Source organism: Panthera pardus, unplaced genomic scaffold (genome assembly GCF_024362965.1).
Source record: "Panthera pardus isolate Hobbes unplaced genomic scaffold, ASM2436296v1 HiC_scaffold_21, whole genome shotgun sequence".
Lineage (NCBI taxonomy): Eukaryota > Metazoa > Chordata > Mammalia > Carnivora > Felidae > Panthera > Panthera pardus.
The window spans coordinates 27,556,157-27,611,506 of record NW_026526777.1 but is presented as its reverse complement, the minus strand read 5'-3'; the positions used below and the strand labels follow the sequence as shown (position 1 = coordinate 27,611,506).

Sequence of the window (55,350 nt, the reverse complement as noted above, 5' to 3'; positions counted from 1 at the left end):
GTGGGTGGGATTTTTGGTTTTATTTTGTCTTTCCTAACAAGATAACCTTGCTACTTGTCCTCCCTCCCCAGACCCCCAAATTAGCCGGTGTGAGCTGGATGGTGCCATGAGATTCAGATAATAGTCTCAAGCCATGTAAATCTTATGGGGGTAATTATTACCACAAACCAAACTGTTAAATTAGCGTGTGGTTTTTTTCCTTAACTATCCTCCCTAACCCCTACTATTTAAAGAATATTCTTAGGAAGCATCTGTTTAAGACTGCTGCTAATAGCTAAACCTTACCCCACACTGAGGGTGGTACTAAAAGCTGTTCACATGGAAAGTGAGCCTGGGTCAGTGAAAATCAGAATTTGAGTATGTGAATGATAAAAATAAACAACCCCCGCCCCCCTCCAAGGACAATAACACCTTGCAAAGGTCTACAATCAAAAGTTGCTTTTTTGAGGCAGAAGGGAAGAAGCACAGAGCTCTGGTTCCCTGGACTAACGATGCCATGAAGCAGCAGGGAATTATTCTGATGGATCGTGTATACGCCATTTAGGAGGTACCTTTAAAAGGGGAGTGAAACTAATTTGGCTTAATAATTGTCTTCTGACTCAACTTCTAAGTTTTGGTATTAAACTTTGTGGTGATGATTGATACAATATTAGATACCTCCTCAGCTGTTTTCTTAGCATGATATTGACAAACACTTGGTTACGGTTTCAGCCTTCCTTCTGCATTGGCCAAGTTGCCTTTTCTAGGATGATTCATCTTTTAGTGAAAGGATGTGTGAAGTGTCCCAGGGATTTCCTTTTGAAGAACCCCAAGCCACCTGGAGAAGAGTTGGAACTTTCTGGACTACTTTTGTAAAAACTGTTTTGTAATTTTCACTTCTTAAAAGTATATCTCTTGATTTTGCTCTCAGGGTCAGACAAACAAAATTACACAAATTTAGCTGTGTTTCTCACCCCCATAATCAGAATTACTCAGATTTTCCTGTCTTCCACCGAAGATCTAAGGAAACTAAGCCAATTGGTGAATATACTGGGAGAAAGAAAAAAAAAAAAAAAAAAGAACGGTATTATGTGTCGTTCTGATTTCAACTACATACAGCATTAGTTGCAGAAGATCCGGAACATGTTGTGTGTAAATCTATAAATATGTACACATTGCATGTATATAAAAATTCTTCACACTTGTAGCAGTGCGCACTGGGTATCCTAAAGAATTGAGTAGGCACTGTGATGAGACTTCACAAACCAGATGGGAAAGATGCAATTAATAGCCACACGGGACACGGTATGGAGCAATTCAGGAAAATGGAGAGATTTAAGTAAAACTTGTCAGTCAGGAATCTGGCATGGAGACTGTCTTCATACTATGTATATGTAACAGACATTTCATATTCTAGTAACAGTGTTAGCACGGACGGGTGCCTGAATTCAGGCTAGCCATACAGTTCATTGAAGTATCGGAAGTGTATTCGGAAATGTATTCGGATTTCAAGGTTCCCCGCTTAGGAAATAGATGCAACCAAAAGAAAAGTAATAAAGTGGTATGAGAGCAGGTGTGAAAGGTGACAAACCATTGGCAACCATTCAAAGGCCAGGACAGGCCAATTTAGGGAGCTGGTGGTTAGATTAGGAGTAAGGGCAGAGTACAAATGGAGGGGCAGGACGTGTGCTCCTGGGAAGGAGGCAGGGGACTGCTGGACCCCGACACTTCAGTGCTGTTGGGTAAAACCCTGATTCTCCACCTCCTCAGAAGGGCTCTCCGGGCCAAGCCAAGATGGCGCGCAGTAGCATAGCGGCTCTCGTCACGTGCTGGGGCAGGGGCGTGGCCTCGGGGGAGCCGGTTAGGCCCCGCCTTTCGGGGCGGGGCCAGGGGCCTTTAGGGGAGGGAGGGGCGGGGCCTAGAGGCGAGGCGCTTAGGCGCTGGCGGAGGCTGCAGCTACCTCCGCGCTCGCTCCGCTCCCTAGGACGTGTCTGGCTCCCCCGAGTCGGGGGCGGCTCCCTTCCGCCTCGGAGCTGAGCTGCCTGGCTCTCGACGACTGCAGGCAGGTGAGCGCCCAGAACCCGGGCTGGGAAAAGGATGCCTCCCACCTCCAGCTCCCCTCCAGTTTGGGGAGGGGTCTCTGTCTAGCGCGCCTTGGAAAACAGCCCCGTTTTACTCCGGATGTGTCGTCCCCGGCTGGCATAGATATTGCTCTCTCCACCGCCCCTCGCCGGCTTTTGCAGTGCCCTGTGCCCTTGGGGGTGAGAATGGGGGGCGATGCCCGGTTTGCGGGAGGGCGTGGAGTTCTCCCTCATCTCCACCATCCTCGGAGGAGGGGGGCTGAGTTGGCAAGTCTCCCGGTGGGAGCTAGATGGACTGCGCCCCCATTTCCCATCCAGGAGAGTCAGAGAAAAAGCACCTCTTAGCTCTTGGGCCGGCTCCGCTGCTTTGGGCACAGGAGGTACTGAGGTCTTCGAGCTTGCCGGGGGGTCTTAATCCTTCCCGCGTTGCTACTAACACCCCTTCTTAATATCGCTGGCTCTCCGTTCCTTGAACTGCCGGTCTCAGGCTGTGCCAGAAATGCCCCCATCTCCGCAGTGCCGGGGCTGGGATGGAAGGAGCGGCCAACCCGAGGTCTGGTGGGGGTGGGGGTGAGAGTGGGCGCAACCGGAAAAGAGGGCTGGAATAGATTCCTGAACTGGGAGGATGGGAGTGGGGAGTTGACTTTGAACCACGCAGTAGGAGTGTTTTCCAGTATAGATCCTGCAGGTTTTGATGGTGGGTGAGAAGAGAGAGGTCAGGTTGGAGGACTTGGAAATGTGGTGTGGGTGGTTTTCTTTGAGAAGGAGGAGGGATCCAGGACCAGGTGCCACTAGGAGCTGATGTCACCTTTGAGGAGAGGGGTCTGCTGGCAGTATCCATTTAGAGGGATATGTTTGTTGGGGCTGCTCTTCTGCTGTTCTATGTGGTGAGCGAGTGGTTAAGGAAGAGGCTTTGCTTAGTTAGCATGGAGATCCCCTCCTGGTGGGAGCTGAACAGGCCCCTCCAGTAGCCAGGTTTCAGGGACTTCCCTGTCTTTCCAGAGCTGTTGGAACTGATACCTAGTACTCTTGTTCAACACCCAGCAAACATTTATTTGGTACCTACTGTGTGCCAAGCACGATGCTATGTGCTGGGTGTTTTGAAGGCAATTTACTGCTATGGAGCAGCTGAAAGGTACACACTCTGTTAACAACTCCCCCGCTCCCATTTTGTTGCACTGCTGTTGGATTAGGAAAAAGCAGAGCCCTGTCTACATGTTTTCAAACAGCTGTCTGAACTGGATTCCAACCCATCCACCCACTACCACTATTAACTGGACAGGTAGTCCCAAGAGAACCTGCCTTAGCAAAAGGGACAGTTTGAACGATTTTTCTTAGCTATTTTCTAGGACTTTGTCCTGAGGCCCGAGGAGGCTGCCTGAGATAAATAGCATCTCCAAATAATGAGATGATGAATCGCACAATGATTATCAGAGGCCAAGAATGCACGAGACACTCGGCACAGTGGGAGATGCCCTCTTGTGGAAGATAGAAGAGTGTGGGGAAGGGGGTGTGAGAAATCTCATTTAGTGGTACCTGGGCGTGTGCCGATGAGCATGTCATGATGTCAGAACCGTGGAGTATATGAGGTCTGGCAGTTGGGTGATAAGGAGGGATTGGAGGGGCAGGGCAGGGCAGGGCAGGGAACCAGGCTCCTAGGGCTCTTCTCTGAGTTGACTGCTGGAATCCTAGAGTTGCCCAGAGTTGTCAGGGATTTCAGTGGATCTTTCAGAGCCTATGAGGCTAGCAGGGTGCGAGCTGGGGAGGGGAGGAGGAGTCAAATTTGAAGGCTCGGTAGGGCCAGGGAGCCGGAGACCAAGGGGGCTTTAGGATATGGAGACACTAGCTGAGGCCTTTTTATGCCGGGGGGACTCTCCCCTGGGGCCTTAGGCCCTTGGATGGGTTGCTGTAGGAGCAAAGGTGTGGCTTCTGATTGGCATGGGGTTGTGCGTGGCGTGTGTGTCCTGGAGAGGAGGTGGTAAGGAGCAGAGAGGACCACAAGAGTAAAAGCTGCCTCAGAGTCTAGGTCCCAGGTATGGAATCAGGAGGAATGGAGGGGAGGTCACAGGGAGGGGTGGTGTGTATTGCAGCCACATGAAGTCACCATCTGTCCCCCCTCTGGCCTGCTAGCTCACTGACCTATAATTAGCTCTGGAGGGCATACGGTGCTGGCTCACAGGAGCGTGGCACTGTGGATGGCTAGTGGGGTAAAAAGTACTCTGATGGACCGTGGTGCTTGGCCAAATCTGAGAGGGGCAGCTTCTAGGGGACCCTCAGTCTTTGCTGTGCAGGGAGGGGCCTGTGGGAACTGAGAATGCCATGGGGCAGGGCCGGTGGGGGGAAGTAGCCGTGGGGAGAAGGAGCTCTGAGCTTGGATGGTGTGAAACTCCAGGGCTGGGCAGGGCTTGAGGACTGCCCTCTTCTCCTTGGCAATGGCCCTCCAATCCCACAGGAAACATTGCTGCCCAGTGCATTGCTCTGGTCTCAGAGAGCCTTGGGTCCTACAGACCCCTCTCCCGTCAGGTGTCTTCTTTTCCGCCAGGCGAGGCCAGCTCCAGCACGGAACAGCTTCTTGCCTGTCGGGCTGAGAGGGCTTGGCTAGGGCTGCTTCATTCTGAGAGAGCTGGGAGGAGAAACTGCCACTGGTTAATTCAACTGGACATACTCCAGGTGGTGCTCGGGGCTGACCCCAAGGCTGTGTCAGAGACGGGTTGTTTGGTCACGTGCTACTCTCTGTTGCTTTCGAGCCATTTCTTGTATACGGTAGTCCCCCTTGTTGCAGGGGGACCCACGGCATTCCAGCACCCTCCGTGGATGCCTGAAACCGTGGATAGTACCAAATCCTATGTATGGTGTATTTTTTTTCTTATGCTACACACCTATGATAGTTTAATCTATAAGTTAGGCACAGTGAGAGATCGGCAACAATAACTGGTAATAAAATAGAACAATTGTAACAACAGACTGTAATGAAAGTTACGTGTGAATGTGGTCTCTCTCCCTAAACATCTTACTGAACTCACCTTTGTTCTTGTGACGACGTGAAATGACAAAGGGCCACAAGATGAGATGAAGCGAGATGAATGACGTAGGCACTGTGATGTCGCCTTAGGCTGCTGTTGACCTTCTGATGATACATCAGAAGGAGGATCCTCTGTGGTTGACCACAGGTAGCTGAGATCCCAGAAAATGAGACTGTGGATCGACGAAGGGGCAGGGGGGAACCACTCTATCTCTGTCCTCTCAAGTAGACTGTGAACTTCTTGAGGGTTGACGGCATATCTCACACGCCTTTTGAATCTATAACAACTCTTAGAATCCGGTATTGGATTCATGGAAATCAGCTCAATATGTAGTTGTTGGATTGAATCAAAGAGGTCTGTCTCCTGATTGCCTGGGTTCAAAGAAGCAGGGCTGCCTTGCAACTAGAAATATTTAACCTAGAGCAGAGAAGCCCCTGGGGACCCCGTACAGTGTGGTCTTACATCTCAGTGGGAGAATTAGATTCTATAGGCAGTAGGTAAAGTGAAAATCCCCAGATCTCCCATGAAGCATGGTGTATGGGTTTAGGTCTCTAATGCTGAACAGTAGCGTTACTGTAGATCAACATATACATTATGTTAATAGTATTCATGGTATATTAATTGTATAATATGTGCAGTGACTTTTAAGAGAGTATGTACAGTATAATTTTGTGGTTGTCAGATGAAGTAGCTGCTTTGCATTAGAGGCTTTTATTGCATATTTTGCTTGGCCAATGGAGTTGAAGTCTCGTAAGTAAAATATGTGGCTGATGGGACTTCATGGCCACTGTCTTCAGATGGATGACTGTCATTTCAGAGGGGAGACAGGCTTGCATTCGGTGCAAGAAAAAGTTTCCTTAGGACAACGAGGCCTACCTCATTTAGCGGTGAGCTCCCATTCCCGAAGGATAATCAAATGAAGACTGAGCTGTCAGGGATGTGTAGAAGGAACTCCCGCCTTGTGTGGGAGGTTGGCCTACGTGACCTCGGGGAACCCTTCCAAGTAGGAATGTGCAGTTCTAGGTAAGGGACAGGGTAGGGTGGGCAGTGGATGGCAGGGGTCCTTGGCACATGCCACAGAAGAGGACTCTCCTTTAGCTTGGAGGAGGATGCTGAGAGTGGAAGGCTTGGGGGGTGGGGGCCAGGCTAGGACCTCGGCCTGGGCTGTTTTATGAGGAACGACGTTCTGGGAGATCCAGGGGGTGTCCACTGCCATCTCTGATGCACCTGGAGCCCTGGGCCTGGGAGACCTGCAGGGCAGCTCTGATGGGTGGCAGTATAGAAGGGTGGGCCGGACCCAGTTCCTTGAACTCCGCTCACACTAGACTAACTGTGGAGCACCCCCAAAATGTTTGGCTTTTGTTTGGGGCAGAGTGCCTGGAACAAATGGAGTTTTCATTCTTTCACTGTCATCCCCATCCCTCCCTCTTCTTCCTCTCACACGGGTTCAAGGCCATGCATGCCCTTCATGCACTTACAGTCTGTCATGACCAGCGACGTATGCTTTCATGATCAGACACACACAGCCATGCACAGGCTCTCGTGGCGCCCGCATGCTCTTAGGGGCACACGTGATTTCTTGACTCCCAGATGCCCGGGCTTATATAACCCCACACACCTTCACTCTCATGACTATACACACGCTCACAACACATTGTGATGATCAGACTCATAGTCTTGTGTGTCATGAGCCCTTGGCGTATGACCACACACAATCTGTCTCACCATTACACATACCTATGCACTGTCTCACGCACGTGCTCTCAGGACCCTGTCCTCACGACCGTGCTCTTACACGTGGGCACTCTCTCATGGCCATACATACACAGCACACGTTCTCATGACTGTTACACAGCATTGCACAGATACACGGGTCCCCACACACGTCCTCTGTCTCATAACCTCTCACACCCTTTTGTGCCCACGCACACACGCGCACTTTACGATGCAGTTCTGAGCGCTCTGGGCCTTTCGTGCCCTGGTGCCTGACAGCACTTCCATCTTGTGTCCCTGATCCCCCCCCGCCTGGGAAGTTCTGTTTTCTGTGGTGTGACAGCTCCCTAATCTGATGGGCTGATCTACCAATACAGAGTCTTCTGAGCATTTTTGTTTTTTTTTCAACACCAGCAGAACCCCATTTGTCCTACAGGGACCCTAGTTCTGAAAGATTTCTTATTCCCCAGATATGCCACACTTACTACTTGGTTTCTTCTTCTGCAAACCTTATTTAAGGACATCTGTGAGTGTTAGACCCTGGCTCTGCTTAGCAGAACTTGGCCCGGGTTACCCAACCTGATGATGGAGGTTCAGCCAAAGCCACGTATGTGCTGTGTGCAGTGGCCCAGCCTTACGTTTTGGTTAATGCAAGCGTATGATCTGTGAGACATTCAGAATGTGGGAAAGAGTTGGTGGGCCCCCAGTGCCACCCGGGTAGCCTTCTCAGCTTTACTGCTGTGTGCCATTGACGTGCTGACTCTCTGAGGGAACATGTGTTTATTTTGGCAGGGGTCTCCTGTAGACAGTGCTTAGCCCGGGGTTTTTCTAACCTCTTTTTAGACTTGGAACCCTCTTATGCACACGAAACCTTAATCAGGTGGTCGGCCACAGTGACAGATTTGGAGCGGACGAGATTAAATGAAGAAAAGGGAGCTCGGGGCCGCCTGAGTGGCTCCATCAGACCTCACTCTTGATTTCAGCTCAGGTCATGATCTCAGGGTTCACGAGATCGAGCCCTAGGTGGGGCTTTGCGCCAACAGCGAGGAGCCTGCTTGGGATTCTTTTTCTCCCTCTCTCTGCCCCTTCCCTGCTCACGCTTTTAGAAACATTTTTTTTTTTTTTACATTTACATTTTTTTACATTTATTTTATTTTTGAGAGACAGAGAGACAGAGCACAAGTGGGGAGGGGCAGAGAGAGAAGGAGACAGAATCCGAAGCAGGCTCCAGGCTCTGAGCTGTCAGCACAGAGCCCAATGTGGGGCTTGAACTCACAAACCGCCAGATCATGACCTGAACTGAGGTCAGACGCTTAAATGACTGAGCCACCCGGGTGCCCCACCTCTGTGCCCTTTTTCCTCCTGGGCTGCCCCTAAAGGTACTCTCTCATAGTCTCTAAATCCTGCCTTCGTTTAAAGAGGTAGTTGTGATGGCTATACTTTTGGGTATTTTAGAAGAGGAAGTATTTAGAAGAGGAGACTCACAGTCTTTCTTTCCCCACTAGCCTTTGACGTTAGTCTTCCTGGGGTGGTGACAGTGAGGGTGACCATGCAGCCAGGTATGTCCAGGGTAGCCTGGTTCACACCCATGTCCTGGTGTGATTGTTAGCAGCGCCTCCATCCATTCTCAAGAAGGTCCTGGTTTGGGGCGCCTGGGTGGCTCAGTCGGTTAAGCATCCGACTTCAGCTCAGGTCACGATCTTGCAGTTTGTGGGTTTGGGCCCCACGTTGGGCTCTGTGCTGACAGCTCAGAGCCTGGAGCCCGCTTCGGATTCTGTCTCCTTCTCTCTCTGCCCCTCCTCTCACTCATTCTCTGTCTCTCTGTCTCTCTGCCTCTCTCTCTCTCTCTCTCAAAAATAAATAAATGTTAAAAAAAATAATAAAAAAAGAAAGAAGGTCCTGGTTTGGACGGTAAGTTGTATGTTCACCTAAGCGATAGGCCGTGTCTTGGGAAGAAGGTGGCCCATACCTGACTACTGGGGAGCCGCTGGGGAGATGGGCTTCACAGATACAGGCTTGGGGAACCTGCCGGATAGAGACATCGCTCCCTGCGTCTATCTGAGTGCACCCAGCATTAGGAAGGAGAGTGCCTGGGTCTGGCAGTGGGTGCTCACTGACACTTGGGTAGGGTTTTTTATTCCTCGTAACAGTTTCTGTCTCTTATCTCCTTGGACCCTCATGACAACCTATAAGATCAGTAGAGTGTATTGTGTTCTGGCCTTCATTTTCCAGATTTGGAAACTGGAAGCCCAGAGAGATAGTCTCACTGCCGGTCTTTTCGGGGGGCCCGGAGAACTGGATACTTCTGAAGGGACATGTAGCCACCCAGCAGTGAGAAACTGTCAGGAGAGCTTTTCTAAGGGTTTTTCTCTGGGAATGGCTTCCTGGATTTTTAGTTTTCTTACTGTGCTTAGAGTGAGCCCTGCCTTGAGGTGCCTTAGCGGCCTGGGGTGCTAAGAGTTAACACTGACCATGTGTTGGACAATGACCTCAGCGCTCTGGGTGCATTAACGCCAGTGATCTACATATCAGCTGGGCTGTCCGAGGCGGGCCTGGCTATCCTCCCCACTTCACAGATGAGGAACCGAGGCTCAGACAGATGAAGTCTCTTTCCAGAGTCGCATGTGTGGTCAGTGGGGGAGCCGGCAATCAGGCCCATCAGCCTGCTCCGGAGTCTTGCAAGGGAGGAGGGGCGCCTGTCTTGCTCTCAAGAAGCTTTACTTTTCAGAGGGCAAGAGAAAGGAACCTGCTCCCAGGCCTTGGGCCAGTGTTCACTCTTTTGGAGTTCCTCTTCTTTGAACTTGGTCAGCGATGGTCTGCCCAGAAATGACTCTGCCACACGTATCTGTTCAGTTCCATGTATGTTAGGCCCCTGGCTGGAGCATCCAAAGACAAGTAGGAAATGGTTCTCACCCCAGAGTATTCAGATGCGATGATGTGTCACAGAGACAGGTATAAAGAAAGGGCCGTGCCGGGTCCGTCGAAGGGCCAGTCTTACCTGTAGGAGAATCAGAAAGGGCTCCGTGGAGGAAATAGTGTTTGAGATGGGCTTGGAAGGGTGAGCGGAAGTGCCTTAGACTGACATGGAAGGGGCCACTGAGGCAGGCTGGGTGAGATGCTAGAAGCTGGTGGGTCTGGGAGCATGACCCCAGGGTAGGGAGTAGCAGGGGAGGAGACTCACTGGGCTCTTGGGGGAGAGGAAGAGTGAGGGTGAGGCTTTTGGGGGTGGTGGGCTGAACAGGGAGAGGGGGGAGGGAGGAGAAGCTTCTGGGTTAGAGGGAAGGAGAGGTGGGCAGCTGGACTTCATTCAGAGGATTGTATCTGAAAACCCCGCAGGGTGAGGGGAGCTGAGGGCTGTTTCTGAAGTTCTTGCGGGAGTGTGGTGTGGGGTGCGGGGCTCAGGGGACTGTTGACAGCTCGGTTTGGAGTCCTTAGGGCATCTGGGGTCGGGGGAGGGTTTCAGGTGGGTGGCGGATGAGGCCTTGGAAATGAGTCACTTCCAATGGGCAAGTGACCATGGTGGCTGCTGTGCAGAGGCCTTCCCCAGGGGGCACGGGGGTGGGGGAAGCCAAGGCGATATGTCCCTAGGCTGCCTTGTCCCTGGACAAGGGCGAGAAATGGCAAAGGAGTCATGGCCTGTCTTCCCTTTCTCAACTGCCTTCCCCTCCTCCTTGGAGTCAGACAGACCGGGATCGAATCCTAGTTCTTCCTCTTACCAGCTGCGTAGACTTCGTTACATGACTCTGAGACCCAGTTCTCACTGGGAAGCATTGGAAGAATTGGGTCTTCCTCGTGAGGAATTGTGAGGATGGAAATAAGTTAATAGATGTTAACCGACAGCCCAGTGCCTGGTATCGAGCACGTCAGAGCTGCTATCATAATCAGTGTTATTTTCCTAGAGGACCACCTCCCTCCCCTTCCTCCAGTTGAGTGGGAGCATGGGAAGGAAGGGAGCACGGCCCTCCTCTTTTGCCTCCTTGCTCTGAGGGGCTTCACCCTGAGGCCCCCTCTTGGCCAAGCTCGTGGCCCACTCACATTTGGGCACAGCTCCAGCCAGCTTTGTCCTAACCCTTTGGCCTCTACAGGGCCACCAGCTTTGCCCTCGATGAGCTCCCTCACCATGGTGGGGCCTGCCATCTGGCAGGGCAGTAGGGAGCCGGCCCGTGTGTGTGTGTGTGTGTGTGTGTGTCCAGCCAGAGCATCAGACCCAAGTCAAGTGCACAGCCCTTCTGTTTGTTGGGAAGAGATGGGGGCGGGGGGTGACTCTTGGAAAGCCAGAGAGACCTCAGATTTGCCTCTTCTGTGTTTATGAGTCCAGACACCTGGTGTGGGTCCGACCCCTCCATACACACTCACACACTTGCACTCACACTCATGCCTGCTCTCTCTGGAGCCCTCTTCCTCGGTGTCACAGCCTGCCCGTACTCCTCACCGGCAAAGCCCCTCAAATGCTCACTTTGGGGGCTGGTAGCTGTCGCCTCTGAATCAGGACCTGTGAGTGTTACTTAGAAATTGTGCAGGAGTTGAAGAGGCTTCTGTTAGGCTGAGATGATAATTGCGCTATTTAAAGCCGGCCCTGGAGCCAGAAGGAGCCAGGTGTCCCGACCCGGTTGCCCTAGAGCTCCTGGCTGTTGTTCACCGTGCTGCACAAGTGGGGGCAGGGTAGGGGGGTCCTGGCCAGCCATCTCGGGGCATCTGCCTGGCATCGCCCTCTGGGCTCATCCTCAACCTGCTCTACGTGATGCCATTTCACTAGCGGAAGTGGAGTGGTTACCTGGCACCTGGTTGGGAGGGAGGCTGGGAAAGGCTGGGGGCAGCCAGCTTCTCAGTTGCCAGAAAGACCAGGAGGATTGGGGGAGGCCAAGCTGGACCAAATAACCAGCACATCCCGGCGGGCAGCCTGAGGTCTGTTCTTCCTTCCTGAGAACCTCCCAGCCCCTTTTCCGTAGGAGCTGGGACAAGCCCTCCCACAGGCCTGCCTTTGCCCTCTACTAAGGTAATTCACACGCCCCTGCAATCATGGGGTGCTTTCTGCTTTTCCCAGCTCTGTGTTATCTGTGATCTCATCCCTCGAAGGTGGGCAGAGCAAGGGTCGTGGGTTCCATCTTACAGCAGAGCTCTCAGTAGGTGGCGACAAGCCCAAGGTCATCCGGCTGGTCTGTGGCAGAACTGCACCCGAGGTGTCCAGAGTCCCGGCTCTGGGCTCCTTCCTCTCTTACTACACTGCAGGATGCCTGGGGATCTGTTGGACTGAGGCTGTTCCCAGGACCCTGAGCTCCTGAGTGCACTACACTCTTCTTCCGAGGACAGGTTCTGTCACAAGGAGCCTCTTCCCCAGCCGGACCCTCACTTCTCTCTCATTTCTTCTTGGAGTGGGATGGGGGAGTGGGAGGGGACGAGGGCCTGGCAGCTGGTGAGTTTGGAGAGGTTGTGGTCTTTCAGCCTCACAGATTAGAGCATTCGGGGTGAGGGTCGTGAGCACAGTGGGAGGGAGAATTGGAGGAATCGCTATTATTGGCATTAGTGAGTTGGCACTTCTGGCAAGACTGGGGTAGCAGCCCCTCCTGTCTACTCCCATCTGCTCTGTGGGGCAGGGACGTTGGGCTGGGAGGGTGCAGACCAGGGTGCTACTTTTGACCTCTGTAGCTGCTAGGGACCCAGCCCTCCACGGTGGCTTCCAGCTTGGGGAAAGGATCCCCTGGATCAGAGTCTGTGTCCAGTTTGGGTCTGGGAGCATGTGTGTGGCCACACGTGTATGTCCTAGGTCCCCATGTCCGCGTCTGCTTGTATGCATGTGTGTGTGCACGCGTGCGTGTGTGTGGGCGTACCCACATGCCTGCCTGAACCCCTGGGCCCCCTGGGAAGGACTGTGGGGGTGAGCTCAGGAGTTCTCAAGCTGGTGCTCTAGCTTGTGTCTGATCTAGGCCCACATTCCTCCCCAGCCTCCCTCTTGCTGCTCCCATTTCTGCCTGGATCATGAGTACTTTGTGGGGGGGGGGGGCAAGCGGGGGATGATAGGTGGGTTCAGGTAGAAGAGGCTTGGTCCTTCTCTGGTTTCTCTGCTGGGTTCAGCCCTGCCACAGGCTGGGGGCTGCCCAACGTCCAACTTCTTTCCTCGCATCGGGTCCTCATACCTCCTGCCTTTCCCCTGACCGTCCCAGTCTGCCTGTTGCCCAGTCTGCCACCTGGGGCGGGGGGTGGACAAGACGCAGTCCCTGTGTCCCCCAGATGGTAAGAGGAGGGAAAGGAAGGAAAGCATCGTTTAGAGAGCATCTCCTGTGTGTGCCCATTACCGTGCTGACTGCCTCACATCCTACTTCTCATGCAGCAAGAGCTCTTCCGAAACGGATTAAAGTAGTGGCCTCCTGGCAGTGGGCAGGGGGGTTGGAAGGCAATGGCAGGCAGAGGAATCCCCAGCTGCACCCTGCCTTCCTTGGCACACCATTCTTTGCTCTGACCACCGGGCTTCCCCGCGCCGGGCTCAAGGTGTTCTCGAGGCTAGGCTGGGCACACGTTCCCCAGCAGGGAAACCAGCCTGTTGGCAGTGGCAGCGATGGGCCGTTACACGGCGGGAGAAGATTCCCGGCCACACGCAGGGGCCCGCACGCCTCGGGAGACTGACATCCTTTACCCCCACCTGACCATGGGTTCCTTCGCATCATTCAGTTCCTGCTCCGACACGGAAGTCGCGGGCCACGACTTCAGAACGGAAGCCTGCTCTCTGCCAGGTTTCAGGAGGAGGGGCGACTTGAGCTGGAGACTCTTTTCCTTTTTTTTTTTTTTAAATTTTTTTTTTTAACGTTTATTTATTTTTGAGACAGAGAGAGACAGAGCATGAACGGGGGAGGGTCAGAGAGAGGGAGACACAGAATCTGAAACAGGCTCCAGGCTCTGAGCTGTCAGCACAGAGCCTGACGCGGGGCTCGAACTCACGAACCGTGAGATCATGACCTGAACTGAAGTCAGCTGCTCAACCGACTGAGCCACCCAGGTGCCCCTGGAGCCTCTTTTCCAAATGATGGGCATGGAGCAGGTCAGGGCTCTCTGCCACCCAGTGCCCAGCCCGTGCCTTTCCAAGGAACTGTACTGGGTCAGTGGTCAGGGTAGGAGGTACCCTGGCCTTGTCTCCTGTGACCCTAATAGTGCACCCTGTGTGGGTTCACACCTGCTTAGAGCCCTTTAGCCCCTTCTGTGCTTACCTCGGCCTGAGTGCAGGGGGGAAGGCTATGGTGGGGGCAGAGACCCTATTTACCCCCCTTTCACTTTCCCACCCCTGGGTCTCAGGAGGACTCTGGGCAGCCTGCTGGCTGCTCCCCTGCCACTGACTGAATCATTTCTATATTTGGCCAGTGAGCCACGTGGGTGGGGAACCACTCCACTGCGGCTGCACTTCTGACAGCTGGGGGGTGGGGAGAGCTGGAGGCAGAGGCTACGGCAGCGGGCATGTGCGTTCCTTGGGAGAACTAAGGAAGGCGCCATCCGAGTGAGTGAGTAAGCCTGGAGGAGGGGCGTGCGCTGACATCTCCTTCTCCTCCCCCACGTTCTGGTCCAGGTCCTGTTTCCTCCTCCCCCACCCCCCCCACCCTGCCGCCATCCCCTCCCCTGGATGCCCTTCTTTCCTCAGCTGGTCCTCACCACAGCCTCTTCTCCCACAGACCACTGCCCTCCAGAAACGATGGGCGTCGCTAGACCCAGCTGGGACTCTGCCAGGCTCCAGCACTCAGCCTAAGGAAGGGCCCTCTTCCAGCCCTGCTCTCCCTGCCTGTCATGGCCACACTCGGCTGCTGCCCGCTTGTCTGGGGACATAGGGCACCCAGCCCCAGCCCTGAGAGGTTAAGCCAGGCCCTCTGGCTCCATTCCACAGGGGCACTCTGGGCACCAGGCCCCTTTCAGAGCAAGAGCGACTGATGCCATGGGAGAAGCCCCTGCCCACCTGCCCACTCACCTGGCGCTGCCTGCTCTGAGACCCATGCACTGGGTCCCCCTGGAAGTGCCAACCCTGTGAACCCCTCCCCTGTCCCCCGACGCTGAGAAGGCCCTGTCCACCCCCACCATGTGTGAGGTGATGCCCACAATCAACGAGGGGGACCCCCTGGGGCCCCCCCATGGCGCCGATGCTGACGCCAACTTTGAGCAGCTGATGGTGAACATGCTGGATGAGCGGGAGAAGTTGCTGGAGTCCCTTCGGGAGAGTCAGGAGACCTTGGCAGCCACGCAGAGCCGGCTCCAAGATGCCCTGCATGAGCGGGACCAGCTCCAGCGCCACCTTAACTCCGCCCTCCCCCAGGTAAGGCCTGATTGTCTGCACCTCCCCACATTCTGCCCCCCTCCCCACCCCCCCCCCCACCCCGCCCTGCTGAGCCCTGCTGAGCCCTGCACACTCTGGGCCCTCAGCTTATCTGCATCTGTTTGCGTATCGACAAATGGAATTCACAGAGCATTTAACTTTCCTTCATCTCCCTACATAAATCCTTTCCCTGTCACTCCCAAGCTCCTCAGGCTGGCATTGGCTTCACCTGGAGAAATGGATGGAATTTGATGCGGGAGAAAAACCCAGCCATAGCTGCCAACTGCAGTGAGCCCATGCGGTCACCAGGTGGCACCCTAGACTGGAAAGACACTTCCGCCTTGACTGATCCTCACCAGTGCCCTATTCTTGGAGGTGGTGGGTGGGGAATCACAGAGGGTGGAAATGGAGAAGCTTTAGAGAGCATCTAGTCCTCTTAATGCACAGATGGAAAAAACAACGGGTATCACATAGAAAATTCTAGGCAGAGCTGAACCTACAAGCCAGGGGTCTTGACACCTGTCTCATGCTCCTAAATCAACACCACTACCACTAGCAACGATGGTCATCATTTCTGTTTTCCGTGTACTAAGCACTGTGTGTGCGGTTTGCCCCCACTAAATGCTCATAGCTATGAAGCTGGTACTGTTACCGCCATCGTCTCTGTTTTACAAACGATGGAGGTGAAGCTCGAGGAGGTTAGTCAGTTGCACAGCCTGTGAGGGTGCTGCTGGGACCGGGGAGGAAGCTCTGAGGAGCCACACGGCTCCCGACTCAGCCCCAGGCTCTTTCCCCACCTGTGGGGAGGAGAACTGAGGTGAACCCAGGAGGGCTGCGGAAATCTCCTACTGGGAGCTCAGAAGTGGTGGGGGGCAGAGTCTTGTGATGCTTCATCAAGAGGGATATGGAGCCCTGGGGAAGAAATGGCGTGAGAGGTCCTCGCTGACTGTGCATGAGGCCCCGAACAAGCCCTAGAATGAAGGAGCCAGTCCCTGGCCCTGGGGCCCACGGGCTATAAAGGAGATGGGTTAAAAACCCAAATGACCGGAAGACCAAGCAGGGGAAGAGAAGAGGGGCTCCAAAGGGTTGCTGAAATGGTGGTAAAAGTAGCCGCCTTTGGTGGACTTGTGCTAAGTGCTTTCCATGCGTTGGCTCATTTGGTCATTGTAGCAACACATGAGGGTGGCCTCTACTTGTGCCTTACAGATAGAGATGGAGGTTCAAACAGGCTAGATGACTTGTCCAGGGTCACACAGCTAATGGGGCAGAGCTGAGATCTGATTCCAGCCGCACACTGGGAACTTCAGGAGGGCAGGGATTATGTGTTTCTTGTGTATGTACTCAGGGACCTGGTACACGGTAGGTGCCCACAGTATTTGTGGTTAAACCATGAACTTCTAAGATGGTGCTCTTAACCACTGTTCCAGACAGTTTTCAGAGGAGGGAGAGAATCTTCCACTGGGGAGTCTGGAAGGTCCCAAGGAGGTATATCCATTGAGACGGGCTTTGAAGGCTACATGTGATTTCATCAGGTGGTGACAGAGGGTCGGGCTTTCCATGGGGAGGGAGCCCATTGAGCAAAGGTGTGGAATTAGGATGGTTTGCTGGTGATTGGATATAGCAGGAGACCCAGGTTGACCAGATCTTAGGGTATATGAAAAGGAACCATGAGAAAGAAACTTGAAAACCAGGGTAAGAAGTTTATGTTCAGCGTTGTAGACAATGCCATGCTTTGGGAGATTATCCTGGCAGCAGTGTGTCAGATGGGCTAGAGTTGGGGAGGAGGCAGGTGTTCTGGGGTGGGGAGCCCAGGAAGGGAGAGGAGAGAGCCCTCGTGGTGGTGTCAGGGCATGGGGCTGGGGGCGTGCCGAGTCCTGCCTCTGGGTACGTGTGTGTGTGTGTGTGTGTGTGTGTGTGTGTGTGTGTGTGTGTGTAAACTAAGGAGTGGAGCAGCACTGGCACCAGGCCTGGCTTTCCACCTTTGGCCATGGCCTTGACAGAAAGCAGTAATCCAGGAACAGGGTTAGAAGTCTGAGACTTCTCAGGCTCGGGCATCCCTGGGTCTCTGTGCCCTTCCCACAGCCCTTCTTATCCCCTGTTGCCTGATCTGAAGTGATCAGTGGGGACTGCTTTGGAATTTTTCCTTCCGTCATGAGTCCTTGGTGTGTGAAGGAAGCTTTAGGTTAGGACCGGGCTGCAGCTACTGTTCAGTCACTCCCAGACGCTGGGCAGCCACAGGGTTTGCGTCACCTCTCTGAAAACTTTTCTGGAATAAGGTGATGTCTACTTTAGTTTTTATTAGTATTTATTTATTTTTTTTTAGAGAAAGAGAGCATGAGCAAGGGAGGGGCAGAGAGAGAGGGAGAGAGAAAGAATCCCAAGCAGGCTCCGTGCTATCAGAGTGGAGCCTGATGCAGGGCTCGAACTCAAGAACCAGAAGATCATGACCTGAGCCTAAGCCAAGAATCGGATGCTTAATCAACCGAGCCACGAGGCACCCCTGTGTCTAATTTAATAGGATATGATGGACCTGGAAATGTGAGGCCAGCTTCTCACCCCTGTGTACTTGTCATGACCCAGATGGGTGGGTTGAAAAGGTGTCTCACGGTGTGTGGGCCTGACAGCGTGGGAACAGGGCCCCTCAAAGGGATACTTTGAGCATGGTTACCCAGTAAGGCCAGTGCAAGTGCCCTGCCATCAAGCCCCGGGATGCAGCCCTGGAGTGAGTGGGGATCCCTAGGATGTGTGCTAAAGCCAAATGGCGGACTGAGCAGGTCTGCAGGCTGTCTTGCTCCCCTGTCCATGGATCCTTATTTCACCAGCCACCTGCAGCTTGCAAAGCCCTGGGGAGTGGGTGGGAGGGAGCTCCCCGGGGTACTCCCTTCAAAGCCCCCTCTCTTCCTTGACTAATATCTTGGGACCTTACCATAAGGGGAGACTCCCCTCCATCTGTTTCTAAAGGATGCTGTCATCGGGTTGTTGGGGAAATAGAAATACAAAATAGGAAGGACATAATCAGGTTATACTGTTGGCTGGAGGGGCAGGGGGCTGCAAAGCAGATTCGGTGACTTTCTCACTCTTGTTTCCACCTCTGTCCCTGGTACCCTAACACATACTTGGAATGCATGGAGGGCGCAGAGATGTGGACCCCTCTAGGGATGCACATGCTGGCTGTGGTTTATAGCCCCGCGATACAGATGGATGGGGACTTTTCTGGGGGCAGGTGCTGGAAGTAAGGGATGGGTGAGATGATCCCACCATTGACGTGGGCATGCAGGACACCGGTTAGGGGGCAAATCCCCAAGAACTCAGAGGCCTTGGGGGTTTTCAGGAATTTGCCACCTTAACCCGGGAGCTGAGCATGTGTCGGGAGCAACTTCTAGAAAGGGAGGAAGAGATATCAGAGCTGAAAGCAGAGCGGAATAACACAAGGGTAAGTGGGTGACCTGGTGTGTGTATGTGTGTGTGGACCCCTTGACCAAGGGAGCTGGCATGGCCAGGGCCAGGCATACCCCCCGCCCCTTCCTAACGTCTTTTTGTCTTGTGTTCTGGGATCAAATGATTCAGCCGTCGGTGCTAGGCTTTTCACCTGTAGATGGGGGTGGTCATAGGAAGGTCGGGGTACTGGGAGAGAGGCCAGGCCAGCTGGCTTGGGGCAGGTGTTCTACTGGGGCAGCAGGTATTTACCAACATGAAGTATTTCGGTGTTTTAACAGCAGTGCACATGGCTGTACTCCTGTCCACTCGGTGGTCATGTGGACCCTGCTCATAGTCCCTGGGGCACATGCTCACAGCCCTCCCTCTTGCCCTCCCCTGCTCCCTGCCAGTTGCTTCTGGAACATCTGGAGTGCCTGGTGTCCCGCCATGAGCGGTCGCTACGGATGACTGTGGTCAAGCGCCAGGCCCAGTCACCTTCGGGGGTCTCCAGTGAGGTGGAGGTGCTGAAGGCCCTCAAGTCGTTGTTTGAGCACCACAAGGCCCTGGATGAGAAGGTACCCAGCCTGGCCCACCGCGTGGCCCACTTCCCTGGGGCCTCTGTGAGACCCTTCTCTGCGATTTCTGCATCCTGTGCTTGGGGAAAACAGCCTTCTCGCTTCATAACTGGCCCCACCCGCCACTACCACCGGCCTGATCTCCAGGTCCTCCTCTTAGGTTCCCTCTCAGAAATTTGCCTCTTGGCAGGTCCCTCGCTTTGCCTCATGCCCAAAGCTGGTGGATCAAGCCCAGGCTCCTCCAGCCTGAGTCCAGTGGGGTCCCTGTTTCTTCCTTCATCTCCCCTTTCCGCGGGCAGGTGCGGGAGCGGCTCCGAGCGGCCCTGGAGCGCGTTACCACCTTGGAAGAGCAGCTGGCGGGTGCCCACCAGCAGGTAAGCTGCCTGCCCACCGTTCACCTGCAGACGGCTCCTGGAAGCCACGGCAGGTTTACTGATCCGCCCCAACCTGTTCTGCACTGGATTTCTCCCACCGTCAAGGCTGGAGACCGCTAGTCAAGGCGAGGCTGGGAGGCAGGGGACTCCGAAGGGTCTGGAACATACAGGAAGTTCTCTCCTCTTTGACTCACTGCCCTGGGGGCTGTGCCCTACAGGTATCTGCCCTGCAGCAGGGGGCAGGGGCACGGGATGGAGCGGCAGAAGAGGAGGGGGCCGTGGAGCTGGGACCGAAGCGCCTGCGGAAGGTGGGTCATGGGAAACTGTGTGGCAGGGGCAGGTCTTCCGCCAGATGGGGGGTGAGGGCCCTACCCCGCTTTAGTTCAGCAGAGCAAATGCTTGAATTAAATTTGGGACTTTCTCCAATATTGCCACCTCTGTCTCCTTCTTTCCCCCACCCTGCCTGCAATGAAATCTATAGATCTTGAGCGTGTGTGTGCGCCCAACGTGCTGCTGGCTCATAATAACGTTGTCCACTTGAATCGCTAGGTGCCGTCTACCTGGTGTGTCGGTGTCAGGCGAGATCCCTTCTCTCTCTGAGCCTTTGTTCCCCTAGTCAGGCCCCTTCCTAGGTTACAAGATTCTGAGACAGCAGAAGGTGGTGCGCCCTGAAATTGGAGGCAGAGCTGTGGTCTGCTCTGGTTGTGCTGTCCCTGGGGTGGGCCAGGGGAGTGGGATACCCTGGGCCCTGAGGACTGACTGGTGGCTCACTGTCCCTGGAGGATGACACGGGCCGGGTAGAGGAGCTGCAGGAGCTCCTGGAGAAGCAGAACTTTGAGTTGAGCCAGGCCCGGGAGCGACTGGTCACCCTGACAGCAACCGTGGCCGAGCTTGAGGAGGACCTGGGCACCGCCCGCCGGGACCTCATCAAGTCGGAGGAACTGAGCAGCAAGCACCAGCGGGACCTCCGGGAGGTGAGCAAGGCCCCCCGCCCCCGCCCCCGGCCCCATCTGGTTGACTGGGGGCATTCGGCACCCGGGAGGGGAGGTGCTTGGATGCCCTGGGGGTGGAGGGAGGGCCGGACCAGGGCTGGGGGGTTTAAGACTGAATACTGGGTGGGCTCCACTGTGGGGAGGAGTGGCGGGAGGGATGGGTCAAGGTCAGAAACTGGCAGGGCGATGTGGGGAAGATACAGCCAGCCAGGTATTGGTGGGGAGGTGCAGACAGGATGGGAGTGGGGTGAAGCTGATGACGTTCCGTCCTGTCCCCTCCTCTCCTGCCCAGGCTCTGGCCCAGAAGGAGGACATGGAGGAGAGAATCACGACACTAGAGAAGCGCTACCTGGCTGCTCAGCGTGAGGCCACCTCCATCCATGACCTCAACGACAAACTGGAGAACGAGCTGGCCAATAAGGAGTCCCTGCACCGCCAGGTAACTCCTCCCGATGGGGTGGGGGCAGGCCTCGTACTTGACCCTGGAGGCCCTGGTGGTCATGCCGGAACCTCCCCTTGGTGGCCCAGGAGCCCTTGGGGGTCCTGCCGGTCACCTTGGGAAAGGGGAAGCCAGGCCTCTTGGGCAGCCAAGAACCAAGGTTGTCCTTTGCTTCTCTGGCCTGGCACCTGCTCTCTCCTGAGGCTGGGGCAGAGGGTCGGGAGGCTTCGGTGTCCCCTCTTAACTCTCCCCCGCCCCGCCCCGCCCCGCCCCACCCCGTGCTAGTGTGAGGAGAAGGCCCGACACCTGCAGGAGCTGCTGGAGGTGGCGGAACAGAAGCTGCAGCAGACCATGCGCAAGGCCGAGACGCTGCCGGAGGTGGAGGCCGAGCTGGCTCAGAGAATTGCGGCCCTCACCAAGGCGAGTGGGCCCGGGGCCCGGGGGTCTGCCCCTGCTTCCCTTTCCGCTCCCGGAGCTCTTATGGAGCCAGGCAGTGCGTGGAGACAGCCGGAGGCACGCGGCACCGGGAGCCAGGAGACAGCTTCCCACGGCATGACTTCACTGTCCGTGTCTGTCGGTTGGAAGACCAATCCCTGCCCTCATCACCCCGCGGGGAGGGGACAGTCCCCTGAGAAGGGGTGGAGAAGCCCTGGGAGAAGTAGATGAGACTGCGTGGATGCAGAGCGTTTATCACTTACACTCTTGTGTTAATATTTCCTTTTGTGTGGGGCTGGAGTCGAAAAATTAGGACTTTCATCTCTGGAAAGATGAATTCCGAGAGGAGATAGGATCAGAGGGGGTAGAGGGTGGGAGTTTAGACCGAGCTTTTTTTTTTTTTTTTAACATTTTATTTTATACTCGATGATTTTTCTTTTTTCTTTTTTTTTTTTTTAAAGTTTATTTATTTATTTTGAGAGAGACAGAAAGAGAGTGCAAGCAGGGGAGGGGCAGAGAGAGAGGAGGGCACAGAGGATCTGCAGCAGGCCCTGTACTGACAGCACAGAGCCCGATGTGGGGCTTGAACTCACGAACCATGAGATTATGACCTGAGTGAAAAACAGATGCTTAACTGACTCGGCCACCCAGGTGCCGCTGAATATACCTCTGTTTATCAAATTGAAGCATTCTGGGACCAACTCTGGTTGCTTGAAGGTGGCGGCTTTAGGATTAATACAAGGCAATAGAGTTGTACCTGATGGGTAGTTAACTTTGTGGAGTAATCATTCTTAAGAGGTGTGCAGGCTGGAACATCACAGGATCTGGAAGAGCTGGGTAAATGCACAGACATAGGCATGGGGTGGGGTTAATCAAGAGAATTTAGGGGTGTCTGCAGCAGGCTGGATGCCTTCAGGGGTGGCCTCACTTGGGATCACCTTCGCTATCCTCCTGCCCACTGAGAGAAGGAAATCAGAAGTAAGCATCAGGCCCCCGGAGCCTGGGAGGACACAGGCTGGCCAGTGTGGCAGGGTGGCAGCTTGGGGGCGCTGCGGCGAGAACCTGCAGCCTGGCTGTCCTCGGGGAAACCCAGAACCAAGTCTGCTTCTGCCACCAACTGGCTCCGTGACCTGAGAAAAGTCACCCCCTCCCCGATCAGGTGTCAGTGTCTTTATCTCTTTGATGATGCCATCATCTCCATGATGATGGGGTTGGACTTGGTGGTGTCTAAGACCTTTCTAGCTCCTAGGGATGAAGTGCTGGGTTTAAAGTGCAGCAGAAGATGTCACATGTGGGATGCTGAGCCGTCAGCTTGAGTATCTCCCAAAACTGCCAGGAAGGATGGGCTGAACTGAATAATATGTTCAAATGACTCAGTGGCGGCGGGGGTGGGAGGGGGTGGGGCTTTAAGGAAGGATTTCCTGACTGTGAGATGTGGGATAGTCTGGAATATCTAGTCAGCAGAGACAGTGGGGTCTCCATCTCTGGAGACACATGAGTGGAAGGGAGACCACTCTACTTTGGCTCGTTTAATTACAAAGATGATAACCATGGCTAGCGTTTACTGAGTGTTGATTGCGTCCTAAGTGTTTGCCGTGGATTATCTCATTTAGTCCTTGCAGTGGTCCAGTGGGCATAGGTGCTGTTGTTATCCGTGTTTTACAGTTGAGGAAGCTAAGGCACATAGAGGTTCAATGACTTGCCCACACAGCTGGGAAGAGGGGGAGCCGGGATTCGAACCCAGGCAGTCTGGCTTGCGTCTATACTCTTAAGTACAGGCGCATCTGCCCGGAGGCATACAGATTTATGGTAGCTCATGTTTTCCAGTGGAGTTTTCTCTGGGAGCCTGGAGAGAAGTTACAGTCCATTGGGCTGCCAGCTCTGGGATTTTTAAGTTTACTTATTTATTTATTTATTTATTTATTTATTTATTTATTTATTTATTTTGAGAGAGAGCGGGCGAGAGAGTGAATATGAATGCGGGAGGGGCAGAGAGAGAGAGCAAGAGAGAGAGAGAGAATCCCAAGCAGGCTCCTCACTGTCAGTGCAGAGCCTGATGTGGGACCCAAACCATGAATGAGATCGTGACCTGAGCCAAAACCAAGAGCCGGACGTTTAACCGACTGAGCCACCCAGGTGCCCCTGGGATGTTTTAAGGCAGGCCCTGAGCAGGACGAATGGGGTGGGGGAAACACCTGGCAGGGGGTAGAGAGTACTTGGGGAGAAGGGCAGTGGTGATGGCAGTTCTGCTCCGAGGTGAGAGGTCGAGGGCTAGGCTTCGTTGGTACTGAGGCCCTGATCCCCCAAGGGCACCCTGGCACTGGGGGATGTGGGGGCCTCAGCAGGCTGCACTGACCCATCCCTGCTTCCAGGCTGAAGAAAGGCATGGCAACATTGAGGAACACCTGCGGCAGCTGGAGGGGCAGCTGGAGGAGAAGAACCAGGAGCTGGCAAGGGTGAGGGCACCGGGCTGGGGCTCTCGGTCCCCCTCCCTGTCCCCAGGGCAGCCTCCCAGGATGGTGGGAGCTGGGAGGGGCCTGGCCAGGGGCAGAGCCATAGAGGGGCAGGAGGAGGTGGTCAGGTGAGTGGGCTGGAACTGGGGGGAGGATGGATGGCTCCCCGGGAAGGGCCTGGGGTGACCTGGTGCCAGGTGTGCTGGCTATGCAGGTGCGCCAGCGGGAGAAGATGAACGAGGACCACAACAAGCGGCTGTCAGACACCGTCGACCGGCTGCTCAGCGAGTCCAACGAGCGACTGCAGCTGCACCTCAAGGAGCGAATGGCGGCCCTGGAGGAGAAGGTGCGGTGGGACCCCGGCCCGGGTGGGCGGGGCTGCCGGGGCGGGGCGAGGGGGGTGGGTGTGGGTGGAGCCGGGCGGCCCGAGGGGAGGAATCGGGATGTGAGAGGGTTAGGGGCGGGGCGTGTCCATTCCGCACACACTAGTGGACTGACCCCAGGGAGGCTGGAGAAAGGGGGAGCGGGAAGGGTGAGGAGGGGCGGGCTGGCCTGGGGAGGTGGGGCGGGTAGGGGGAAGGTGCGGGGCGGAGTCCCTAGCTCCCAGCTCTTCTCCCCCAGAACACGTTGATCCAGGAGCTGGAGAGCTCCCAGCGGCAGATCGAGGAGCAGCACCATCACAAGGTACCCAGCTGCCGGCCAGCCCCGCCAGCCTGGGAGGGCCGGGCTTGCGGTGAGGAACACGCCTGTGTTTCATGCAGCTGCTCTGACACCCAGCACCACGCTAGTCCGGGCACAGACGTTATTTCACTGATCCTCGCTAGAGCCCGTCACGGTGGGTGCATCACCACCCACATGTAAAGAAGAAACGGAGGCCATAAGCATAGGGCATAGGGTGGGCAGCAGAGAGGCAGGGCCCAGGGAGAGATTTGGTGGGGCCCTCAAACCTGGTAAGGCAGGAGTCTGGTGATTCTGGGAGGATTAGGCACTGTGCCTGCCTCAGCAATGTCTGTGAGGTCTGGGCGGGCACCGGGCGCCCCTCTGCTGCCCAGCCTCCATTGCCATGCGTTTGTGTGGTGGTGAGGGCTCAGCAGGCCTATTCCGGTAGAATCCTTACCCAAGACAGACCCTCTTCCGGCCCTGCCCCTCTGCCTGCCCACTGCCGACCTTTCTGCTCCCTTTCCAGTTGGACCTCTTCTCTTGGTGTCATCTGTGAGCCTGGCCGGGGGCCCCTGGCTTTGGACTTTGCAGTACATTCTTCTGCTTCTCCCCAACTCTGCTGTCCTCTCTGTCCCTCTCTCCCCTCTCCGCCCCTCCCTGGTCCCACCCCCACCCCGGGTCTGCCTGGCACAGGGCCGCCTGTCTGAAGAGATTGAGAAGCTGCGCCAAGAGGTGGACCAGCTGAAGGGTCGAGGGGGGCCGTTTGTGGATGGCATCCACTCCAGGTACTGGAGCGCGGGAGGCTGGGCGTGCTGGGATGGGGTCCTGGATGGACCCTGAGGAAGGAGACTTCCTCCCACCAAAAGACCGCCCAGGACCTCAGGGGTCCTCCTCCTATCCAGGGTGGGACACTGAGGCTCCAAGAACTTGGTCAAAGTCACCTAGCTCACTTGGGAAGCTTAGAAGGAGCACCTGTCCTCTGAGCTGAGGGATGCTGAGAGGCAAGTAAAGGCAGGATGCTCCTTCCCCAGTGCCATGGGACACAGGCCATGCTGTTTTCCTTGACAGAGGGCATGATGCCCTTGCAAGGGGTCTGCTGAGTTACATGCTCACCCATGTCCCACAGGACTTGCTCATGGCGAATGTCTGGTTCATTCTAGTTCTTTTGAGTCTCCATCTTTAGGGCTCTGGAGGATTGTTGTTTGAGAGTTAAGGACCGCCTAGGTTCAGGTAGCAGGTGGGGGGCAGAAAGGCAGCATGAGAGACTGAAATGAGGCAATTAAGGACTTCCTTACTGCTGGCAGTTGAGATGCCATGTCCACGGTTGGTGACATCCCTTTTTCCAAAAACATTTGAAGAGATGGTGAGTGGAGCTTTCTACCTAGTGTTTGAATTAGGTCCATGTTTTAGGGAACTACTGCATTTCCCCCCCACATTTTGCGAAGTCATTGACATTGAACTCAGACCTCAATCCTGCCCCTACTTCTCTGCCCAGAGAGGCAAGGTGAAGACTGAAGATACTAGTAGGTGATGTCACTTGAGGTTCATGGCTCCTGGCTGTTTTCTTTCCAAACCAAAGTGTCACAGAAGAGAGTCTCAGAGGTTCCCTTTGGTCGTGCTCTTGCCATATCAGGGAGATGGGGATCAGCTTCCCTGAAGGAAATGGGTACATGCATATATATGTGTGGAGGGGTAGGGTTTGAGTTAGGGAAAGGGACGTTGACTTTGAAGAAGAGAAGCCTGTGGCTGTCTGGAATAGTAGAGATGTAAGTACCATCTTCAAGTTCATCAGAAATTGTTGTATAGGAGAGGAGTATGGAGAGAAGCAGGGAGTGGAAACAGGAAATAGTAGGTGGGATTCCTCTGACTTCTTCCTTCCCATAGGTTTCTCAGAAGAGACCCCCCCTCCCCCATAAATAAGACATGACTTAGAGTATACCAAGCCATTTGCCACTGCTTGCTTTCCTTAATGGTTGGGAATTCTTGGCTTTGACCGTAGAAATACAGGACCCATCATGGAATTGGGACTGAACTGCAGGGGAGGAGAGGGAGATAAGCAGAAACTCCCTTTTCCCTGCAGCTACCTTGTACAATCCGCTGTAGGCTTGCCCCGTCCCTTTGCCCTGGGCCCCCTCAAGGCTTCCAAATTGGGAAGGCATAGGGAAGAAGTGTCACTAGGGAAGGCTTCCAGACATTCCAGAGCATCATAACTGGGATTCTAAAATCTCAGAGTTGAAATAGACATTTGGGGGCATCTCTAGCCCATGTCTCTGATACGGTATCAGGGTGTCCTGAAGTTTCCTGGGGGTAGGAAATATGCCTGGGTTGAATTTTGGCTAGGGACTCTTCCAGATTATGGGGAAACCCAAGGAATGTTGCTTAGGAGAAAGCGAAGGAAAAAAGGCCCTCAGGATTAAAAGGACTTTTAGAGATCCTTCCTTCCAAAGTCTCTCAATGCCGGGAGCTCTCCCACACCATTCTTGTCAGGGCCCGAGAGCTGCTGCTTGAATAACTCGTTGATGGGGAGCTCAGCTTTTTAAATTTTTGTTTAATGTTTATTTATGTTTGAGAGATAGCCTGTGTGCGAATGAGCGGGGGAGGGGCAGAGAGAGAGGGAGACAGAGGATCCCAAGAGGACTCTGCACTGATAGCACAGAGCCCAATGCAGGGCTTGAACAAACTGTGATATTGTGACCTGAGCTGAAGTCAGACGCTTAACCAACGGAGCCACCCAGGCGCCCCACCCCACTCCACCTTAAACATTTTTTTTAAAAATGTTAATTTTTGAGAGAGAGAGACAGACAGACAGCTTTTCTAAAGCCACCAGATGCATCCCAAGCCAAATTTTACCATTCGTAGGTGCTTCTTACGTTTTCTTTAAAAAATTTTTTTTGAATGTTCATTTATTTTTGAGAGAGAGAGGCAGAGCATGAGCCGGGGAGGGGCACAGAGAGTGGGAGACACAGAATCCGAAGCAGGCTCCAGGCTCTGAGCTGTCAGCACAGAGCCCGACGTGGGGCTCGAGCTCACAAACTGTGAGATCATGACCTGAGCCGAAGTCGGACGCTTAACTGACTGAGCCACCCAGGTGCACCCAAGATGCTTCTTATGTTAAATGGAAAGCTGCCTCCCTAGAACTTTCTCCCCTGGACCATTCTGATCCCTGGGGCACCAGAGAATAAATCGAATCTTGTTTACATGGCAGTCCTTAAACCATTTACGATAGCTCTATGCCTGCTAAGACTTCTCTTCGCCAAACTGAAGATCCTTTAACCCTTTGGACCTAGCGGGTGTGAGCCGGGGCACTCAGTCTTCAGGGCTGGCCTTTTCTCCCCCTGAACACTCAAGGTCGCATATGGGCAGTGCAGCGGATGTGCGGTTCTCCCTGAGCACAGCCACCCACGCGCCCTCAGGTCTGCATCGGCGCTACTCGGCACTGCGGGAGGAGTCTGCCAAGGTGAGGGGTGGAGGGGTGAGTGTGGAGGGGTCTCCCCAGGGAGCTTGGGGTCAGTTCAGCCGCGTGCCTGGCTCCGGTTTCACAGACGGCTGGCGTGCGGTGCAAATCCTCCCCCTCCCGTCCCCCCCCCATGTGGACAACAGCTGCAGCCGGGGTTGGGGCCACTGTCAGCTGCAACAGCTGTGCCCCCTCACTTTGGCCTCCTGGTGGGCAAGCGGTAGGGGCTGGCGGGCGGCCAGCCAGTCCCTGAGGCCCCACTGAAGTGTGTGCACGTGTGCCTGGGCGTGCAGGCGTGTGTTTCTAGTGGTCGGGGTGGGAGATGCAGGGGCGAGACGGAATTGGCAAGCTTTCTGGAACAAAAGCTGTGGTTTGTGGGGGAGTTGAGGGAGGGATGGCAGGTTAACTGGCCCTGGGGATGGCACCTGAAGTTTTCTGAGAAGCAGCTTCAAGTTCATGCTGAGACTGCCTGGGGAACTGGGGCGGGAGGAGGGAACAAGAAAGATAGGGGCAGAAAAGGACCAACTTCTTCTTTTTTGGGGGGCAATGTGATTCTTTCTTAGCCCCATAATGGGTAAGCATGCTTTGTCTTGAGCCCGGGCCCTCTACATGCGCTGAGGCACTACAACATACATGTAGAGAAGGGGGGAACTCCTAGCCTAATAGGGGAAGGTTCATCTCTGCCCTTAGGAAAGCCCTAGTCTGATGGAATCGCAGCCTGAACGAAGGCTTCTCATTCTCTCTCCCCTCACCCTTTGCTCTTTCTGTTTTTAAGAACACAGCAGGTGCCCAGGAGCTAGAAAGGAACCCTAAGGGAACCTTGGGGGGTTGGGTCCCAGAGGATGGGGTTAGGGCACCTCTCTGTCTCTGGTCCCTTTCCTTTTCTTCCCCTCCTCTTCTGGCTCATTCATTTCTGTGCTCTTTCTTCTTCCACGCCTTTGTCCACCGACGAGGTTTGCAGGTGACTTCTGAGAAGCCCCCACCTCTCAGGGTTGACTACAGGGCCCTGTGATGTGCTGAAACTCTGGGAGACACAAGGCAGTCAGGACTGCTTGGTTTCTCTTGTCGCCTGGGTCTGGTTACTCTTGGAGAGTTCGTGTTAATAGAAAGGGATAGCCTACATACGGTGCTTACTTTGTGTCAGACGCCGTGCTAAGTGCCTCACGTGCATTTCCTCACTCAGTTCTCATAATTACTTGCAAAGTAGGTTCTACTACTATCCCTGTTGTACAGACGAAGAAACTGAGGCACAGAGAGGTGACACAGCTTTACCACAGTTGCCCGGCAGGTTTCAAAGCAAGGCAGTCTCTCTCTGGAATCTGTGCCTAACCACTCGGCCACTCTGGCTCCTTGAATTGGAGTATTACGTCTTAGACTTTAACAGGCGCATAAATCACCTGGGAATCTGGTTAAAATGCAGACTCTGAATCATTAAGGCCGGGGGCGGGGCCCGAGATTCTGCACTTCTAACAAGTCCCCCGGAGATGCCAGTGCTGCTGGTACAGGTGGGGAGGGTCCTGCTCCTCAGCCCGTCTGTTGTGTCTTATTACTACCCTTCTCCCCTCCTTTGCTAAGGGCTGGGAGCCCTCTCCACTGCCTGGGGTGCTGGCGCCCACAGCCACCCCTGCCTTTGACAGCGACCCTGAGATCTCCGACGTGGATGAGGATGAGCCAGGGGGTCTGGTGGGCTCCGTGGATGTTGTCTCTCCCAGCGGCCACTCGGACGCCCAGACCCTGGCCATGATGCTCCAGGAGCAGCTGGATGCCATCAACGAGGAGATCAGGTTAGGGCAGGGGTGGAGGGTCTGGGAGGTACCTTGAAGGACAGGGGCCCCTTTGGGTTTGGGCACTGCAGGAAAAATTCTTCATGTATTTGCTTGTCTCCAACAGCTGCACCTTCGAGTGCTTGGTCTAGGGACTCTGTGTGTGTGTGTGTGGGGGGGGGGGTCTCAGGCCCACTACTGGACGGAGAGGGGTGGGGTCTCAGACTGACTTCTCAGACTTCATTTCCCCTCCTAGGGCTTGGGAGGCTGTGTTCCTGCAGCTAAATGTCATCGCTAAGAGCCTAGCTCCCACTTACTGAGAGCTTTGTATAAATGCTGCTGTCAGTCTCACTAGCCTCCGGGGGAAGCAGAATTATTTCCATGTTACAGACAACGGAACGGAAACCAGACAGGTTAAGTGATTTGCCCAAAACCACAGAGTAAGTGGCAGAACCAGGATTCAAACTCAGGTCTACACTCAGTGCACTGTAGCATGTCTTCCATCCCTAACAAGACATCAAGCGGAAACCAGTGGCGGGGAAAGTTATCAAGCCCTGAACTTTACCCTGCCTTTGTAGGGGGGCTATTAATGTTTATCACCAACGGCAAGGGAGAATCTGAGCCTGAGTGCATCAGAGCTTTAGAGGGCTATCGGGGGCATCTGGTTCCGTGGTTCCCACACTTTTGGATTTCACAGACCAGTTAAAAGGAAAACATCATAACACATACACACACACACACACACACACACACACACACACACACACATAGGGCCGCCAACTTTTATTCTGCAAAGGCAATCAGGAACGGTAGCTGCTGTTTCCTATCACAACCATTGTACAAAAGAAAGGGCGTTTTAACATTCCCTAGTGTCAGAAGACACTCTCAGGATAAAGACAAGCCCTGCTCCCGGAGGACAGAAGGCATGTTACGTCAGCGCGCGTGTGTGAGAGTGCACACGCGCTCCCCCTCCCCCGGCCCCCCACCCCCCCATGGTCATCAGTTTTCTCATTTTTCTGTAGAACAGGGAAAACTCCTTTGGGGTCGTTGTCAGTTAAAGGACAATGGGTTTGGGGAGGGACCTGGGTTTGGGAACTGCTGGCTCAGACCCCTCCTGACATTGGGGATATGGGGAAACTGAGGCCGGAGAGCCTGACTCAGGGTTGCCCGCATAGTTAGTGGTAGGTCAAGAATTCTGCCTCCCAGGATGGCTTGTATGCCACTGACTACATGCCTCCTTTTCCCGCAACTTCTTTTGGTAAACCGGGGAGTTTTGTTACGTGAGGCCAGCTGACGAGAGACTCAGAGAGAGGGAGAGAGAGAGCGATGTTTCTGAGCTGCGGTGGGCAGGGCCAGCTGTGTCGGCGAGGCCATGCCAGACACAGCGTGGCTCCCCCACCCCAGGCATGGCCTTCTGCCCGGGGTCCCAGGGTGGTGAGCGCGGACGCTGCCACAACCGGCCTCCTGCTGGGCCTCGGAGGGGCCAACTCAGCGTCTGGTTTCCCCAGGATGATCCAGGAGGAGAAGGAGTCCACAGAGCTCCGTGCCGAGGAGATTGAGACTCGAGTGACCAGTGGCAGCATGGAGGCCCTAAACCTGACCCAGCTGCGCAAACGCGGTTCTATCCCCACCTCTCTGACCGCCCTGTCCCTGGCCAGCGCGTCCCCTCCTCTCAGCGGCCGCTCTACACCCAAGCTCACCTCCCGCAGTGCAGCCCAGGACCTGGACCGCATGGGGGTCATGACCCTGGTGAGAGTCTTGGGGCAGTTGATGAGCGGCCCTGTCATGGCCGGGCTCTGCGTTGGGGGCTGGCCAAGGGGAGCTGCTAAGGCAGGGGAGGGCTCCCTCCCTCTCAGTTGGGGCTGGCATCTTCTTCCCATGATGTGTGCAGACCCCGGCATGTCAGGCCACCAACATGTCCTTCTGGGTTTGGAAAGGGCCTGTCATATCTTCCTGAACCCTCTCTCTTGGATAAGCACAGAATGCGTAAGAAACTCACCCCCTGCCCATACCTCTCCCTTTCTTCCAGAGGTGGCCCTGACTTATTTCATCAGGCCAGCTTTTTTTCTGCTCTCGTATTCTCTCAAGGCCTGTGTGAGGCACTGAATCCTATCTTCTCATCCTAAGACCACCAGGTTCCCCTTGGGGTTGACTTTCAGGCATCCAGAGGGTGATTCTGAGCTCACCCTTCACTCTCTCTTCCAGCCCAGTGACTTAAGAAAGCATAGGAGGAAGCTGCTGGTGAGTGCTGCCTGAGGACCCAGGTACTAACGGGTTAATTCTCCCAGGCCCTTCCCTTTCGGCCTCTCTCCCCTGGGCCCCTGAGTCTGAGTCTGGGCTCAGAGAGGCCCCAGGCCTTCCCATTGCGTTTCTCCAAGCTCCTCTGCCTTGTCCGGGCTGGGTAGGCAGGCCCCAGATCTCTCCCTCTATCCCCTGACGGCTTCACTGTCTGTTCAGTCGCCAGTGTCTCGGGAAGAGAACCGGGAGGATAAAGCCACCATAAAATGTGAGACTTCTCCTCCTTCCTCACCCAGGACGCTGCGGCTAGAGAAGCTTGGCCACCCAGCCCTGAGCCAGGAAGAAGGCAAAAGGTAAGTGGCACGGGCCCCACCTTGAGTCTCTCTACCGCCATGGTCATGTCCTCCCTGTTTCAAGAGAACATCTCACTTCTCTTTGAAACGCCATCATGGAAGGACATTCCCACATCTCCTTTGGTCACCTGCTCTGATCATACCCGCCCCCCACCTCCAACCTCCTGTTAAGTTCTTCCTGAGGTCTAACGTCCCTGACTCCTGCTATAATTAAAGTATGTTTCTTTTCATTCCACCCGCTCCTGGCTGTCATCCTGTAGTGCTTTGGAGGATCAGGGCAGCAACCCCAGCAGCAGCAACAGCAGCCAGGACTCCTTGCACAAGGGTGCCAAGCGCAAGGGCATCAAATCGTCCATCGGCCGCCTGTTCGGGAAGAAGGAGAAGGGCCGGCTAATCCAGCTGAGCCGAGATGGAGCCACGGGCCATGGTTTCTGTCCACTTCCTAGCGAACGGGTGCAAGTAGAGGGGCCAGAGCAGGAGGGTGTACTCAGGTCCAGCCTTCTCCCCCTGCCTCCCAGGGGCCAGTGGGTGGAAGGCACAGCCAGGCAGATTTCGGCTCCAGAGAGCAGCGGTTTTCCGTGAGATCTGTCCCTTGAGAGCCCCGGGCTGCCTCGGGAGGTGCTAGCTCCTGCCACAGAAGCTCCAGGCTGCAGGGAGGGAGGTATTTATTTGGAGTGATGTGGAAGGGATTCCTGTCTGGAGCGAGAGATTGGCCCTCTGAGGTTTCTTTCAGTTTGGAGGTTTTCTGGTGTTCTCAGGGCCTTCGGGAAGAATTTCTTGGTTCTTTCTTTAGGAGAGTCAGTTCGTGATTAGAACTTATTTCTAGCATACCTGACCTTTGGACGCAACGTATCGTAATGCCTCATTATGGCTTCGTAGACCTTATATTCGCGTAAACGCTTGGGAAAGAGCATTACCACCTCTGTGCTAATACAAAGTTCTCGTACATGCTTGGCACATGGTAGGTACACAATAAATGTCAGCTACCTTCCTTTGCTTCTTCCCGCCCCCTCTCCTGCTTTCTGTCATCTTTTCAGTCATTTTTTTCAACAGACATTTATTAACTGCTATATACAAGGCTTAGTGTTGGGTGTTGGAGCAGTAGGCCATTCCTTCAAGGAGCTCAGTGCCTAGTGGAAAGGAAATAATAAAGAGATGATTCCAAAATAGTGTAATGATAGCGATATGCTTAGGGTGCTTCTGGAACTCAGAACGCAGCCATGGAGTGGTAGGGACGCCAGCAGTGGCTTCCTCTGCTAGGTAACAGCTGGGCTGAAGCTTGAAGGCAGAGTAGGAATTAGCCCAGCTAAGAAGAGTTGTATGTGAGGGAACCGGGCATCTGGGAAAGGCAGCTTCTGGGTGCAAGAGCTTTGTTTGCAATGGAGTCTTTTCAAAGTGGGAAGAAAGGGGTGGGAGGAGTGGAGGAGATGGCTTTGGATCCTAGGCTGGGGCCAGCTCATAAGGGCCTTGAGAAGTTCCCCCAAGGCCACGGGAGCATTGACAATTGCACGCAGGGGGACCTGATCAACTAGAAGAAAGGAACCTTTGGACCCAAAGGCATAATTAGACCTTGCACCTCAGGGAAGGTGTGAATCAGAACATAGCTAGCTGGGTGAGGAGGAGGAGGAGGAGGAGGAGGAGGAGGAGGAGGAGGAGGAGGAGGAAAGGTGGGCACCTGTCCCCTGGGAGGGTATTGAGGTGGAACACCCTGCCCCCAGCCCACAGGGGTGCAGGGAGTCGTGGAGCTGACCACAGATGGGGCTGGGAGGGAGCCGAGAAAGTCTGATCTGTGCGAAGTCTCGTGGTTTTCTACGCTCCCCGCGCCCCAGTGGCATCTAAGACAGCATCTCACCTCGTTTTCTGGATTATCCACACCTACTGCTATCTGTGCTGCATGGAGTGACCAGAACTTCATGAATTCTAAGATGTTGCCCCCGCCGTGAACTCTGTGGGTTTTGGCATCTGTTCAGGAGATCCTTATAGAAGAAGACAGAGCTGGAATGTTCCCCTTTGTGGTTTGTGCAAGTGTGCCCCTGAGAAAGAGGCCGAGAGGCACATCTCTTAGTGTGCCCATTTCCCCGCCCCAACTAGATGAGGCTAATCCTCTGAGCCCGTAGCCCGCCTCATGGGTGGCTCTCGGGGTTTCCTTTGCACCTCGGTTTGGAGGAGGGATAAGTTCTGTCTAGGATTTTGCTGGCGTAAGGGTGTGGCAACTTTAGTCCATTGGGCTGGAAAACACCTCCAGGGCTGAGGCTCCCAGGGCAGACTGTCTGGGCTGGGTGACCTATTTGATGGCCACTGTGGGGCTGCCTGGATATAGGGACATTGAGCAGAGGCTCCAGGAATAGTGGATGGTCCCGTCAGGCCTGCGGGGTTGTTATACACTGAGGTTGTTATACATCTGCTGGTCTGCTCCCCAATCCTGGCCCAGGCCAAGGGAGGAGAAGGAGAGGGACTGGCTGACATGCCACATCTTCCCTTCCAGTTATGCTGACAGACTCCGAGCTTGGTCTGCAGGAGCCCATGGTGCCTGCCAAGCTGGGGACCCAGGCAGAGAAGGACCGGCGGCTGAAGAAGAAGTAAGAGCCACAGGCCAGGTTCTGCCAGGATGGCACCCAACCCTTCACCCACTTGGCCTGTCATGGGACTGAGCCCAGACAGCCAGAGCGTGGCAAGGCCCTTTCTGAACTGAGTTGGCCTGGTCCACACGGGCACATCAGGGGCTGGGAGGTGGTTCTTAGGACAACCCGCCCGGAGAAGGAGGATGGGGGGGGGGGTGGGGAGTGGGAGAGTGACCCTGGCCCTGTGGGTCTCTCGCAGAGCAGACCGCAATGCCTATGGGTCAGGCCCTGTACAAACAAGGAAGAGCCTCCCCTTGCCATGTGGGGATGGAGGGGACTTCCTCCCCCCGTGTCTTGGCATCATACTGCTTCAGGCATGGAGCAGGGATGACAGTCCAGTGGTAGGGAGTAGGGTTGTGGAAGTCCCACTCAGCACAGCCATGGTCTCAGGAGTAAGCATGGTTGAGAGACAGGGAAAGACTAGTGAGTCTCTTCTTCCTCTTCCCACAAGACACCAGCTGCTTGAAGATGCCCGCAGGAAAGGAATGCCCTTTGCCCAGTGGGATGGCCCTACTGTGGTCTCCTGGCTGGAGGTAAGTCTGGGCAAAGGAAGTCTACTCAAGAGGACCGGTGGGAAGGGTACGTGGGGTGGGACAAGGATTCCTCTGTAGGTAGAGGGGTGGTGTCCCTAGAATTTTCCCATCCCGTCTCTCCCCTGCCAAGTGCACATGTGCCACACCTAGAATTTAGCCCCTCTCCCTTCCAGTTACCTTGGAGGGCAGAACTGATGCCACTTAACTGCTGTTGCCTCGCAGGTAGGTGGGTTTGGACAAGGGGCGCTAAGGGTCACCGAGCCATAGGCTTCCACAGGCAATTTGACTCTTCCCATAGGCCGTCCCCAGGAGCTGATCCCATATGATGTTGGGAAAATCTCCTCACATTCTCAGGCCTCAGATTTTCCATCTGTAAAATGGGGAAGAGAGGCATTTGGTGATGGTCATCTCCACGTTTCTAAGTTCTTCTGCTCTGCGTTTGCTCTTTTGAGTCCGTGGAGGAGGCCTGGCCCTACCCCCTTGGTATGGTCAAGCTCGTGGCAGCAGGGCCCAGATCTTGGGGGAAGGAGCTGAATTTACCCCCTGTGCCCATATCTGCAGCTCTGGGTGGGGATGCCTGCTTGGTACGTGGCTGCCTGCCGGGCCAACGTCAAGAGCGGTGCCATCATGTCGGCCCTGTCGGACACAGAGATCCAACGGGAGATTGGCATCAGCAATGCCCTGCACCGGCTCAAGCTCCGGCTGGCCATCCAGGAGATGGTGTCGCTGACCAGCCCCTCCGCCCCGCCCACCTCCAGGACTGTGAGTGGCCTCTCCCTCACCCAGGACGTTTTTGGACAGCCCTGGAGTAGCATTTGGAAAGTTTCCCGTTGGTCTTTGGGAAGCTAGTAACTTGATTCCTGCCCCTTCCTTCCAGTCCCCTCAGGGCTCCACCTGGTCTCCAGGAGGGGCTGACGTTGATTCCAGGAGGATCCCAGCAGCCTGGTTCTCTGCCCTTCTGTGCCAACGACCGCACATCTCCGGGCAGAGTTTCCAGGACAGGGCTTCTGGGGTTCTGTGTTGTTGCCAGATTCAGGGAGGCAGAGGGGATAGGGCATTTGTGAATTCTGTCCTGGTCCTCCAACCTCTCCACAAGAACACAGACTACTCCATGGACCCTCAGGCTAATACTAGCTGTCTCTTCGATTGGCATCAGCCGGCTTTCCGGATCTGCCCCATTCATTCATATTCCTTCAGGAAACATTCATTGAGCATTTCTTGGTCCCAGACACTGTGTCGAGCAGTGCGGATACAGTCATAGAGGGAGTTGCTCTGAGCCAGACAGTATGCAGGGCTCCGGGCTGGGCCTGTGGGAGGACTCAGGGGAAGGGATGTGTGTCCTTGCCCTTGGGGTTCCCGGCCTCAAGGGGATCTCGGGGACCCACACGTGGGACCAGCTAGGTTTCCTCTCTGCCTGCAGTCTTCCGGAAATGTCTGGGTCACCCACGAAGAGATGGAAACTCTGGCAACACCCACTAAAACAGTGAGTCTGGCCCTGGGCCCTGGGCCTGGACTGAGGGCTGATGACCCCCATGAGGATGAGGGGAAGGTTTGGGGAGTCAGAGGGGGTTGTGGTCGATCTAATACGAGATTGGTATCCCTGATGTATGTCGGGTTCTATTCTCAGGGTGGCGGGTTGGGAGAAAGAGGTGGGAATGGGAGCAGTTGACATGTGTGGGGGGATCCATCTCTGGGGGGGGTCTCCAAGGCCAGTGGGGAAGAGCTGGCCATGGGAGCGGTCTGCCCTGCTGTGGGCCTGAAGCCGGAGTCCTTTCCCTTGTGCTGATCCTTGGTGGAGGGACGGGGAGTGGGAGAGCCTGGCCCCTTGCGGGGCTGCGAGCCAAGCTGGGGAGGTGTGGAAACGTGTTTTTGCCACACACACATTCGCTCCCCCCTCACTGCAAACACAGGCACATGTGCCAGCCTTGTGTTCTCACTTGGTCCTCCCAACAAGCTCTCCCTAGTCACCCTCCTAGCCACTGGTGCGTCTGCTCCCTCTTCTCGATGGGGCCTGGGGTGGACGCTTCCAGGTTTCTTGACTTTGCCTGTTTCCCCTGACACGCTGCACATCGTTCCCGCTAGGACAGTGAGGAGGGCAGCTGGGCTCAGGTAAGACCCCCTTCCCTGTCCAGAGCCACCTCCCAGGAGTTCAGGACAGATTTTTTCCCAACAGGCTGTCTGCCCGACAGGACGCCCTGAGTCCCAGTCTATTTATGTCCCTCTTCGCATGAAAAGCCCTGGACAGGTTTTCTCCTGCCGCTAAAGCACCCTCCCTCCTCATTGCCCTCTAGCTTCTGGTTTCTCAGGATGGCAGGTGGGGAGCCTTGGAGGCCCCCAGCATGCCTGCATCTTCCCCTCTCTTCCCAGGAACCATGAGACTGAGATTGGTACCAACGCTTTTCCTCACCCCATCCCTTTCAGAGGGCACAGCCGTGAGCTGGGCAAAGGCCTTTTACTCATTCACTCAGTGGGCAAATATTTATTAAGCAGCCGCTAGGTATCAGGGGCCTTTCTAAGCTCTCTGGATACAGAAGTGGACAAACTAAGCCCCACAGAACTTATATTCTAGGAGAGAGATGGACCCTAAGCGCATAAACCCATCAGTGAGCGCTGTATCACACAGATCCACGTGCCGTGAAACAGCACAGGGAGAGCCAGAAACCGGGGCCTGGACAGATCGTCGTGTACATTCACCCAGTAAAACAGCAGGGGAGATGGATGAATTTTAGAAATACGACGTCAAGTGAAAAGTCTTAAGTCCCAAAAGAGTCACAGAATTTTATACTAAAACTCAAAAACATGCAAACTTAATAATACGTTTCTTAGAGAAATATGCATTGGTGATTATAAGGACTGTAAAAAATGTTTTTCAAGCAAGGGAGTGATAGAAAACTCTAGACGGGGGGCGCTTGGGTGGCTCAGTCGGTTAAGCGGCCGACTTCGGCTCAGGTCATGATCTCGCAGTCCGTGAGTTCAAGCCCCGCGTCGGGCTCTGTGCTGACAGCTCAGAGCCTGGAGCCTGTTTCAGATTCTGTGTCTCCCTCTCTCTGACCCTCCCCCGTTCATGCTCTGTCTCTCTCTGTCTCAAAAATAAATAAACGTTAAAAAAAAAATTAAAAAAAAAAAAAAAAAACAAAACTCTAGACGGGCAGTTACCTCTAGACGGGCGGCAGGGGACAGGACGGGGAAGGAGAGCGTAAGGCGGACACAGCCGGTTGGTGTTGTCCATCAATGTTAACTTCATTTAGTTATGCTTAACGGCGAACGTTTGCTACATTTATTTTTGTGTGTATAACGGTTTCATTTTCAAAGATGAGTTTTTCAGCCTAAAAAAATCAAGTAGGGTAAGGAAACCATGATGGAAGATTGCTGTTCACCCAGTCTTTCTAAGGATGGGTGGTCAGGGAAGTCCCTGCTGTCGGCGGGAGGTGACAACCGGAGAAGGTGGGGAGGGTCACGGGGGCGTGGAGGGTGCTTGGGAAACAGGGGTTCTGGAGAATTCCTGGAGTGGACACCAGGCCTCAGAGAACTGAGTGCTGGCTGTTCAGACGCTATTCATCAGCCTGTAGCTTTTGACGTCGTGAGTCAGTACCTAACTCCCCTGTAGATGCGTGAGCCAGTTTCCCAAGTGACATTGGCTCTTTTCTTGCTGTTCTGCGGGTCCTCTGTAACTTGGCCTGTCCCCTGGGCGCAGTGGGCTTGAGGCTGACCGAGCAGCAGGAAGGCAGGTCTGCCACACAATACCGCAAATGCATTCCTGGGTCGACAGGAAGGACTTCATATTATCTGCTGCCTGGATAGTTGCTTCTGTTCATTAGTGTAGATAAGTGATCCACGAAGGGAACCGTATCATTCTGAGATCTTACAAAGTTCCATTTAAACCCCCCACCTCCTACCACGCCCAGCTTCTTAGCGAAAATAACCCGCCGTGGAGGATGGAGTGACGTTCCTCTCGAGCAGATACGCCAGCCGCGGCTCGCTAGCACTGCCTTCCTCCCCTATAGCTCCTCTACCTTGTTCCCCCAGACCCTGGCCTATGGCGACATGAACCACGAGTGGATTGGGAATGAATGGCTCCCCAGCCTGGGGCTCCCCCAGTACCGCAGCTACTTCATGGAGTGCCTGGTGGATGCTCGCATGCTGGACCACCTCACCAAGAAGGACCTGCGGGTCCACCTGAAGATGGTGGACAGCTTCCACCGGTGAGCAAGGCTGGAGCCCCTCACGGGTCTCCGCCAGCCCCGGGGGTCTGTCTCCCGCAACGCACGTGCCTCCAAGCGGCCTGTCCGGGCGCCCGCAGGTCTCCCCCTTGCGAAAGCCGGGTCCTTGTCTCGTCCTGCAGCTTGAGGGAGGGTCCTGCCCTCTCACCTCCCGTCCTTAAGACACAGAAAGTCATTTTTCCTTCGCTTCACTTTCCGGGAGATTTCCCCTCCGAGGTCTGAATTTCATTTCTTCGGGCTTGCCGAGTTCTCTCTGTTTACCCTGGGGAGGCTCCAGCTGAAACCAGTGTCCAGCTTGGGTGTCTAAGAGGAAGGGTCTTTCTGAGCCCTTGTCCTGCCTGCCTCCCAGGTCTGAGCTTCTCAGCTCAGCCCACGCCCTTTTGTACAGGATGCCATCCAGTTCTCTCCTCCTCCTCGCGGACAAGGTCTTCTGTTCAAAAGTGTCTGCGGTGGAGGTCTCCAACTGGCAGCCCGTGGGCCGCATTTGGCCCACAGATGTGTTTTGTTTGGCTGACACGGTATTTTAAAGATTATGAGTTTAGTTGCCAGTATTCAAACACTAGGAGATTTTACACAAAATTCTGGATGTCTGGCTTCTCTTAAAAAAAAAAATTGGAAGATGTGTTGACACATTCCAGCATGGGGACAGCCCTTCTGAGACAGGTAGGCGTAGTCTCCAGGTCCTGCTTCACTCATCGCATAGTGATGCGTGCTTGACCCCAGTAGGCACTTGGGGTGGGGAGCAAGGTGGGTGCTGATGTTCCAGGGGTCGACGGTAGTTAGGGAGTCCTTTTAACGTCTAGCTTCAAATCACATGGGTCGCTGTTTGAGCCAGGTTCTTGGTCTTTTACCGTTAATTAATGCCTACGCCACCCTGCAGGAGAGGTGTGACCCCATCTCACGTGTTCTGAGTGCCACGCAGCTGGAAAGTGGCTCAGCTGGCGTTCCAACCCAGGCGAATGAGAGGGTAATGGGACGAACGCTGGAGCTGGGGGCATGTGGCTTTACTAGCTTCTCATGGGGCTCCTTGGATGTCCTTTGGTCTCTCTGACTCATAAACCATGGAAGGTTAAATGCATAAGGGATCTAGTTAGCCTCCCTATTTTGTGGGTGAGGAAACTGAGGCACAGGAAGGAGCATCAGGCATGACAGCTGAGTGCATGTCTCCTGACACTGAGTCCAGCCTTCTTGCCACCATGCTGCAGAGCCTTTGATGCTAGAACTCTCTACTGTGACCTCCCTCACCATCCCCCCACCCCTTCTCAGGGCTGAAAGGGAATCTTCTGTCTCAGTGGGTCCGGGAGGCTGCCAGGCCTGGCTGCACCTGTCCCCTTGTCAATGACTGACAGGGCTGCGGAGAGAAGGGCCACTGGCCTGCCAGCTGGGATGTCCCTGGGCTGCTGGAGGATCAGTCTGCTCGGCCCCACCCAGCACTATGGAGGTCCTCCTGGGGACCCTCTGCCCAGGCCCCAGGAGAGCCTCGGCCTGCATTCATGCTTCCAGATTCAGCTTCACATCTCGAGTACTTCAAGCGTTCCTAAAGCATTTCCACGCCCTTTACTTCAACTTTGTGTATACCTGCATTTATTCCACTTAACCTTCCATAAAGCGTGTTCTTACATCTTTAAGAAATTATTTTGAATCATCCTTATTATGATGAGAAAAAGATATTTAAAAACCCTCCTTTTAATGAGGAAAACAAGCCCAATAGAGGTGGAGTATCACCAGGTCACTCAGCCAGGTGGATACAGGATGGGGCCAATATCCTTCCTTTTTCACACCTAACTCTGAGCGCTTTTCCCTGGAAGCATGGTGTCCTAGTGAGCAGCTTTTCTAGAGAAGCGGCTGTCCTGAGGAGAACCGGCCCACACGGCATCAGTAATGTTCTCCCAGTGGTGGTACCATTGCTGAGTGCCTGGACGTTCCAGGGGCTGGGCTAAGCCCTTCCACGCACAATCACCTGTGAGGCTCACGGCAGCCTGGCCGGAGAGGCGTGACCTCATCTCACATGTGCTGAGGGCCACCAGGCCGGGGAGTGGCAGAGCTGCATTCAAACCCAGGCTGATCCGACTTTAGATTTTTGCTCTTCTGTGAAACAACTTGGAAAGTCCTGGGAACTGGACTGAAAATTATAGCAAGTGGGACTGGAAGGAGACAAAAGGCATTTCTAGTTAGGACGTGTGTGTGCTCCTGCCCCCTCCAGTGGACCCAGGCTTAAACCAGTGGCTTGAGCAATGACCAAGTGCCTTGGGCCAGAAAAGAAGTCCTACAAGTGGTGTCTCGGAGCTGTGAGGGATTGTTCGAGGCCCCAGGGCTGCCTGGGTATAGCTGAAGGGAGAGAGAAGAAAGGAGCCAGCAGCATAGTTTAATTTCACAAAGCAATGGCCACAAAATAGAGTTTGGAGGGAACGTCTGTTCCTCCGTTTGATAGGCGACAAAACCCAGAGAGGCTGCATGACAAGCAGTGTTCAAGTTAAGGAAGGACCTTACGATAGAAGCTGCCCACGGTGGAAGGAGCTGCCTCAGGAGGTAGTGAGTTCCCTGTCGTCAGAGGTGTTGGGCCCAGGTGTTCATACTATGCAGAAGGATGGTACACAGGTGACACCTGCATGATATAGGAGCTTGGACCAGTGGCCTGGAGGGTCCCTTCTAACCTGCAGACTCGATGGTTCTTGGTCTGGTTTAGTTATTATTTATTGAATGCTTACTATGCACCTGGTACTGTTTAAGGACTTTTAGTACTTTCCATGAACCATTTCATTCCATTCGTTAAGCATTTATGGTGTTTACTAAGTGCCAGATGCTATTCTAGGGGTTTGAGAAATATCAGTGAACAAAACAGGGTTGCCCTCGTGGAGTTTACATGCTAACTGGGAGGGACAAAGAACCATACGTGTATTGTATATAAAGTACGTTAATAGATAAAAACTGCTAGGAAAAAAAATAGACCAAGGTTAGACCAGGATAAGGGGGGGGGGGTGTTGGGAATACGGGCTGGGGGTAGTGATGGTGGTGGTGCAGTTTTAAATCAGGTGGACAGGGTGACCGTTGAATTGAGAAGATGACACTTGAGCAAAGACTTCGAGGAGATGGGGTGAGCCACGCAGCAGATCGGGGCAAGAGTGTTCCAGGCAGAGGGAACAGCCAGGGCAAAGGCCCTGAGGCACAGAGGCCAAGCGTGCCTGCTGTGTTTGAGGAAGAACAGAGATGTCACTGTACAGGGGCACGTCATGTAGCACGTGTAGGTCATTGTAAGGACTCTGAGCGAAATGGGGATACAAAGAAATATTTGTAGGAATCTTTCTGTAGGGTCCTATTTTTATGGGTCAGATATCTGTAGGGTCATTCCAGTGCCTGGGGTGGGAGCGGGGTGGGGGGGAATGTTGCTTCTTTGAGAGAACTTTCCTTCCATCAGGCCCACACCCTGGCCAAGAGGGAGGACATAGGGTAGGCAGAGGAGGGAAAGTAGTCTTGGGCTGGATCACACACAAGCCCTGGGAAAAAGAGGAGCATGAGTGGGCCGGGGTGCTCTTTATGCTGGAAGACACAGGCCTGAACATGCTAGGGCCAGTGCTGGATGTAGGACAGATGTGGCAGGAATGTGGCCCCCCTGAGGCTCTGGCTCAGGGGGGGCTATGTACCTGCAGAACCAGTCTTCAGTATGGCATCATGTGTCTGAAGAGGCTGAATTATGACCGAAAGGAGCTGGAGAAAAGACGGGAGGAAAGCCAGCATGAGATCAAGGGTAAGCTTAGCAGGCTCAGCGTGCCTCCTCTGAAAGGCATGGGAGCAGCCTTGGGGGAGCAGATGCCTGCCTCCTGTCCCCTGCCCTGGGCGAGTGGGGGGAGAAGAGGCATTCTGTACCTTAGGGAGCCTCCAAACCTGAGGGAAGCTCAGGTGATGAGGGAGACCTAGTCCATGCCCAAAGGACGTTGTCATCTGGTGGAGAAGAAATAGCCCTGCCCGGTCACCTGTAACCCCACCCTACCCCCTGACAATGGCCACCGAGTGGACACATGCAGTGAATCCCCTCGGACAGTGCTATGGACTGGCCTGGGAAAATGCTCATGGACTGTGTTGATCTGGGTGGCATTGGGCAGGAAAGAGAGACAAGTCTTAGATTCTAAGAGGACCATTCCAGCCTGGGGGTAGGGGATGGCCTGGCCAAGGGCTCTGGGGAAAAAGTCAGGAGCCTGCTGGCCTGACCCTTGAGTCCTACAGGCTGGCAGGGATGGAGGGAGGTGGTGCTGGTTCTCTAGGAGCCCAGGTGCCAGGGAGGACAGACAGAAGACAGAAAGCAGGGTAGACTGGAGCTCTGGGTCCAGGGAAGCCGGTTTCCGTCCCTGGAGGGGGTGTGGCCAAACCTACTGTCTCTTCCTAACCCGTTTTCTTGCCCCGCCCTCCAGATGTGCTGGTCTGGACCAACGACCAGGTGGTTCACTGGGTCCAGTCCATTGGGCTCCGGGATTATGCAGGAAATCTGCAGGAGAGCGGTGTGCATGGTGCCCTGCTGGCCCTGGATGAGAACTTTGACCACAACACGCTGGCCCTGGTCCTCCAGATTCCCACACAGAACACCCAGGTGGGCATCCTTGTCATCAGTCAGTCTTGATCTCAGGCTCCCCCTCCGCCGACTCTCCTGCTCACACACACAGGTTTATAGATTTGTTGGGGGACTGTTCTGGAGCCTGTCTTGGAGGGGATCACAACGTCCTCACACCTCCAAGTGGTCCCTGTGCATAACCAGGCCACCTAGGGAGCAAACTTCCTTCACATACAGGGCACATCTAGCCCAGGCCCAGAACACGGTGTTAATCCTCTCCCAACCCCATCTTTGCGTTTGACACTCTGTTTTTTATTTAATTAAATAACTAATTAATTAATCTGTTTGCTTACCTAATTATTTATTTTTCATATAATTTATCGTCAAGTTGGCAAACATACAGTGTATATACGGTATGCTCTTGGTTTTGGGGTTAGATTCCCGTTGATTCATCGCTCACGTACAACACCCAGTGACGCTTTGTTTTTCCTCACTCTGCTTTTCTGACCTGACTCTTCTTAGAGGAGAAAAGGCCTGGGGGCCTGAAGGGATCAGAGAGCCCCCCCCCCCCATCTCCTTTGTCTCCTACCCCAGAGATCTGCCCTGGGCTCCCAGGCTTGAGAAAGCTAAATATACCAAATAACACAGCCCAGAGCCTCTCTGCACCAGGCCGTTGTCTCCCTGTCAGCAGCTCAAATGATTAGACATCTCCTTAAATTACATTTCACAATTGTTATGGAGCTCTCATCCAAGATGATATCTAAACTCTCTTGGACCTATTTATATGTTTGGCCTTTCTAGCTTCCTGTGGGTAAAGGACTCCAGAAGTACTACCTGTTGTGTTTAGTACTTCCTGATTTTATTTGTCCCAAATTGTGCCCCAGTCAGGCTCCCCCTGGGGAAGGGAACTGCCTCATCCTCATTTACTAGGTTTGGTGAGGCTACGTGTATTTGGCCCGTGCTCACCTTTTGTGATTTCATAAACTCTGATTGTGTTGCCTCGGGGCTCAGGCCTTTGTCTCTCCAGACGGAGTGATCTTAATTCTTTTAGGCTTTCCTCATATAGACTCGCCTCCGTGCCCTGATCGTTTTAGCTGCCCCTGTCTGGACTGGTTGCAGCTGTCAGGCCTCTTGAAATTCAGCCACTGGAGTCGCACAAGCTATTCCGGGAGCAGATGCGTTTTGGCTCGTGCGAGGGTGGGGCTGTGTGGTCTCGTAATGCCGGGTGGCGTGTTGGCCTCTTGGGGATGTTGGCAGCACACAGGGCCAGTGTGTCCCATAGGCTCTCGGCAGTGACCCCCTCTCCCCCCTACCCCTCCCCCCGACCGGTCAGAACGGAGAGGACAGATCCCTTGTTCTCTAAGAAGAGCTGGGATTCCCCTACCCCCCTACGCAGTTTTTCTGTACGTGCCTACCTCCAACCTCATCTGTGTTCTCACCTGCTCTCACAGCTCTGGGACGGGTTTCTGAAGTTTGTAAGTGTCATCGTCACCTTTCCCTACCCAGAGGAGCGGTTTCATCTGGATACTTGGAAGTGTATTAGGCTTCTCCTTTGCCGTCACTTATGAGAATATTACCTTCTCAATACTGACAGAGACAGTCCTTACGAACCTCCGTGGTTAGCATTTCTCACCCGGAAATGGGCTTGTTCTTCTCTATCGTTTGTTTGTCTCCTGTCTCTAAATGTGTCCGGGTTTTGTGGCTCGCAGTGCATTTGTAAAGAGCGGCCGGAGACATCTCTGGTGCGTGCTAACCTTTCTGGTTTTCCTGACTCTTCCATTTAGCTCAGCTATGAGAGGAAGTGGGGGCTGACCCAACATGGAATTCTTCCTCAACAATGGTTAAAAATATCTGGTGGCAGTTCTGAAAACTTTGTTGTTTCTGGCGTTTCCCAAATCTCCTGCTGAGTTAGGCTCCTGGGAGGCTTAGTCAAGGCCTGTATGCACCGTCAGCCCAAGGGCCATGGAGATCTGTGACTCAGCCGTCCTCCTAATTCAAAGTTTTGATGTGGAGCCTTATGAAATACGTTTCTTTAATCTAAATTAAATCCTTATTATCCATGGTCTACATGCTCATTTATCCCTTCAGAAAGGTAGTAAGGCCTGATTTTCCTTTACAGACACAATATGGGGTTCCCCCCCACCCCACTTAAGGGAACCCTGTGATCCACGTGTTCTGTGGTCCTACTTTGTACAAAATTACAGTTTTCTAATGTGCTCCATATGAAAGAATCCTAAGGTTTACAGTTTCACTTCCAAGAGGACCCTGAAGTTTGCTTGAAACAGCATCAGGGCTCACGGGTTAAATGCACTGAAAGCCCTATCTCTGTCTATGGGCCCCTATGAAACAGAAGCAAGATGACATACAAGTCATTGACTATACCCCTCCCACCTCTTCCTCTTTCACCCTGTGGACTCCAGGCTCGCCAGGTGATGGAAAGAGAGTTCAACAACCTGTTGGCCTTGGGCACAGACCGGAAATTGGATGATGTGAGTACTTGGCTGTGAATTAGGGGCCTTTGGGATTTGGCCATTGTTGGTTGGTTGGGTTGGAGTTCATGAGTTGTGCTTTCCTTGGGCCGATAATTGGTGGGGTGGTCAAAGGGAGAAGAGCCAGAGGGGATGGTGATGATGTCAGGGAATTGGGGGAGGGGGGCAAAAGAGCGAGGCCTAGCAGTAGGCCTGGAGAAGTCTCCATGAAACTCCTTGTACAAAAACTAAAGGCTCCTATATGTTATACTTCTAGCATCTTCCAACTCTGTGCCCTGCCGCTGTCCTAACCACACAGGATCAGAGGTTCCCCCGAAGGCCATCTCCTTGGGATCATACCTTTTTCTTCCATTTCTCAGATACCATCTCTCAGTGCTACTGGCAGAGCATGATTCCAGCCTGCTTATTAGGATGCCCATCCTGTCATAGTGTGGTTGTTTGGAGGCAGGCGTTATGCTGAGGTCCTTAAACGACAGGCTCGCTCGCTTGTTCCACAGGGCAGTTTGACTCACTGGCTCAGACGTATATCATCACTGCTTCCTCTCCAGTTTTACTCTTGAGTTACCTTCATATCAAGTTAAGGTTCTCTTTTCTTGGCCCCCATGTTCGATGAAAACACAGCCTTTTCCCCTGGGTTTTGTCAGGCCTTTCCCTTGCATTTAGGCTGGACTGTGTCCAGGAAGACCTGCATGGCCTGAGCTCTAATGCCCCCATTGGAGATGCCTACCAAAGGGTTACCTGTTTCCTGAGGGTGCAGCCCCCTCCCCAGCCCTCCTCTCTTCCTCCCCCTTCCTCCTTCCCGCCTTCTTCCCTACTTACTTTTGATCACCAACCTTCCCTGCTTTTGCCTGTCAGGTCAGGCTTGGCTGCCCTGGCTCCAAACAAGTTAAAAAGGAGCCCAGATTATTTATTTTTAGCTTCTCCATCTTCAATCAAATCTAGTTCTTCTGATCTCCGTTGTCTATGTAGCTTCCCTTTCTACACATCCCTTCCCCGACCAATGCCTCTGTTTGGACTAGCGGGCCTCCTTTTTTGGGACACTCTTAGTGTCGCCTCCTTATCAATTAGTCTTTCTTAGTTGGGTTGGCCAGGGCTAAAATCCACCTTTGTGGAATGACTGCTCTGCTTCGGTAGATAGGACACGCTCAGGCATACACGGAATTCGTGGAGGGGTGTGTTCTTCACGGAGGTGCCTTGAAATATGGAGTGTGTTATTTATACACACACACACACACACACACACATATACATATATATAATCACACACACACGTACACATATGTGTATGTACGTGTGTATGTATTCCTGTCAAGGAGATAAATTGCCAGACCCCACCAGCTGTCCCCACCCTCAGAGATCTTAATTTTTCTAATGCCCCTGCCATGTGGACCCTTCTTTTATTCCCCACCCGCCGAGGATCTTAGCTTTCTTTGATGCTGTTTAGAAAAATGACTCCTGTATATCTTAGCGCGGTGCTTCCTAATTAGAAAGCTGTGTATTCCTTCAATCCTTATAAAAATATTCTTTGAAGGCCTCCTCTGGGCCAGGCATTGGCCCAGGCACAGGGGTATACTGGTGACAGACAACTCATTTTATGCTAACAATCATCATGTGGGGCAGGTTATCATCCCCCTCTGACTGATGAGGAATTAAGCTTGAGGTGGGATTTGGTGGTGGTGGGCACAGGGGAGGTCAGAGATCCAGGGAGACTGCTTTCTGTCTAGGCATCTAGCACAGCATCAACAACCTTGAGCTGTCTCTTGTTTCCTCTGTCAGTTCTGGTTCTCAGTTTCCCCTCTCAAGCTTCAAGGCCCTGGAGGGCTGCATCCAAGTCTCCCCCTACATGGAGAGCAGGACTTAAGGAAAAAGAGGAGAGGAACAGGAAGAACATCTTCTAGGGGACAAGTGATACAGAAACAAGTCTTAGCGCTGGCTGAAGGTAGAAATCGAGAGAGAGAAAGAGAGAGAGAAAGGGAAACCACCCTGGGCTAGATTAAGGGTAGGATCGTGGGCCAGACAGAAATAATGAGGAAAGTTCCTGATGAATTCAGGGATAGGATGCCTACGTAGGAAGCCAGCTGCCATCCATTCATTTAACAAATATTTATTGAGTGCCTACAGTGTTCCTGAGCACTACTCTGGGGCTGGGGATACATTGGTTGGAACTAAAAAGATGATGGTGTCTGTCCCATGGAGGACAGAATTTGAAAGTGAGAGGGAGAGAGTTGAGGGAGGGGAGTGGAAGAAGGAGAGAGAGAGAGGGGGGTGGTTAATGAAATACAGTAAAACCTTGGTTTTCAAGCAGAATTTGTTCTGGAAACATGCTTGTAATCCAAAGCACTTGTATATCAAAGCAAATTTCAAGAACCATTGGCTCGGTTGTGATCATGTGACCTTCAGTGTCACGAACTATATCACAAGACATCGCTCGTTTATCAAGTTAAAATTTATTACAAACGTTTGCTCACCCTGCAGAACACTCGCAGAACAAGTTACTCTCAATCCAAGGTTTTCCTGTAATCCCATAAGTACATGAAAAACTGATACCAGCGTGGGTGCTGGGACAGAGGTACATTGTGCCAAGAAGTGATAGGCTTTGGCCTCCTCAGAGCACAAGCAACAAGGGGCTTGGGGCCGGGAGGGGTTGAGGCAAGAACTGGTGGGTTAATGTCTCTTGTTTCTCCTGCAGCTCTCTGCCTATACCCGTTCTGAGAACACCGATTGGCTTGGTCGGGGTGGAGGGGGGGTGGTGCTGGGGAGATTAGACATGGCTGCCAAGCAGGGTGGAAGTGAGCTCTTCCGGGGAGGATGGGGAGGCCTGTGCAGAGGGGCATCCTGTAGTGTTTTGGCTCTGGGTGCCCTTTGGCAGAGATAGTTTGGAGACTCCGCTGACAGATGGCCCACCACCTCCTTTGGGGGAGCCTGCCTCTGATCTGCCATCCACCTGGCCCATCGCTGTCACAGAATGCTCTCACTTGATCCCATTAGGGGTAGGCAGCCTGAGAAAGAGGGCAGATGATGTTCTTCCTATTTTATGGACACAGAAATGGAAGCTCAGAGAGGTCACTTGACTTGCCCAGGGACACATAACTAGTAAAATGGTAGTCAGGTCTCCTGACTCTTGGCCCGGTGCGTTTCCGGCACACCCTGGGCTGCAGCCAGAGGGAAGGCAGGAGGGGTTGGGTGGGGGCTGCTCGGTGCCCCTGGGACGAGGCTAGGAGAACGTGAAAGGTCAGTGGGCATCCCCAGCCCAGTGTGAGATGACGGGGCTGGGCAGGGAAACGGTTCAACTGCAGGATGGTGTCAGGTCTGACCAGAGGGGACCCCACCCTACCTGGTGACAAGGAATCTGAATCCCCCGGGGGCGCTGGGAGTCCTCTACTTCGCCCCCATTCATTTTACCGACGGAAAAACAGGGCCAGGGAGAGGAGGTGACCTTGCCCCCCCTCCGTACCCCGCCTTCCAGTGGGACGGGAGTGGCACCCCTAGAAGCAGCCGCGAGCGCGTTTCCCGCGGGCAGGGACTGAGGGCCTCCGCGTGTCCCATGCAGGGCGAGGACAAGGTGTTCCGGCGCGCGCCGTCCTGGAGGAAGCGCTTCCGGCCGCGGGACCCGCACGGCGGCCTGCTCGGCGCCTCGTCCGAGACGCTCCCGGCCGCCTTCCGCGTGGCCACGCTGGGGCCGCTGCAGCCGCCGCCCGCGCCGCCGAAGAAGATCACGCCGGAGGGTGAGTGCCGGGCCGCCGGAGGGGCCTGCGGGCGCCGCTGCACTAACGCTGCCGCCGGGCCGGCGGGCGGGCGGGCCCCCGGAGCGCGCGCACTAACCGCCGCTCTGTGTTCTCCCGCGGCCGCCGACTCCTCCCAGCCGGGACGGCGGGGGCGCAGAGACTGGAGCCCTCCACGGTTCGGACCTACTCCTGCTGACCCCCCTCCCGCCCCGGCTCTCGCGGGGGTGTGCCCGTGGCGCGGGGTAAGTGGGTCGGGCCCGGGCCGGACACCCACCCCCCACCCCCGCCCCCGCCGCCGGCGGCCCCCGCTCGCGCGCTGTGCACCTGCCAGGCCCGCACTCGTCCGGCTTGCCCTGCCCGCTGCCGCCGCCGCCGCCGCCGGGGCGCTTGGCGCTTGCAAGCTCGCTGCGCATGCATGCGCCCCAGACCCCCAGGGACGACTCCCAGCTCACCGTGCAATGCATCTCTCTCTCTCTCTCTCTCTCTCTCTCTCTCTCTCTCTCTCTCTCTCTCTCTCCTCCTTCTCTCTCTTTCTCTTTCTCTCTTTCTTTCCCTCTCTCTTTCAGCTCGCTCCCACTATCTCTATGGACACATGCTCTCCGCCTTCCGGGACTAGCCACGGCCCCCAGGGCCAGCGTCCTCCCGCTGGGTTTCACAGGCTCAGCTGGCCCTGGCCTCTCCTGCTCGTTCCCTGGTCCTCTCACGGCTCCTAGTCTCGTTGTGACTTTCCGGTTGCCCTGGATCTCAGAATATACTCGTCCACCCCCTTCGGCATCCCACTACTCTGAGTCCCACCGTGTGTCCTTTGTAAGTCTCTTGTGGCTGTGGCTGGGACTCGAGGTTGTCCATGCTTGGGATTCTGCAGAAGGGACAGGACAGCAGTAGCCCAGGCGGGGTTGTGACTTCACCCTCCCTCTTCTGGGCCTAGCCAGCCTGTTCTGGACTGCGACCTCCACCAGATACCAGGATGCCGTGCCAAGGGCTGAGGATGGCCCTTCCAAGAAAACGGCACTTCGGACTCTGCCTTGCTCAGGCTATTGGGCCTTCTGGTCCCCGTGCACATCCTGCTTGTCTGATATCTGGTTTGGGCACCCCCCAGCATTAGCCCCTTTTCCCACCTTATCTCCACAGCGGCAGCTCCTGCCTCCAGAACCTCTTTGGGGGCAGGGAGGGGCTGCAGAAAACCCCATTCTCCTTCAGATGGTGAGGCTGGGGAAGAGGAAGGCTAAGGTGGTGATTCCAGGCTCTTGCTTACGATGAATCCCAAATGTGAGTTGGGGAAGAATCTGAGAAAAATGGGCCTCTGAGCTTTGGGCCAAGGGTAAGGATGGGGAAACTCTCAGCCCTCGTACCCAGTAAGAAGTGCAGGCAGGTCAGCTGGACAGAGAGCCAATGGCCTGCAGTAGCCTTAAGTCCAAAGAGTGGTGGGAACGCCTCCTACCCCAGCGGTAGGGTGGAGTTGCTGCTGGGGCAGGGCTGGGGGTTGTGTGGGGTCCTGGCTCTGGGGACAGAAGAGAGCTACCCATGCGCCGTCTATTCTGCTCAGCATCCCCTCCCTTGCTGTCGTCCTCTGTCCCACTTTAGTAGTCCAGCCCCTAAGAATATACCCAGTGGGTGGATTGAAGATACACTGACCTTCAAATCAGATGTGGGAAAAAGGTAGTCCGGGGTTCTCTTCCCCTGATCTCTTAGGAAGAAAATAAAGCTTCCACTTTAGTGAGTCATATTCCAGGTCCAGGAAATCCAGTGTCGATGAAGGTCTTCACTCTCCTGCTTGCCCCTAAATCAGCCAGTCCTTGTTCAGGGCTCTCTCAGTGTGCGGGGACTGCCTCCTCCAGAAATTCCTGAGCCCCACCCAGCTTCCACCATTTTAATTGCTTCCCTCACGCAGCACGGTGGCAACCGGGGCTGGGGGCTACAGGTCCTAGTTTGGTCGGAATGTCATTCCCAAGAAACCCGTCTTAATCCACTTCCTCGTCCTGCCAAAATGCCTGGACATGTTTGGGGCCCAAGTTCAGGGGGAGTTGATGGAACCCAGGGCTTCATCCAAGTGAGAGGAGAGGACACGTGTCTGGAGCATGTTTCCTGGAGAGGCGCCAGTTCGTCACCTACAGGTGGCCGAGCAGCTGGTTTGCAACCTGATCGACTTGGGTTCTGAGCAGGGGCTCGGCTAACAGGTGGGATAGTGGGTCAGAGCACCCTGGCCCGCAGGAGTGATGGAGCCTGGGATGAGGCCAGGGCTCAGAGCCTTCTGTTTTTCGGCAGAGCAGAGGTCTGCCAGGGGCGGGGCTGGGTGGGCTCCCCTAGGTGTGGGCAAGGCCCCCCACCTGCCCTTGTTCTCCCTGGTCGTTCCTCGCCCTCCCTGTCCGTCAGGCTGCTGCAAATGGAGCTGGACGCGTTCTTGAGCAGAAAATGAGTTGGGTGGAGAGAAAAAGCCCCTATCCTCGGGTAATGGATGTTAAGATTATGGAGAAACCCCAGGTTCCTAAGATTGGTGGAGTTGGGGATCGCAAAGCCATCTGACTGTGTCAGGGGACTTTTGACGGACTAGCTCAGTGGGAGATTCAGCCCCATCTTCTCCTCTACAACTTGACCCTGTCATGGTTGGCCATGTACCTGGGTTTCTTCAGGGCATCTGGGGAGGTATTGCAGGGAAGTGATGGACAGGAGAACTTGTCCATTCAGTGATGGAAGGCTGTTGTCTTGGTGTATCCCTTGCCTCACAGTCCTCGTATTTTTTATTTGGAGAGTCACCAGTGACCCGAAGCCCCCTCACCAGCCTGCTGTATCTTGTCAGTTCCCTTCTCAGTACTGTACTGGCCCAGTGTGTCAGGAGTGGATGTGCGGGGGTGTATGAGTGTGTGTACGTACCAATAAACAACCTGATGGTTTTAAGACAACCTACACATGGCTCTGGTCTTTTTTTTAACTTCGCGTTCAGCTGACGTGTCCAGCTTCTTCCACCGTCCTAGGGCTGTGCTCCTCTGGGAAGTCGACATCAGAGTTTTAAAAACATACAGTCAGTAACCTTCTGTTTACTTACATAACCATGGGGTTGCTAGAGGTTAATGTGCAGGTTGCCTGTGCCAGGGGAGTTGAGGAGCCCCGATGCTGGACCTGATTTATTCCTTCTCCCTCTCTACTCACCTGGTCATGCTCCACTGCCTCGTGGCCTTTCCCACGGCCCCCAGGGCTGCCGCTGCTATAGGCCCCCTGCTCGGGATCACTGCAGCAGCCCCCGCAGCCTGTAGGTCAGAAGCCTGCTCCCTTCACACGGCGTGACAGGCTGCCTGCGACTTGGCTCCAGGCTCCCGCCCCTCCTCTCACCGGTCTGAGTCCGCCGACCTCAGAAACCTGTGTCCGCCAGCCCCATCAGCAGAAGGCAGCAAGAGTGCCTCTTGCCTTTGCAGCGCGAACCTTCCAGACCCACCTGGAGCGTCACCTGGAAGGCAGGACCAGCCCCTCCCCAGCAGAATTGGAGAAGCGACAACCCTTTGCTCGCTGGCACTCTGGAAGCCACCGTGCCGTGTGGTGTCTCTCCTTGTCTCTTCCCACACGGCGCTGTGAGGGAGCCCCTCGGGTCTGTCTTCTTGATCTCCGTATCCCCTCGATAGACACGCTCGAGAGAATAAATGAACCGACCTTATCTCAGAGGGTTCTTATGAGGATGATTATTAAATAAAGCTCAACACTACTGGGAACTATTGTGTGCCAGATGCTGTTCTAAGCATGCTCAATGTATTAGCTCACTTAGCCTTCACAACTCTGTGTGGTGTTATCTTCGCCATCTTGCAGAACAGGAAATTGTAAGGCTAAGAACCACACTTCTTAAGTGTGGTTAAGTGTGGTTAATTGTAAGGCTAAGCTGGTGAGAGACAGACGTAGGTCCCAAAGCTAGCGCGGGGCCCCGTCCTTAACTGCGACACATATGTGAAAAGTTCTGACCATCTGCCAAGAGCGCTTACCACTTACTAAATGTTACTTGCTTCTCTCTTTTTTACTTTTTTTTTTTTTTCTACTTCTCTTTTAAGTGAGCTCAAGCCTCTCCCCCTTGGCTAAGCCTCCCCCAGTTCCCTGTCCCAGACCCACACTCATACTGGAGCGCCTGGGTGGCTCAGTTTCCGAACCCACCCTCCTGTGGTGCTTGGCTTATGTTCGTCTTTGGACTGTGTTTCTTCTCACCTAAATTGTGAACTCCCTGAGAACAGCACAATACACCATATCCTTCCCAAGGCTAATGCCGTCCCAAACACTGATGGTACGGGAAGGCGGAGTCCACCGGCACCCGTGACAGGGTGCGCCCCGGACAAAGCAACCTGTGACCCGGAGAGGGCACACAGGTGAGGGAAGGTGCTGGCCTTGTGTTTACACACCTCTGGGGGGCCCCTCTCACTCCCTCCATGACCAAAGGTAGAATCGACCAGCCTTGGTGACCAGCTGGCCACAGGATGAGATCCGAAGGAACTCAGAAAAACTTTTTTGGGATGGGAAACTGTTTCCCAGTGTTGCCATCCACTGGGATGGGGAATGCGGAAGGAGCAGGCTTATGTGGAAATGTGTTTCGTTGTAGACCTGCCGAGCTTGAGATGAGATCCCAACATCATGTTTCTGTCAGCATTTGTAGGAAAGAAGATTCTAGGTTTCTTTCCCAGAAAGAACATGCCTCCCCTAGGGATGTTCTAAGCAGCGCAAGAGGCATAGAGTCTGGGTCTGGTTGTTGCCCGTGGCTGAGGGGTGAAGCACAGCCCAAATTGCCGTGGGGTGGAGATTTGGGGTTCCCATATGGGCCTGGACTATAGGTCCTTAGCCAAGACCCCAGCCTCACCTGGAACCTTCAGTCTTTCCTGAGTTTCGGCACACCTTTAGGCATCGCTGCCCGAGCCTGGAGCCTAGAAGCCAGGCAGTGAGACAAGTCCAAGGGCGAGGGGGGAGGGGGTGTGACATCTTAGGGGTAGGGTTTTATCCATGACAGAACCTGAACTG

General features: G+C 54.4%; 1 protein-coding gene across 9 annotated transcripts; it reads left to right on the top strand.

Moving 5' to 3' along the window:
- The first annotated feature begins 1,898 nt into the window (after positions 1-1,898).
- On the top strand, positions 1,899-53,271 carry PPFIA4 (PTPRF interacting protein alpha 4). 9 transcript variants are annotated; one of them, XM_053909039.1, is made up of 31 exons: positions 1,899-2,045; positions 14,452-15,083; positions 18,415-18,516; positions 18,911-19,075; positions 19,375-19,449; positions 19,668-19,757; positions 20,232-20,423; positions 20,734-20,880; positions 21,193-21,300; positions 23,688-23,771; positions 23,983-24,114; positions 24,390-24,452; positions 25,122-25,213; positions 27,777-27,885; positions 29,458-29,666; positions 31,154-31,394; positions 31,851-31,886; positions 32,103-32,236; positions 32,497-32,663; positions 34,722-34,815; positions 35,309-35,390; positions 35,952-36,152; positions 36,811-36,873; positions 37,473-37,499; positions 39,417-39,592; positions 43,258-43,355; positions 44,017-44,192; positions 46,574-46,642; positions 50,193-50,367; positions 50,505-50,609; positions 50,934-53,271. In XM_053909039.1, the coding sequence occupies exons 2-30, from the start codon at positions 14,850-14,852 to the stop codon at positions 50,561-50,563; spliced, it is 3,600 nt and encodes a 1,199-aa protein (XP_053765014.1). In that variant the 5' UTR covers positions 1,899-2,045; positions 14,452-14,849; the 3' UTR covers positions 50,564-50,609; positions 50,934-53,271. The 9 variants fall into 9 exon arrangements, with proteins under 9 accessions (XP_053765014.1, XP_053765010.1, XP_053765016.1 ...); XM_053909035.1 differs by having other exon boundaries at positions 21,166-21,300; XM_053909036.1 differs by lacking the exon at positions 1,899-2,045 and adding an exon at positions 14,185-14,283 and having other exon boundaries at positions 21,166-21,300.
- Positions 53,272-55,350: the final 2,079 nt, after the last annotated feature.

What these genes read in the sequence shown, in the direction of transcription:
- PPFIA4 (XM_053909035.1), top strand. Translation starts at nt 14,850, where the DNA reads ATGTGTGAGGTGATGCCCACAATCAACGAGGGGGACCCCCTGGGGCCC. An exon ending in TGGCAACACCCACTAAAACA is followed by an intron (nt 36,874 to 37,472) that starts GTGAGTCTGGCC and finishes CGTTCCCGCTAG; the next exon opens with GACAGTGAGGAGGGCAGCTG. An exon ending in AGGAGGGCAGCTGGGCTCAG is followed by an intron (nt 37,500 to 39,416) that starts GTAAGACCCCCT and finishes TTGTTCCCCCAG; the next exon opens with ACCCTGGCCTATGGCGACAT.